Consider the following 72089-nt stretch of genomic DNA (forward strand, 5'->3'; position numbering starts at 1 on the left):
TTTTTCTTCAGAAACAATGCAACTAAGAAATCCATAGAACAGTATCTTTAAATCGCTGAAAGAAACATATAGTCAACTCAACCTTGAAGTTTTTTACCCAATGAAAATATCTTTCAAAAATGAAGGCAGATAAAGACTTTCTCAGATACATAAATGCTGAGGGAATTCATCACCAGCAGGCTTGAAAAATGAATGTTAAAGGAAGTCCTTTAAGCTGAAGAATACTGATACTAGATGGAAGCCTGGATCTATACAAAGCATTGAGGGGTTTTAGAAATGTTAACTACAGGGCTAAACATGAAGACATTTTTTTTTATTATTATTTAAGCCTTTTAAAAAAATAATTGGGGCTTCCCTGGTGGTGCAGTGGTTGAGAGTCCGCCTGCCGATGCAGGGGACACGGGTTCGTGCCCAGGTCCGGGAAGATCCCACATGCCGCGGAGCGGCTGCGCCCGTGAGCCATGGCCACTGAGCCTGCGCGTCCGGAGCCTGTGCTCCGCAACGGGAGAGGCCACAACAGTGAGAGGCCTGCGTACCGCTTAAAAAAAAAAAAAAAGATAATTGGCCTTTTAAAGTAAAAAATAATAACAATGCATAAAATGTATAAAACCCGGAGCACAAAGGTCAGAGGAGGGAAGTAAAAGTTCACTGTTTTAAGATTTAAAGAGGTATTCTATCATTTGAATGTAGACTGTAATGAGTTAGAGATGTTTATTAATAACTCTAAGAAATTACTAAAATAACACTACATAGATTTGTAACTAATTATCCAACAATGAAGATAAAATGGAATCATAAAAAAAACCTTATGTAATCTAGAAGAAGTTATAAAAAGAGGAAAAAATAAAGAACAGATGGGACAAATAAAAAACAGATATCAAGAGTGTTGCTTTTAACCCAACCAGGAAATTTATGAGACTAAATCCCTATTTTAGACAAGAAAAGTTTTATATTAATGACCTCAGTTTCCACCTTAAAATGCTGAAAAAAGAACAAATGAAACACAAAATAGGCAGAAGAAAGGATATAATATAGATCAGAGGGTAAATCAATGAAACAGAAAATGTAAAAACAATAGAAAAATTATGTGAACAATAACTTGTTCTTCAGGAAATCAATAAAATTGATAAATCTCTAGATGGGGAAAAAAGAAGAAAATTATCAGTATCAAAGAGAAGTGAAATCACTACCAATTCTACAGATATTAAAAGAATAATATGAGAATATTTTGAACAACTTTATGCCAATAAATTTAACAACTTAGATGAGAGGGACAAATTCCTCAAAAGACACAAATTTACAAAGTTCACTCAACAAGAAATAGGTAACTTGAAAAACCTTATATCTATTAAAGAATTTAAATTTGTAGCTAAAAACCTTCCTGACTAATGGGCATCAGATATATCTGGTACAAAAAACTTTAAAATATTTTGGAATTCAAATGATATAAACCAGAGGCAAAAAATTCAAATATTTCCAGGTGCCAGGTAAATAATGTAAGTGAATGATGTGGAATAATTACAGGAAAAAACAACTGCCAAAAATACAATCTAACTTTATTTTTACTGAACCATGGTATATATAGAAATTCAACAACATAAGCATATATGATAGCAAAGATTTTATTTTAAATTAAACATAAAAACTTTAAGTCAGTATGTAATTATTAACTTTATTTGTTGTGGGTTTTTCTTGGCTCTTCTCTGGAATCAGAAACCTGATTCCTTCTGCACTTAAATATTAGTATTTTTGTCTTTCCTATGGCATTGTGGACAACTTAAAATATTTTACTTTGTCATCAGCATTTAATTTTCTACAGATTCATAATGGAAAATAATTATTGACAGAAGTAGGCACTTCCAAATATGGATAGAATTCTTCCACAAAATGTGCTCTTCCTTCCTCTCTTTACTTGGGTGGCTTCTTCTCATTGTTCAGTTCTCAGAATTAAAATTTCTTCTTCAGTGATGCCCTCTCTCCATTACCTCTTTCTTCTGTTTTCTTAATAGTATTTTTCTTACTAGTAGCTACACTTTTCTTTGTTAACCTGTTACTCATCTTTTCTCCTAGCCTGTAGTTCAACGGGTGCAGAGTCTCAGTTTCCCTCATCATTGTATAACTTAGTACATACACTGCCTCAGGAGTTCCACAAACAATTGAAGAAAGCATGACTAAGCTCTGGTCAGAGGGCAGGACTGATAGCCGTCATGTACAATTTCCTTGGTCAGTGTTGATTTGAGACCGAATTAAACGCCTACTCCAAATGGAGAGAGATAGAAAGTTTTTTTTTTAATTTTTTTTTGGAGGGCAATTTAAGAGCACTTATGAGTTTAAATAGGACACACACTTTGACCGAACTCTTGGTCTTTCAGAAATATATTCTGTAGAGACTTACAGAATGCACACCTTTTAAAGCAGCAGTTCTTTTCCTAGACATTTAGCCTCAAGGAGAAGTCAGACAAGTACCAACTATGTGCTGAGATGCATTCTCATTACAATGTTATTTGTAAAAGCAAAAAAACAGAGATTGGAAATGAGCTAAATGTACTTCAAAATTATTTAAATGAGTTTTGGTATAATCAATGAAATGCTATGCAGGCATTAAAATTATAACTGTAGTTAGTTACAGTTAAAAATAACAGTGGAAATAAATCTATAATATATTATTGTTAAGTGAAAAAAGTTTAAATAATATGTATAAAATAATCATTCCCCTTTTTTCTTTTTTGGTTAAAAAAACAACTAATGGTCATATATGTGGGTATATATATGGTCATGCCCAGAAAAACATCTAGAATATATAGAAAGTTGATCACAGTAATTATCTCTGGCTAGTAGAATATCTAAATTCTTTTTGATACTGTTTATTGTTACAAGGAATATGCATTAATTTTATAATAATTTTTAGAAGTAATAAAGATATTTCCATTTGTGAAAAGTATTTCTTAAGAAGATTATCCCTCTTCTCTTAGAAATAAGTTTTAATGTCTCCCATGCCTTTCAGTCAGAAATTTCTTCCAATTATGGGATGTTTCACATTGATGAGAAACGAGAACTGTTTAAAAAAAAAACATTGACTTTCATTTCTCTTTCAACATGATCCAGAACATATTTATGCTTAAAACCTTTTTTTTTTGGTTTATTTCGCTGAGTATTAATAATTGTTTTGAAGTTATGATTTTGTTATCAGGATCAATTTGCAAACTTGATTTCATTTACATTTGACTACATCAGTATTTTTTAAGTGAATTCAAATAACTAATTTAAATAACTAATTTGTATGGTATTCCATTTGCTGTGTATAACATAAGCTCTGTATAAAAGGTAAGCCACCATCGCACCAACAGACGATCAGCTCATCACCCTGACAAATCATGTTGTGTCATATGGGGTCTTCATTTCTTTAACAACCACTTCCAGTAAGAGCTGGGTCACTGAGCTAGATCCATAGTCCAGCTAGTTTACAGTTTCTTTCTGTGCACGGATCAATCCAAACAGCCTGATGGGATCATCATGAATGTTTTCCTCTATTGCCTGGCTTTCTGGTGGGAAACTGTCCACCAAAGTGGTCTTAGAAAGGTTGATATCCATTGCATGTACCTGCCCATCTTCATCCTTGTCTGACAAATAAGTTTTCTGTTTCTTGTGCTTTCTGCGCTTCCCCTCACAGCTGTGATCTAGTGAGGCATAGAACATCTTTACTTCAGTTTCCTAGAAAGAAAGGTATATTAATTCTTCACTGTTAGCCATTCTTTAACGTTGATAACCTCTGGGTATTTCTAAGGCCTATAAAAAACACACAGCTTGTTTTCTGGGCTTCAGCTACCTTATTTGCCAAATTTGTCAATTAGGATGATAAGACTTTGGGGTGGAAAATGCTTAAGTGAACTTTTTGTGTGTATAGTTTTATTTCTTTTTATACTCAAAATATACATGAACCTTTTAGATGGATTTTTACCTGTCTCTCCCCCTGCCTTCACCTCAGGGAGTGCCTGCCCTGTGTTTTGCCTATCAAGTAACAATACTAATTTGTTAAACTGGGAACAAAGCATGACCGGAAGGAATTTAACCAATCAAAAATCTGCTTTACATATGTTTAATACTTGGTCATTTGATGGTACCCGCAAAACTCCCAAATTTTTCTACATTTTTGAGACCCAGAAGTATAATGTTAGGGACTTCCCTGGTAGCACAGTGGTTAAGAATCCTCCTGCCAATGCAGGGGACACGGGTTCAATCCCTGGCCCAGAAAGATCCCACATGCCGCAGAGTAACTAAGCCCGTGTGCCACAACTACTGAGCCTGTGCTCTAGAGTCCGCATGCCACAGCTACTGAGCCCATGTGCCACAACTACTGAAGCCCGCATGCCTAGAGCCTGTGCTCTGCAATAAGAGAAGCCACGGCAATGAGAAGCCCGTGCACTGCAACAAAGAGTAGCCCCCACTCGCCATAACTGGAGAAAGCCCACGTACAGCAACAAAGACCCAACACAGCAATAAATAAATATTAAAATCGGGTTAAAAAAAAAAGAACTATATGTGTTTGCTACGTTATAAAAAAAAAAAGTATAAGGTTAGCTGTCCATTTATATGACTGGCATTTGGCAAGAATTGCATTTCCCATTTTCCCATTTTTTCCTTTTTTTCCTTTTTTTTACTTCCTTCTTGCCTACCTGTCCCCAGATCCTGTTTGAGCCCCTTTAGTTTGGTCTTGGAGATACTCATTTGCATCCAAGAAAGCCTGGTAGTCCTCTCTGGCCTAGAGCTGCGTCAGTACTAGAATAAGAAGGGCAGGAGACTAGAGAAACTTGGGGAAAGCAATAGGCCTGAAGACAAGACCTTGAATTTGGTGTTTGAAAGTTTAGGATTGAATTCCGGCTCTGTAATATACTGGTCGTGGGACCTTGGGCAGTTTTTATTTGTTTGTTTGTTTTAACTATTTTGAGCCTCTTGCTATAAAATGAGAGTACCTATCTTACAACATTATTAGCAAATAGAGATAATATACAGTGGACCCTTGAACAACATGGGGGTTAGGGATGCCAACCCCTTGAGCAGGTAAAAATTCATATATAATTTTACGGTCAGCCCCTCCATTTCCGCAGTTCCGCATCCACAAATTCAACTAACCCCTCACCATGTAGCACTGTAGTATGCATCTGGTGAAAACAATCAGCGTTTAAGCAGCCCTGCGCGATTCAAACCTGGTTTTTCAAGGTTATCAGAGCTGTAGGCTAAATTAAACTTTAGGACAGCTATTGAATAAACCAAAATATTCTGTATTAAGGATTTACCATTCAGAGTAAGCCAAAGGTATATCAATTTGTGGAGTCTAGGGTAAAGAAAGCAACATTTGGATTAACAAAACCCCTATGCATGGATAAGCTTCTCCCTGTAGGCACTTGTTTTCATGCTAAAAGTTAAATGTCTTAAATCTTCTCTACCAGGCAGGGGGATGGCTCTATTTACAACCTCTCTTGTATGTTTGTCTGACTTTTTATTTGTAAAATAATCATTTCTGGAAAATTGTATAGAAGATAGGTAACTTGTATCTTTGCTTGAGTCTCTACACTCTGCCAGTTAGCCCATATACTGTCTTCAAGTTATCTTCCTAAGGCATAACTTCAATATTTTACCATTCTGTCTCAAAAATTTTAGCCTAGAATCTGAATTTTATAGCATGGCATTCAAGGTTTTCTATGCTTATACTTCCACACTTTCTATTTTGATTCCCAGTACTCACCTACATAAACTCTCTATTTCAAGCAAACTGGACATTTCACTGCTTCCTGAATACACCTCATGCTTTTCAGACCTGCCTTGCCTTTGACTAGATAGATAGAGAAGATGTCAGTGAAGTTAGAAAGATAACCAAAAGACACTTGGTAATACAAAGGGGTGGATATCTTTTTTGACTGTCCAGCACTTTGTTCTATTCTCTTTCTTTGATAAATTCTCCATTTTCCTTTAGGAAATTTCCCTCTTCTATCTGGTCCTGGAGAGCCTATCAATCACAATACTGTACTCCAAGCTTAGCACAGGATTAAGCATGCAACCCAGGCTGGAACCAATTACACTACCCATCCTCCTGCCAACAGAAGTTGGCCCAAGGGTGGACATGTGACTTCAGTAGAGCCAATTACATGGCATCTTTGGGATTGAGGTACAGTTGCAGAAATAGAAAAGATATCTTTTTCTGGATTTGGGAGGAAGAAAATCTGAGTCTCCAGTGGCTTTCCCAGCCTCAATGGAAGAGTCTGTTGGTAATAGTAGAGAATGAAGTCAGTAACAGAGAAGGAGGGTGAAGAAATGGAGAGAGCTCTCATATTCAATCATTTCAAAAACACAAGACACCCTTTCGTCTCCCAGTTACATGAGCCAGTGATTTCCCTTTTATGCTAAAGTGGTTTGAATTGGGTTTTTGCACTTATAACTGAAAGCAAGTAATGTATGTCTGGTCAACAACTGGTCCGCTTTATCAAGTCCTGCAGAGTTCAATGAACAAGAGTCCTGAGAAAGGACCACAATGTGTACGTGTAATAGTCATTTGTGACTTCCAGAGTGTTGTTCTACTTGAATAGATGCATGGAAAATATAGACAGGGAAAAAAGAATTTGTATCTATGAAAAGAAATGGAAACCATGGAAGAAAGTAAACACCAGTTTAGGAATTAGAGAGAAAAACAGGTTGAAGTAGAGCTTTGTTGTTTTATTTGTTTTTAAATATTGCAGGGATTTGTGTATATTAGTAGGTCAGTAGTAATTCGTTTAAAGAAAGAAATGGAGACAAATTAAATAATTGAATGTGCAAGATCTTGAAGGAAATAGGAGAAATACTCAAGAGTACAAGTAGGAGTATTGGCTTTGGAAAGAGGAGAGGTTGCTTCTGACATAGGAGGGAAAGGAGGGATAGGTGAGAGGTTTTAACAGGAGGATAAGAGAAGAGAAACAAGTTCACACTTGCATCCTTCAAATTTTTTTAAGACATGAGAACTCTCATGAACTCATTTTATCGTTAGGTTTCCTGATCATCTCTTCCTAGTTAATAGTAGACTTAGATACTGAAATTACAACTTCTGAATTGTACACATCATTTTCAAAGGACAAGAAGCTTATTCCCTTTTCCGACAAACACTTTATCCATCAGGCTTTATTGCATTATATTATAGGTTCGTTATGCTTTTGTAATTGACCAAAGAAACTATGTATCATAGTAGCTAACTGGGTAGTGTTTTTTTTTTTGTTTTTTGTTTTTTGTTTTTTTTTGCGGTATGCGGGCCTCTCGCTGTTGTGGCCTCTCCCGTTGTGGAGCACAGGCTCTGGACGCGCAGGCTCAGTGGCCATGGCTCACGGGCCCAGCCACTCCGCGGCATGTGGGATCTTCCCGGACCGGGACACGAACCTGTGTCGCCTGCATCGGCAGGCGGACTCTCAACCACTGCGCCACCAGGGAAGCCCTGGGTAGTGTTTTTGATGATAATGGTCATTCTAATAAAATGGAATTGATCAAGTATGAAGAGATGACTTCTGGGTGGGATAAACTGGGAGATTGGGATTGACATATACACACTACTATATGTAAAATAGATAACTAATAAGAACCTACTGTATAGCACAGGGAACTCTACGCAATACTCTGTAATGACCTATCTGGGAATAGAATCTGAAAAAGAGTGAATATACGTATATGTATAACTGATTTACTTTGCTGAACACCTGAAACTAACACAACATTGTAAATCAACTATACTCCAATAAAAATTAATTTAAAAAACCAAAGAGATTACTTCTAATTTTTGAAATTGAGCTTCCCTGGTGGCGCAGTGGTTGGGAGTCCGCCTGCCAATGCAGGGGACACAGGTTCGTGCCCTGGTGGGAAGATCCCACGTGCCGCAGAGCGGCTGGGCCCGTGAGCTGTGGCCTCTGAGCCTGCGCGTCCAGAGCCTGTGCTCCACAACGGGAGAGGCCACAACAGTGAGAGGCCCGCATACCGCAAAAAAAAAAAGAAAAGAAAGAAAAGAAATAATTTTTGAAATTAAATTTGTCAGAAGGGTGAAATAGAATGAAGACTAGTCTCCTTAGAAGTGTCTTTAAATATATAATTTATAAAGTAGCAGACTTTGAAAGATATTTTAAGGCTTTGCACAATTTCCAGTTGAGTAAAAACCAGACGCAGCACAAATAAAGCTGGCCTGTTTAATTTACATGTTTTAAACAGCAACTTCTACTCAGAATTCTCAGTTCTTTCATAACTAAGGTCCTGTGAATCTCTGCATTTCAGGTGGTGTAGTTACATTTTAACCTTCTTGACAGGTTTTCTCTTTATTGTCATGAATATTACCATGAATTTTGCAGATCATATTATAACATGCAGTTTTTCATATCTTTTATCTAAAAAATACATTTACAATTAATTGAACATCACATGACAGATTTGCCCATGAGAGGACGACCTTACATTTTGCTTAAACCTCACCACATCTTGGTTTCTTAATAAAAATTTCAAGAATTTGATTTTTTACAAAGAAAAAGAGAAATTCTATCTTAATGGGAAGTTTCCAAGTTCTGACCCATCTTTGGGAGGAGAGTGTTTTCTATTAGGCAGGACTAAGTTTGGATTCTGTCTCCCCACTTAGTTTCTAAGTCTCTAGGTTAAGTTTTTCATCTTTTGCAAGCCTCTGTCAAATGGGAATAACCGTGCTGTCTCCCTTACAGGAATCTAAAAAGATATGCCTGTAAAGCACATAATACAAGCCTGACATGTAAAAACTGCACAGGAAATGCTGGCCCTATGACTGTTTCTAGGGAATAGCACAAGAGCACATAATAAAAGGGACGAGATCGAGGAGAAGAAAGAACCATCAAAACTGAAATTTATAACATTTCAGCCTCACGTATGCTAAGAATCGTGAATGGCAGTGCTATGTCTGAGGATGCTGAACTGATTGTGGTAGTAAAAAGATAAACTACCCATTTCTTCCTGGGTTTTTCTGTTTCTACTTAGGCTTTAGTCCTGCCTATCTCCACACAAGCCACATGTAAATCTCCTGTCATAAGACCATAGCCATAGGACTTGTATTAAATTTACACTCATTTTAAAAAAATAAAACAGAAGTATGGTCTTTTATAGTTAGTTAATTTATCTTTTCACTAAAGGTCTCTTTCTCCCCATCTGCCATAAATTCCCGACATCTAGGTCTTCTGAGAATTCTGCATGTGTCACCGTTTATATTTATTTCTATGATACATGTAATTTTTTTTTCCCTCTGAAAGGAAAAGCTTAACTAATACTTTAGGAAGAGAATCCACTTTTCCCTTGAAATCTACTGCCTTTGTAGTTGTACGTAATTTTGACTCTTTAAGTGTAGCTCTGAGTACTATTTATTTGCCTTTGAGCTTTTCATTAGAGCTCAGGCTCCAGATTTGACACCGACTCAGAATGCAAAATTTCTAACAGGCTGCTTCTGATGTTTATCAGAATGTGCTGCTTTTATGCTCTTGAAACATGCAGCTGTGCTATGACCTAGGCTGAACTTGGCCCTTGATACGGAAAACAAGACTTACCTGTGAAGGTGGGGCGTCTTGCAGTTTGTTCACAGATCTCTCTGGCTGGGCTTTCATTTGTTCATAGTAGTTTTCATCCACTGGTTCTTGGGAGTGGAAAAGAGATTTACAATGGAAAAATAAAAAATCCTGGCATGAATAAAAATACATGACCCAAACAACATTTAGCTATAAATGTGAAACCTTCAGGGATCATTTGACTAGGCTTCTTTGTGAAGAAACAAAGAGGTAAGGAAGCACAAACTGCTCTGCAGATCAGACTGTGGAGAAGTCTGTTGGCCTACAGCATTAACAATTAGACAAAAGAAGGTCACTTGGGATAAGGACTAGATCATATTAATTTTTTTATACCATTGTAAGACATGACAATCTCAACTTAAACTACCATTTAGATATTATTGAGATCCCACGAGTTAAAGGATTGTCTGTGTTCTCTTTAAGCGTGATTACAAATGGTGCAGATGGCATAAAGCACAGAGCACATATATTGATGATTACGATTTGGTAATTTTTTCCCTAAGTAAGACATTTTACTAAGAGGCCTTCTTAACCTTATATACCATTTTTGAAAAAGAGGGTTTAGATTATGTTTGTCATCCCATAAATCAGTGACAGGACAGTTCAGCCAGGCTGTTTTGAGGGTCTGGGGTGTATAATGCTTTTACTAAGTACTTGGGTGTTTTTGTACATGTCCACCAGCCAGCAGACCTGCTGCACTTATTTCATCCTGTGGGGATGCTTACTGAATCATCCGTACCTTTCTTTCCCCAGATACTCCTATTTAAAAGGGAGAAGAAGGAGAGTTAATGACTTGTAGGATGGCAAGTAACCTGGCAGAGATGTGGATTGCACCAGTTTGACCCCATAGATAAAAATATATGTTTACTATAATACAAGGTACTTCAAAATCATTCAACCCTTTCTGAAAAGCAATGCAGAGAACTGGCCCGTAGGGTGATGTTTCTCAAAGCATGGGTCATGGAAAACATGCATTAGAATCACCTGGAAGGCTTGTTAAATAGCAAGTTCCTGAGCTCTATCTTGGAACTACTAAATCAGAACCTGTAGGAGTGACACCTGTGCTTATTAGACATGGCTACTGCAGATATGGTGGGCTTTGAGCCACCAGAATACATAAGAAATTAAGTCCTCAGATATTACAGGTGGGCACCAAAATTCTGCAAGGGGAAATGGGAAGGAAAGTTATTTTTAATAGTCTATTCCTGAAAAATAGTTTCTGATTCCTCAGAGTGCAGAGTTTAGAGGACACTTTACCATGGGGGGAAAGACAAAAATTAAATAAATTCTTGACTCCTATAAAATTCTCATGTGTGTAACGTTAGGAGATTCCATACTGTTTTGATATATAGAGATTCAGATAAATTTAGCCCATTACTGGAAATCTCTGTGTTTGAGACTCAGAGATCAACAGGAATTAACCCCCAAGTCTCCTATCATGAATTAAGTGAACTTCTTACAGGGCAAGGATAGTGTTAAATGCTAGCGTTACTCTCAACAGCTTCTCTCATCAGAGCGCTGGAATTAGATCACAGCTGTTTGTTCTGAGGCATTTAGGGGCATTTTATTTTTGGGGTGGTTGGGATATTTCAAGTAATAAGGGTTGCTGGGAATTGAAGAGTACTTGCTACAAAAGAACAAAAAAATGTATAACCCACTCAGTGATGGTTTGGCGCTTCTCTTTCCCTGCTTGTCATCAGTGTAAACCTAGGTTCTCTACTTTAAAAGAACCAGTTAAAACAAGAGAAACCAGAGAATGTGTTCTTTGTTCCAAATTATTCACTGTAGATTTGCTTTTATACACAGAGTGTAAAGCACTGTTTTCCTGGGTCATTTACTGTTCTAGAAATAACTTTATTTCATAGAATTCTGTGTGTGTCAAAATTCATGGTAATAGAGTCTTCCGGTATTCTCATTACTACTAGAGTAAAATAAAGAGAATAGAGAAAAACAGGATGTTGATTTACACTGAATGTTGCAATATGATTTATGATATGCAGCTTTGGAAATATATGCTAAATGATATGCTAAAAATACTGAATTTATGGTTACCATTGGAACGTTTAAATGTGACTGTGACAAAAAATAAGCTACCTCAAATTCTTTGTGGAATTAAGTGAGGTAATTGATTTATAAATAAATTTAATTTCTGGAAAAATAAAACTTACCTGGGACCACATTATCTAAGTTACCATAAATTGGTGTGTCTTCAAGGTCATACTCATTTTCCCTATAATAAGGAAATAATTTGCCTTGTTAGAATCTACTTTACACATAGTTCAAAACTAATCTCTCAGCTAAATTCAATATTGGGTAAATTATTGCATGCTCTTATTCAGCCTTGACCAGCCAAGGTAGATAGGCAAGTAAGTCAGTAAATGCAAGTGTGTATGTGTGTGTATGAGTTTGAAACGATGTGTTTTGGACCCTCTTTGGGGGAACAAAAATAGCAAATACTTATTTAGCACTTGTTGTGTGTCAGATACTACTTGAAGTGCATTATATATATTCATTCATTTAATTCTCACAACAATTCGACCAGATAGGCACTACAGCATTCCCACTTTAGGGATAAGGAATCTGAGGCACAGATTGGTTATATAATTTGCTGAAGGTCACAAGACTAGTAAATGGCAGAGCTGGGATTAGAACCTAGATTATCTGTGCTCTAATCTATACATTGTACTTCCTGTTTATTTGCCAAGAATATCACTCTGAACATACCCCTAACACTCTGTTTACTAAATAAATATTAATTGACAGTGATGATAAAAAAATAAGAGGCCAGAGAAATATCATAGACTCAGCTTGGCAGATGCAATAAAATGATTGATCACCTATTACATCCAAATACTGTGCTGTTTTACATGCATTGTATCAAAAACCAAGGGAAATTCTGCAGAAATATTATTATTTTCCACTTTACAGATAAGTCTGAGATTCAGATAGATTAAAGTATTTTCCCTAACCTTATGTGTAATATCAGCAGTAAATAACAATTGTGAAAGCTTTTCTTTATGCCAGTGCTCATTCAACCCTCAGGACAACCCTATGAGATGCATTTTTTAAAAGCCCCATTGTGCACATAAGGAATTTGCAAGCTAGAGAGGTAAACTGTCAAAAGACACATAATAACTGTCAGTGCTAGGATTGTAATGCAAGTCTGGTCCTAAAGCTCTGAATACTATTTGCTCTTGATGTTTGATTAACTTTCCTTATAACCTCATCTGAATAATCCTAATAGGATTACAGTAGACAACCTACCATTGTCACCAAACAGTGACAATGGCCCTGTTGACCAGCTTTCACAATAGCAGGTTGGGGACAGAAGAACATTTCAGGCAGTGAGAGTGGCATTTCATAAAACAGCAGCAAATGTTTTAACTTTGAGATTACATATCATTGAGAGCTGGAGGGAATTGCATCAAAGGGAAAAGAACTCTTATCTCAAGGCAGAACACCTATATTACTCCCATGCTTCTGAAAGAAGACAGTATATGTAAATAGTACGTAGGTATCGTTAAAAAAAAAACAACAGATCAAATGATACCTGTATGAAATGATTTGAAAATCCAGATGCTGGCATGTATTTCGCTTATCTGATAACAAAGAAACTCATCCATAACCTTTCTTTCCATTGGTAATTCACTACAGCTTAATATTGGGATATGGAATAGTCCCTGCTCATGGTTTTTCTCTGGCTATACGAAGAATATAATAGCAAAAGGTGAAGAATTTTTAATAAGACAATCCATCCATTTTTCCTAGCCCACACAGATAGCAGATACAACCTGCAAATGATAAATCATGTGCAAAAAATGAACATCATTTCATTCTCTATGAATGAAAATAAGACGTGATTTATAATGCAGTGCCTTGTGTCTACAGGCAGGTCTCAAATGATTAATCATTGCAAATAAACTATTATAAAGAAGCAGTTGCCTAACCAAATTAAAATGTACGTCTTTACTTGGCAATGCCAAATAGCTCCAGCCTATTGCAAATATCTAATAAACTTCAAGCACAAATGTTTGGCAGTGTTTTATGTTGAAGATTGATTACTATTTAAAGTATATTAATAAATATGCCCAGAGACTGGCGCACCTCTGAGTTTTGGGCCAGATCAGATTCTCCACTGTTCTCAACATGTCTGAAATGATCTTCTAACTAATCAGCACATTTACTGACATTCCAAGATTTAAAATAATATTAATTGCATCTTTTACTAGGGCTCAAATTTTCTACTTTCATATAAATTTTCTCTAGTCTTTTTAAAGTTTGTATTTATATTTTATTATTATTTTATTGTGAAGTGCTTTAAGGAAAATGCCTCAAATACTTTATTATCTAAGTAGATTAAATAAGTAAATTCAATTTTTAAAAAAATCATTACTTCTGCATGGGTGATTTTGGACATAAATTCTCTGAATTTCAATTTCTTTATTTATGAACAAGGATATTAAATTATTTAATCCCTATTGTTCTTTTCAGCTCCCAAATTCTGTGACATAAATGTAGGGTTCCAATATCCAAATAAAAATGAAAGATTTCTGTAAAACTAAATAAAACTATTTTAAGGGGCTGGGAAGTTGTAAGATTGATAAAAAAGAGTAAGCTTAGGGTCTATCAGAAGTTGTTTTTGCTAAGTGTTAACCTGATTTGCTTAGTAGACATTTCTTTGAATAGGCAGATATATGTTTCGGCTTCACCAGTGTTTAAACGTTACTGAAAGCCATGAGAGAGGATGAAATTACTAATGGAATGAGTGTAGATAGAGAAGAGGCTCACTAGACTGAGCCCTGGGCACTCTCTTGTCGAAGGTTCAGGAACCAGCAAAGGAGAAGAAGCTGCTACTAATTGAGGAGGAAAACCAAAAAGGGGGTGGCCCAGAGTCTGGAGAAGCAAGTGTCTCAAGAAGTAGAGTGTCAATGTGTCAAATGCTACAGATGGACCACGTATAATGAGACTAAGATTTGCCATGTAGATTTCATTGGTGATCTTGACAAAAGCTGAGTCAGTGGATTATTGAGGACAGAAGATCGAATAGAGTAGGTTCAAGAAAGAAGAGAAGAGGAAGAGAAGTCAGCAAATATGGACAGAATGTAGATGGCACTTCCAAGTTTTGCTATGAAGGGTGCAGAGCAATGGAGAGGTAACTATAGGCAATCTAATATCAAGGGAACTTTTCTTTTTTTTTAAAAAGATGTCAAACAGTACTGTCTGTTTATATACTGCTGGGAATGAGACAAAAAGGAAAGAAAAAGCAATAATAAAGGAGGAGAGAAAAGGCAAAGTTGTTGCAACAATGTGTTCCTGAGTATATGCTCATTAAATTTTTACTTTCTCTGGCAGGGACTGTGCCATGGGTGTAGGTTTCTTGAATTTGGGGTGAGTGGCTATCAAAGATAGATCCTTGGTCCAGGAGAAAAGTGTAAAACCCCAGCAATTTTTGTATAACTAGGGTTAGTATGACTAGGGTTAGCTAAGAACCAGTAGTATTTCCTATGAGGGGGGAAGTTAATGGACTCTCAGGCAATGATATCTAACATTAAATTTTTATTCTCTTGATGAGTGTTCATATGTCCTTCTAATGATGTCTACTTTTTTGTAAAGTCAGTCAAACACAGGAGCTTATATTGCCAGCGCTTTGGAGCCCTTGAAAAGAAGAGTCTTTGTCAAAGTTTGGGGGAAAGGAGACTGGAAAGATCTGCCAGCATGAAGAATTCTAAACAAGATGGGGAAAGAAAACTAGAGCAGTGACACAGAGCTAGGGGTGCCCAAGAGGCAACCAAGAATAAGGTTTTTGGAACCTATAAGCACATTCTGGGGGATTCCCAAAAATACTTAGGTTAGGGACTGGACTTCTTGCATTCGCACAGGGTTGGAGCTTGGATTATGGTTACTTGTACATTAAAACAAATAAACAGAAGGCTTGAAAACATGGAGATACTTTGGTTCCAAGTGTGGCAGTGGTCACAGTGAGGGTCTCATCTGCATATCTACTTGGAAGTCTGAGGCACCAGGGAAGGCTACCCAGGAGTTCTATTGTCATCAGGATACTCAACCCTGGGAACAGGTGGGGATTTGTCCTAAGTCCTTGAGAGAGATTCTGAACACTGAGGAGCTATAATAAGCTTAGTGTAAATCTGAACTGCCTTCCTACATTAAGGGGTAAATATAATTCAAACGGGTGGGAATTTTCTTAGACCTTAATTTTCACCTAATAAAGCATTTAGCCTTTTTTTTAAAAAATCAGTCAGCTACCCTTGTAAGTACAGTATTATATTATAATCCATACTTTTCAGATGATAAAATTCCACTTCAGCAATGCTCATTTTCCCAAGATTACAGACCTGGTAATTGCAAGAGTGATTAACATCCAGGATTGTTTGTACCTCAAACCAATGCTATTCTCACTGCATTATCCTCTTAACACAGATCAAAAGACAAGAATTGTGTAGAATTACGGTTAAAGGACAAATAAAGTGGCCCAGGGGTAAATACCAGGAACTGTATATTTAACTTTCTATTAGATATAGATGCTTTGCTGTCCTTAAAGTGATCATGTTCCTGACTTACTAATGTAGGAAGGCAGGGATTTGGGGAAGCAGGAAGATAAGACCAGAGAAGCAAATTTCTTTCCCCTCCAGCATAGCTTCCCACCTAAACCAATGCTGAGTAGGAGCAGGGGGACAGTGCAGCAGGGAACCCAGTGTGAGGGAAGTTGCCTCCCTTCTACCCAGCTTTGAACCATCTAAGGACTGAGGAAGCATCCACAATTCTAGCCCTTCCTAAGAAAGATAGCCCTTATTTCCACCTGCTGTTTTAATGTTTATTTCTTAATGGCCGGAGATAGTTCATTCGTTTTTTTCTGAAGCCTCCATGCTCTCCTATAAAGGTGACTTTGGCTCCCAAACTACATAATCAGAGAAATAGACAATCTGTGAAGTACATACATAAGCTTGTGAATTAATATGCCAGCCTCTTTTTAATAGATACAATCTGCATTGTATATTCAAATTTTGCCTAAATGGAGATTTATTACAGTAGATAACAGATTATTAAATCCTTGAGGGAAGGATCGCATCTTTTCATCTTTGTATCTCTGTTGTCTAAACAAATGCTTATTTGTTGAATGAATATTTATTGAAGGAACAAATGTTATAAAAGAACAAGCCTCCTTTCTGAATTTTCCCTGCAGCTAAGAGCCTGCTTGCTTTGAGATGGGTGTTTTACCAATTTTTCTTTCTGATTCTTCCCATCCTAATCCAAAAACCACCAACCCAGTCTTTGGTAGAACGATAGTATCACAAGACTTTCTATCACACTGCATCTTAACTGCCTTTCAAATGACAAGTATCAAATCAATCGTCAGATTAACTTCTACATGGTTATGTAGGATTCTTTTTGTCATATTTTTTGTTGTAACCAAATCAGCAAATCACTCTTGAAATGAACTAATGACTTAAATTATCTCATGTTATAGAATCCAGTGTTAAAAACAGTCATAAAATATAGATTGTCTTTTTTGTGTTGGTCTGCCTGTAGCCCAGATCTGAATCTTCCAGAGACATTTCCACACGGAGAAGAATTGTTTTTTAAAAAAGGACATTTTAGAGGCCAATAAAAAGCTTGCAGTCTTACCCTGTACAGCGAGAAAGCTTTGTGTTTTTGAAAGACCTTTTCAGCCTTTCAGTTTACCATTTCAAAAAGGTCTTGAAGGGCTTCCCTGGTGGCGCAGTGGTTGAGAGTCCGCCTGCCGATGCAGGGGACATGAAGAATCCTCTAGGAAATTTTCTATATTTAGATTTTTTTTAATCCTAAAAGAGAAATTTCCAATCTAATGATACATTTGGGTCAGAATATATTGTCCAAGAAAATGAAACTTCTTTACTATGCTTTATATTATAAACCTTCTTTAAAAAAAGTTTTATACGACACAAATTTATCGGCAACATTCTTAATAAGTATAAGCGATTAAGTTATGTTATATCTATAACTGCATATTATTTTAGAGTTATTTATTGGCAATACCCTTAAAAATGGCACAGCACAAATCATCCTTGTTTATGTATGTGTGCATACATGTCTTAAATTGTATCAATATTGCCAGATTTCTTACTACCTTGAATTCTTAAGAGCCACACAATTCTATATTTAATTAGACTACATTTTTACAACCTGAACTGAATCCTAATCTAGGATATCTTCTTCCAAAATTAATGAGGATTCTGTAGATACCGGGTTAGAGTTTCATTTCGTCCTTCATCCAGCTCTCTCACTGACTCAGGATGAGTAAGTAACTAGGGCAGATAATAATATTCTAACTATTATTCTTCAGGTGGAAATAAAAGTAATTAAAACTCACTTTTCATTTTATTTTAACCCAAGTGAAACATTCCTCAGCCAAACCTATAAACAATATAACATTAGTTACTTCTCCTTACTCCTTGGGAATCATAATCTATGACTCATATTCTACATACCTGGGAAAGTAGTCATCGGAGTACGTGTATGTTTTATCTGAAAGATATTCAAAATAGACAAATTAAAAGAAATTTTGACGTACATGTCTTAAACCTTCTAGAGCATGCTCTGAGGGGAGCTTAGCCTCAATGTCAGTTAACATCTTTAATCAAGCCACTTGACCACCACTGTTTGAACTAGGGATAAGGTTATTCTCTGATTTGGGCCAATCAGGTTCTCTCTTGGTAATCTGGAATGAAAACATGGTGCAGCTTGGCAGTAATGCAGAGCCCAGCTGTGTGGCCATTTCATGCAGGGAAACACCAAGCAGCGTACACTGGAAACCTATCCCTGCCTTTTCTGTGGTTCCAGCCTGTTGTGGGGCCTGGCTGTACTCTCTGCCTTCAGGTTCTACGCAACACCTCTGCTTCCTTCTGACAGATTTCCCTATTTGCCCTTGCTGGTTTGGTTAGGCTTTTCTTCCTTATCAAGGAAAAAAAAAAAAAAAAGTCCCTAGAAGACACTTCTATTTATTTACTTATTTATCTAATCTTGGAGTGCCCATTATCATTTCTTGCTATGTGACAACAACACCATAAAAATAATGTTCAGGAAGTTCCTCTGGTCATGATTACATTTCACCCACATGGTAAAAATAGAGAGGTAAGGAGAGATAAGGGTTCTAGAGAGAAGAAATCTAGAAAAGGTTGGCAACACAGTCTCTAAAAGTAATCAAAACAGTAGAATGGCTTTTAAGGGAAACAGTATGCTGGTCTGCAAAAACCAGACTGACAGGAGATTTGGTGTAAGATTGTAAAATCATGAAAAAAGTAGGGGTCAAATCTCAAAGTATCCACTGTTGAACCTTGGAGGTGGTGGTTCAAAGGCAAATGAAAGGAAGTATTTGTACTTCAAATTAAATATGTGTATTCAAAATTGGAAAAAAATAGTTTCAAGAAATTTTTAGAGAGGCAATAGGGAAAATTAAGAGAAATTCAGAGTTCAGTTTTAATAATTAAGGTCAAAATTATGAAACAGTGTGTATTACTGGTTTCTCAATAAATTTTCTTTGAACTGAATAGTTGTATATAATACGATATTTATTATATTTTGATTGCATTTTATTAAACCTGGCGTTAAATAAAAACCAAAATCTTGCAAAAGCTATCATATGAAAGTAAAGCCCAGTATTATCTAAGTCTCTGACAGTGACTCAGAGACAATAGCAATCAAATGGTGATCTTTCCGTTTTAACATATGGAAAACACTGTGTGTTGGTAAGAAACTAACAAAAATGTTTCCCAATAATTGAGCAAGTCACCAAACAACTACAAAGACTATTTTTAGTTAGATTTATGTGTGACAAAGTTGTTATTCTCCAGAGAGGTCATTAACTCTTAGAGAAACATTATTAAATAATGTTTCAAACAAATTATTAAAATCACCACATTGGAGGGCGAAATGGATATGTCATGTGTCAATGTGTTTGGAAGAATTCTGTAAAGGACCAAATGCGGGAAGTTTTTGCAAAGCACAAACATCAAGCAGCTATGGGACCGAAAGTGATGAATCCCATTTGGGATCTGTCAGAAATATGTTTCTTCTAGCCCACAGTAAATGTCTTACCGTGGACTGCATCTAAAAGATGCAGCTGTTTTCAACTACCTTCGGACTAGTTTTGTGAATATGAATGCAACATGGATGTGGGGAGAAGCCTAGAGAAGTCTACTGTTGCACAGTATCCATAAGTTAATGGAAGCCCAGCAAAATCAGAAAGCTTGAGAAATGTAAAAAATATCAATAAGCATAGGAATAAAAATTAGTTAATATAGATTAGAGAATTGTTAACTGGAAAATATAAAGTATGTATTGATTTCTTTTTATATGAAGTACATGTTTATACTCAGGTCATTAATTATTATTCAAATTTGTCTGGAATTAAAGTGCATACACAAGAATTTAGCCCACCTGTAGCCTGAGGTATCATGGAACAAATTCAGGGTTAGGAATCAGAAGACACTGGATTTGGGTACCAGCTCTTCAATGCATTTCATTGCAAATGAACATGAAAATCATTGCAAAACTGATTCTTAGTTTATCAATAAAATACTGTTAATAATGCCTGTATCGTGGAGTAGATGTGGAAGATAAATGAAATAATTTATGTAAAAACATTTTAGAAAATGACAAAGTTGGTTATCACTATTATATTTCTAAATCCATATCGTGCAGCAAGCCACGTTTAATTGTGCTGATTTGAATTGCGAAGTTTCTTCATTAAATGGATTAGCTGAAAAGTAGTTGATATAATTTAAATGCTATTTGAAAGATAAAAAAATTATAAGTAAAGCTTGATTTGAAATGAAATAATCAAATCTCACCTTTCGCAAGAAGATTTTCACCAATTGAGTAGTAAATTCAAAGAAAAGATAAAAACAAACAAAAAATAATGACAGTACTTAAATAGAATAAAAAAAACTAGGTATGGAGTAAAAATGTTTCTCCAAACAGACCAATAGTTCTTAAAGATAATGTGGATTTTCCAGTTGGAGGTGCTTAGAGTATGAATGATGGTGCCTGGAAAATACACTGCTGTAATATGTAAAAGGATAGTTCTATAGAAGGAAAAGGAAAATGTAGTTCAATGTATTAGCAGCAGAGAAAAGCAAATAAATAAATAAATACTTAAAAGATTTAGACCAAAAAGCTTTGTGTGAAAAAGGAAAGAGAAACAACTATATAAAGGCTACAATATAATAATGTGATGCTTAGGTGGAATGAAAGGGAACTAAAACAATGTGAAGAAGGAGAAAATAAGTAATGGGTAAAGGATATTACACATCAAAACCAACTGTATTGAAGAAGCACCCTGAAAGGGAACCTTAAAAGTTCGAGGTCACCACATCACATTACTCTTAACATTTAAATGTATAATCTGGAGTGGGACAATCAGTACTTGCGTGGTTTTAGTTTTACAATACTTACCATAAGAAGTGTGATAGAATATGATCTCTTTCAATAGAGGTATAGCAGTCAAAGGTTTAGAGATTACGGCAAAGGAGAAAGGTCTGCAAGCTCAGGCTCCCGAAAAGAGCTTGCTCTGTCCTCAGGCCTTATAGGTTTATTTAAAAGTAACTGGCATGATTTAAAACCTACTTAAACATTTCAGTTATATTTAATAAAATCAAACACAGTTTTTATTTTATTATAAAGCAGTTATGTTTGCAAGACTCTGTGTGAGAAAAGCTGGGTGAGTTTTCATAATCCTCTCTTGTGATTCAGATATAAACACTGTGGTCAGGTTCATGGTTGAAAGGGTGTGAGCTAACATTTTCTTTTATGTTTTCCCCTTTATAGTGTTCACTCTTCCATGTGCGATACATAACAACAAGAAACAAGAACACATGGTTTGAACTCCATAATACAAATTTTATGATACATTTTTAATGTGAAATATGTGCCATAATTTTCTAGCAAATAGGAGATACACTGATAGGACTTTGATGTATGAGCAAACCATGCAGTTCTTTATCCTTCTCAAAACAGAGAAGAAAGATTAGATAAAGAATATTTTGGGGACTTAAAGGAAGAAAAAGTGAATGCATTCCTATCAGGAAAAGAAATAAATATAATCCTACTAAAGAACAGATTTGGACAAAGAATCACATACAAATGAAAGATTTATTTTGGGGGAAGGAGGACTCCATTTCAAAGCTTCTACCTAGCCCTGCTACAGAAAACATCAAGGAGTGGCTTATCTTGTCTATCTGATTGAATGTGTAGATACTGCATTGTTGCTGGGATAGAGATTTTCTTTTTTAAGCTATTTAATACACCTGCAAAACTTACTCACTAACTGTTTGCCAAGGTGGAGTCATATCTTGCAAGTTTCTTAGCCACAAAGAATAGCACAAAGACATAGAAATAAAAAGCTACATAAGGCCAGGTGCAGGGGCATTGTGTACACAGACCAAGGGGCAGAAAAACTGGCTAATATGATGCAATCTCTTCTAGTCTGTCTGTCCAGGAGAAACAAAGCAGTGAGGAGTCTTCAGGAGGACCGAAAAGGAGTCAAACAGTTTGCAGAGCTAATCCCAAATCCACTTGGAATCTCTGGGTGAGAAAGACAGACAGTGCTGTTTGCTTTTATGAGGTAGAAAGGATGGGTCATTAGTAATACTTGAGTGGTTGGGAATGGACTGCAGAGAGAAAAAGGGGAGATGGGATAAGAACAAAGGGCCTTATTTGGCAACAACAAACACTGTTCCAAGGCTAATCTTAAATTTGCACATCTATAAAGTGCAAGACCCAGGGTAATGTGCTCCGCCTAAGAAGTAAAGATCGAGTGAAGTCTCAGTCTTCTTTTGTTTTTTTTCTGGATCCATGAGCTCGGGGGTGAGCCTACCCATGACCCAACCCAAGTCCCGGTGGTGGAGGTGGGTGGTACCATAATTCCTAGCAGATTGCAGGTCTAGGGTATTCAGGGTGGGGTGGGGTGTGGGGGAAAGAGGGTGTCCTAAAAGGATGGGAAGGTGCACATGAAGGTATGAGATAACACTCCATCCCTATACTTGACCCAGTGCTGAAAATTGTGACTCCCCTGCTGGACACTTCATCCTGCCTGGAGTAGTCAGACAGAGTCTGTGGGACCTGGCTCAGACCTGGGTAAGGGCGTAGTGTCTTTGGCTGGTGGGAGTGATGGTGCAGTGCAGTAGTGAGGGGCCTGAGCATCAGGGGGCTGTGGTGGAGACTGGAGCACTCTGGCATGTCTCCACTCCCCTCTCTCTAGGTGTCTTTTTCTCCCCCTCCCACTGGCGTCTCTGTCTTTTTCACCATCCTTAGAAAGGGAGAGGCAGGGCTCTGCTGCAGGGCCATCCGCTGGGCTCATATGCATCTGTAGGGCATAGGATCACCATGAAGGAGTCGGTGAGGGTACAGAAGAGGGATGTGTTCGAGAAGTCTTTAGCTCTTTACTGCTCAGATAAATTAATTGGAGACAGACTAATATTTAGAACCAACTCCATGGAAGCCTACAGAAAACTCTCTAAAATGAACCTGTATGTTCACAGACTTGAACACAACCGTTATCTCTAAAACTCAGGTTATTGTACAGGCATGTTAAATAATAAAGAGACGGGGGCAGGAAATGGGATGAGAGCTGGAGAGGGCTTAGAGAGTTTAAGGATGGTGGGAGGGGTGAAAAAGCCAGAGAAACTAATGTTCACTGAAATAACAGACATTAAAATTAAATGAAGCCATAATAAACCTCTAACAAACATTTGTGGAAGGAGCGAAAGAAGGAAGCACCCGGGCCACCAGGAACAGTGACGTGGGCTGTGCCCTATCCAGGACCCACCTACTAAATCCTCATTACTGTGCTAAGGTATCTACATACTTCTCACAAGAACTCCATGGTCTAGATAGTATTTTCCACATTTTGTAGATAAGGAATCTGAAAGTCAGAGAAGTTACGTTCCTCAGACAAGTTCTCCCAGGTAGATATTGAAAACAGAGTTCTAATACAGGTCAGCTTGACTTCAAAAGCCGTGATTTTAAAAACAATTGAGGGAACTGAAATTGATTTTTAAAAGTGCGTCAATAAATGTCATTCACAATTTCCTGTTTTTTTTAAGCGTTCTTTCCCACTCTGTTGATTTTAGGCAATAGAGTCACGTATAGCATGCCTGGGTTTGTACAATTAGAAAGAAGAAAAAAAAAAATCTGCCTTTGTAAAAAAAGAAAAGCCTGCTTTTTTTTAGTTAGGCAACTGTCTTTTAACAGTGGTCAACTAATCATCACAAGCAAATAACTCCCCCCAAAACTTTGTATGGTAGCAAAACGGTATGAATATGGGTAAATAAATTCCAATACACAAACAACCAAAAATGAGAATTGGAAAACCTATTCACCTTGTGTTGTAATAGACTGGTACAGCCAAATTGTTCTGGGCAGAAGTAATAGGTCAGTAAAATTAGACCAGCCCTGGTCTTGATCACATTGATAAAAAGTGATTCTAAACATACATATTCCCCACAATTCAATGCAATCATAGGGCTGAAAAAAAGGACTATTTAGGTTGAAAGTATATAGGTCAAATTTGCTAAATAAAATTTAAGTTAAACAGTTGGGTTTACATTAAACACATAAAACCGCTTGTTCCCTGGCCCCATACATATCTCCAGAGGATTTCGGCCGGAATCAAGCAAGAGTGAAGTACTGGCTCAGGTAAATTCTTGTCCTGGTTCCCACCTTAAATTATTTCATCTCTTACAGATCTCAGTTCACCTTTTACTAATTCAGGTGACAATATTATCTGCATTCATAAAATACTTTAATAAAATAATTGAAGTGTAGTCATCTTAAGCTATTACACAAAGAAAAGTGCTACTCTTAGCTCTCTTCTTTCTATAAAGGAAGGAAACTTTTTAGAAGATGTCTGATGGGTCATCTTGCACTGACATATAAAGTTTGTTAGTCTGAAAAATATTTGAAAATAAAAAATAACTACTGAAATCATTGCTAATGAAAATGTGTTGCTTACCTGGAATTTCATCTTTGGCATAGAAATGATATAATAGAGAGCCTAAAAGAGTGTTGGGTTTCTGGCTGAGGACATTTGGTCAACAGTGTAAAAGTAGCATGTGCTGGTGGAAACTGTTTTAAACAGATAATTAGAAAAACTGAGCATTTATCCTTGATTTTGGTATTGAATAGATGTGAGACCTCAGCCATGTCACTTCATTTGCTAGTGACTCTCATCTTTTTTTTTCAAATCTGTATGACAATAATGCCTTCTTCATACCTTACATTAGCATTATCAACACTTAAGACACTCTTAAGCGGATCAAGGACTCTCTCAGGAATCTGAACATTGTTCTAATTTAGCTTCATGTACTTTTACTTGGACACATGTACTTAACTTAGTTTTGTTAACTTTGCTTTATTTATTTTTTAAAGAAAATGTATTTACCTTTTCTTTTCTATTTGTTTACCACTTAAATGTCCTGCCCCCAAGAGTTTTTTGGTTCTAGAATATTAAGAGCACTCCAAGAAATAGCTGAACTTTCATTCCTCCATTCACCCGTCATTGTATTCAGCATACATACCCACGTTGAGTGCCTACAGTGTGCAAATATTGTGCCACTTGATGCACACCACACTAATTCAATCACGGCACAAGAGGGTGAAAGCCACGGGGTTAATACTTCTGCCCAGCTTAATGGAAAGAAAAGCCGTCGGTGGCAGATCTTCGACTCTGGGAGTGTTTGATAAAAAGCCCGTGGTTCAGTCTATTGCTTTTCCAGTTCCCTTCTGATCCCAACCAAGCCTGCTGCACTCTAGAGGCCAACTGTTGCTGAGAAGTTTGAATAGACTTGTGTGGAACCTTAAAGACCTAGTCTTCACTCTTCTCATCACACACCAGAAAGAACCTTTACAGATGCTCCAGAATAGGCTACAATTTCATGAGTTGTTCAACTGGAGGAGGAAGATGGAAAAATACATTTTCCCAGGATAATCCCTTCCTACGCTATACCCTCTAGTAGAAATAAAGCTAAAATTGGGATTCTGTTTGCATTTCTAACATGATTACATGTTTAAATTAAGAGAACCCTCAGCGTGAAAAAAAAGTACCAAATAGATTTTCTACAGATAAAAATATCTTATTGAATAACATTTCATAAAATCGTCCTATTCTGTAGGTTTTCCAGTGACTCAATATCCGCTCAAGCAGGTTTCATATGGCTATTTCTGAAAATGTCTTACCTTGTCGCTGCTTTTCCACATAGTGGGAAATGTTGAAGATAAGCGATATAGTCAGAGCTAAACCCAAGAAGGCTAGAATTGCCCAGACATAAAAGTGGCATTCAGAGTTTTCTGTGAACAGAAGAAAACACACGCTTAATATAGTAGCTGCATACTCATTTGTTTTGAGCTAGGTATTCCCACAATTAAAACCACTGTGTTTATTCACAACAAAGGACAAATCTCTGTCAAGAAATTAGTTAGCATTGACAGCCAAAGGCTTTTTACAGATTTCAAAATGGGTATTCAAATTCCCGCCTGGGTAAAAGGAAGCAAGTGTCCCACATTCTTAGTAAAGATGAAATGGAAGACATTTTTAGTCTAGCTACTAAGATTTGACAAATAGTGACAGGTTATAAAAACTTTGGTTCAAAATTAAGAACTTCCATATTATGCAGAGTCATAATAGGCTATACTTTTCCCGTTTCTTTAATCCTTTGTCTGTAGTCATATTGAATCCATGCTTTCATTATTACGGAGAATCACTTATCACCTTCTACTAATCCCAGTACTGTAGGACACTGTGTGTTGGGATAAAACAATAATACTGGAATAATAGTAACCCAGTTTTGTCAAGACTGGCCATAAGGAGTTTTCTCATACTATTTAGAGCTCCATGAGCAGATAATGGAGGGTTGATTCTGCTCTTCCCCTCTGCGAAGGCCTCTTTTTTCATTCCTGAGCTGTAAAGGGGGTTTTGTGGGATATTGCCTGTCAGTTGCCCTTGATTATCTATGGCAATCTTTACACGTATATGAGTGACTACTAAGATAATTAGCCTAATTACAAATATATTTGTAAATATATTATAAAATATGAGATATAGTTACATACATATATAAAATTTGGCTAATTATCTTAGTAGTCATGTACCCATGTGAATACTGACCCCAGAAAAATAACTTGTGATTGTATAATGCTATATATTTATGTATTCAGTCAGTATCTCTTCTGTGCCAGGAACTATGCCCTATATTAGGGAATCAAAGGTAAAGAAAACAGAATCTTTGCCCTCAAGGAACTCTGTTTAGTTGGGGATGTGAATGTGTGAGCATATAATTAGAAATGCAATGTGAAAATAGCTACAATAGAGATTATGTTCCTTCATAGTCCCAACTCTCTCTCTGTGGCTGCCTAGAACATTTTAAGCCCTCTCAAAGAAATCCAAATACGTTAAACACAAAAAGCAGAAGAGGCAAAATCTTTAATAGGAGGGAAATTAGCTTTACTTCCCTATAGCCTGTCTTTAAACCATCAAATAAAGACTCCCTAAATCCAGATGTTCTTTGTGTTGCTCTATTTTATTTATTTTCTGAATCTCAGATTTGACGTTTGAGTTGTTAATTTTCTTTGAATTCTTAACATTGCAGTGGTGGTTGAACTGCCCTCTATGTATTTGAGTTGCTTTATTTATTTATTGGCATCATTTATTTTTAAATGAGCATAGTTAGGCATAGTGGTGATTAAATATATATTTATTTATGATATAGATGTACATATACATATATGCATATAATTTGCATATCACTTATTCATCTATACATTGCTTTTGTTCGAACTAGTTTGTGTCTCTTTTAACACCTGTCTACTAATGTCTGCTACCTCCTTAATTTTGTACCATGTAGTTAGATGTTCAAAATACTATCTGCTCCACAGAGAATAGGACCATTTCTGCCTTCTACTCTGCTGTGCCAGACATATACTACAGGATTTATAAAAAATTTTTCAAGAATTAATAAATGGGAAAAGTTAACTGATAATGGTAGTGAAATGAGTGGTTTCATTTTCTTTCAGGGAATTTTTATATTTCATAAAGTATTAGAAAACTGAGAAGACTTGAGCAGTCTTTTATCTTCTGCAATAGAGCTACCAATTAATTTGGTTAAAAACACTAACATTTGGAGGCGCCTAATTTATTCATCATGAACATAATCCCATAAATACTTACAGAATTCTATAATATAATAAACTATTTTAAATATATTAAAAATTCTAGTTATATGATACTGCACATATTTTTAGATTTGATTTTTATCTAATTGTTTATTTAAAAAACAAGTGCCTGCTGAGTATAAATTTTAAAAATTCCAACCATCAAATACAGAATAACACTTAAGGTCCTCTATTAAAACATAAATGGGACACTAATATTACACTTATTAGCCTTTTTAAAAAAACTTACCACTGTGTTTGGGGGATCTTTACCATGTTAGTATGTTATTTTCAGTTTTTGCATAGAATTTCATAGTGTTACTGTAATATAATTTATATACCCAATTCTCTAAGATGAACATTCTGATTTTTAAAACATTTTTTTACAAACAATAACGCAAGAAACTCTATTGGATAGACATTTTCCATGTATGTAGACTTATCTGGAGAAAGGTTCCTGGGAGTAAAATTGCTGGGTTAAAGCAAATTTTTAAGGCAAACTTTCAGAGCTCGATTGTTCCCCACCTCCTGTTGATAATAACCCCTTTCAGGTGGTTGATTTAACTATCATGGTGAACAATCGGGCCAGCAAGCTGTCTCACTTGCCAGATGGGTCTCAGTTTCCCTCTTTGCTGTCACAGTATAGGGTTATTAATTTCTGATTTCTGTTATTAAAGTAATGATTAAATTAATGATTCTATTATTAAAGAGTTTTCTTCTTTTCTTTTCCTTGTGTATGTCCCTTAAGGACCCACAGTCTAGATACAGTTCTAAGTTCATTCACATTTTAAAGCAATTTGAGTGCACACACTATATTTTCTATTGTGGTATGTTACAACTATCATTTTAGGTTATTCACTCAGCCAAATGTAGACTCTCATCACTCACCCTCTACAGTCAGTGTTTGGTGACACTGAAATAAATGAACTTTAATTGCTACAAAGAGGCCAGACTTATTATACACATCATGTATGTTCAAAGTTAAAAACAATTAGTAAACTCAGATAAGCAAAACAAAAAGATAAGAATCAACTCTAATCCTACTATCAAGAGACAATCACTGTGAACACCTTGGTTCATACAATTCCAAACTTATTTTATGAGTAGAAGTTGTTATGGTCGGAGGCATAGGATTTAGTTATACTGACTACACTGTTATTTACATTTCCCCTGATAATTTTATAGCATGAGTCTTTTCCTATAAGCAAAATATTCTTCCATTTCTTTTAGCTGCTGTCTATTCCACTGTATGGATTTTCCATTATTTATTTATTTGTTTGTTTGTTTATTTATTTATTTCCGGACGCGCAGGCTCAGCGGCCATGGCTCACGGGCCCAGCCGCTCCGCAGCATGTGGGATCTTCCTGGACCGGGGCACGAACCCGTGTCCCCTGCATCAGCAGGCGGACTCTCAACCACTGTGCCACCAGGGAAGCCCCCATAATTTATTTAATCAATCCCTTATCGTTAGACATTTAAGTTGCTTCTAATTTTTAGTTATATAAGAAATCTTGTGATGACTAGCTTTAGCTAAAACTATACACCCAACCTTAATTTTTTTTAAGGTAAAAATTCCTGAAGGTGAATTGCTGGATCAAAGGACATGCACATCTCAAAGAATTTTGGTGTCTTGAAGGCCAATATTTTAAAACACAATACTAAGCAGACCCTGCTCAGGTCAATTTGGCCTCTTTTCCTATTAGTTCAGTTGGCCCTGACTTTATGTTGATAGCTCTTTCCATTAATCCTTGCTCCATCAAGCACCACTCTTAACCCAGCTACTTTCTTTACACACATGATCCCCATACACTCTTCTCCTCCATGGTTTCTGGAGAAAGTTGTCCCTTTGTTTTTTCTTTGGAGCCTGTGACATAGGTCCTTCAGGAGAAGGTACCTGCTCCTATCTCTTCCCTAAACATAGAGGATGTAACACTTTTCTTTCCTTACCATAAGTAATTTCCACAAAATGTTACTTTAAGTTTCCTGCCTGTCTTTTAGGACTTACCTACTATATCCACCCAATAATATACCATGCTTCAACCATTCTGAAGCACTTGCAATTTTCAGTAGATACCATACTTACCATTTCATGCCTTTATGTCTGTTTATTTGCCCCTTTTCCTGAAATACTTTCCGCCTTGGCCATCTGACAAACTCCTAGTCATCCTTCAAAAGTACCTTCTTTCTGAAGAACTCACTCACTAGACTGTGAGCTACCCAAAGGACAGAAAGAATGATTTATTGATCTTTATCTTCATTCTTTAATTTCCTCATTGTACCTATTGTTATGGGTATTCGTTAAGACATATAATGAAATTTGTAGAATAGCATTTCTTACTAATAGATGCTCAATAAATGGTAGCTATTGTTATTATTATTATCTTACTACTAGTAAGACTCCCACTATTATTTTGGCAACCTATTCAGCACAAAGTAGGTGCTCACTAAACATGTGCCAACTAAGTAAATGAAGAGTGGATGAAGAAGGATAAATGTAATAACCAGGGCCAACAGAAAGGTTCTGATCAAGTATGACATCTAGACACATCCACAACCCAGGAAAAGACCAAGTGAAGATTCTGCTACATTTGTCTCTAGTACTGTTGAGAAAGGATCTATCTATCTCCCAGCAGGTGGAAAACAGATCGCTGTGAGGAGAGTGTTCACTGTAGCTTTGGTGAAACTACTCATCAACCACAACCTAATTCTCTCTGCCCAGAATCTATATTGCCAAACAAATCTAATGATTATTATTTGTTTCTTAGAAAACTTGGTACAAGGAAGTTGGAGCTAACAGCTAGCTATCTGATTAGATTTATAGGGGTGGTAACAACTATAAAGGTAAAATTTTATTTTCTTGTTTAGAAAATCAGTCTTTGGGAAGTTTGATTAGTGTCATTAAAATCTCCAGAAAAAGAAATTTAGAAAATAACACTAGCTGAGGTCTATTGCAACTCTAGGACATATATGCTTGCATAAAACTTGGATGCTTGCATAAAACGTAAGAGTCAGGGTGAGTGGAAACAATCTCTTCACAGACCACATAATAATTTTGAGAAGCATGAAATGGGGATGTGCTTCCATTCTCTTTTCTTCAACCTTTACCTTAAAGACCTAATATGTTTGTTTTGACGTATTAAATGCACACTCTCCTACTATGAGAACAGAAAAATGGATGTTTTCCTGTATGCTCTCAACATGGTTCTACCAGCATAAACCAAGAGTAACCTCATGAAATTGTTGTTTTGTCTAGCCATTGTCAGAGAGAGAATGACTGAAGATTTACTACTGCACTTAAAACTCAAATTATTGTTTTTGGTAGATGTTCTTTATTATTTCTTTTTATTTTCAGCCTAGAAATTATATACCATAATACAAAGTAGTATAGTATAACTTACCTGAGAACACAACACATTGACCAAAAAGCTGCACTGCTTAAAATTAAGAATTTGATGGATGTTTTGATAACTTACCTGTAGCCAAATTGGGTGACTTGTAACCTTGCTTTAGAAATAGTCCAGTCTAGAATTATTGCATCAAATCCCCATGACATATTTTAGGAATTTGTTCATTCATTTATACACATGCTTAAAGGGTACAAAACTGATTTTGGGAGGAGATTTTTGACCCTCCCTGTAGGTTTTCCCTGGATCAACCTCTAAATGGTGGCTTCGATGATTTCTGTACTGGGACATGTGCCAGTTATGTACCCAAGATTTCTTAAGGGAATATCAAACTTGCTTCCATCTCAGCTGATGACCTGCCTAAAATAGAAACAGAGAACTAAACTTCAGGTTGTAGCCAGAAAATAAAAATTAACTCTCTGTTGCTCTTTTTGTTTTCTTCCATTTCTACATTTTCTGTCTTTGTTATCAGAGCAAAATAAAACTCATTCTAAGAAAAAGAACCAACTGTATGAAACTTGCTGTTGAATTTATTAATTATAGAGATGCTATGGACTAGAAGATATTGCTTAATACATCACTTGGTATCAAGTATAAGAAGCTGAGGATCTCCTCAAGAACACGTTCATTTTTACTCTTATAATCCATGTGAATATTGTCACTGGTCATCTGTCTGGCCTTGCGTATCATCTGACACACACTCTATCTTAACTAAGTCTCTAGGAATTATATGCTACTCGTATTTGTGAACTAATCGTACACCTTGCTCCTTATTCTCTCTTTGTGTTGATGTATTTGGTTGTCCTTTATACTGTTCTGTGTACTTCTAATACCACTCTTTCTGAGGGAAGGGTAAGAGAGCAAATAAATACATAGAAAATTATAACAAATCTCTAGAATTTATTACCCTTGGGAGAATTAATAAAATCAATCTCCTTCATACTTAGTTTTTTTCCATTTCTCACAGCATCTAGTATTTAGTATATACTGTGGTTTGGGTAAATAAAATATAGCACAGTATAAAAAGGTGTACTTCAGGGCTTCCCTGGTGGTCCAGTGGTTAAGAATCCACCTTCCAATGCAGGGGACGCCGGTTCAATCCCTGGTCAAGGAGCTAAGTTCCCACATGCAGTGGGGCAGCTAAGCCTGTGCACCGCAACTACTGAGCCTGCACACTCTAGAGCCCTTGCACCACAACTAAAGAGAAACCTGTGTGCTACAATGAAAGATCTCTCGTGCCGCAGTGAAGATCCCGCCTGCCACAACTAAGACCTGACACGGCCAAATAAATAAATAAATATTAAAAAATAAAAAGGTATACTTCAAGGCAGTAAGCAGAAAGCCCTAATTTCATTTAAAAAATTACACTAATTCTAGCTAGAAATTATCCTATCATTCGCAAAAATTATATTTCAATTAGAAATTTTCCTTTCTCCTTTTTAATTAAAGGGTGCACTGAAAAGTTGTATTAGTCCATTAATTGCTACAAGAAGACAATTTTTCTCTCAGCTACAAAGAAATAATCAAACCAATATCATAAGACTACACTTACACTAAAGGCTTTAGGAAAGTCCCTAATAATTTTCATGAAATATGTCAGCAACTCCAAGGTAAGAACATGGACTACACTGCACAGTCCTTTAGGGCTGGGTTTTGTCTTTGCTGTAACAGTAAATTTGTTTTACATAATCAATTGGAGGCCTTTTAAAACACAGGCTGAATTCTAACGTGGGGGGTTGGTTTAGCATGGTCTCCAGTGTTCCTCTCTTTCTAGGAGTCTGTGATTCTTTTCTAACCCTTCTGCTTTCCAAGATATTTTTCTTTTGTAATGTGATCTGAGTTACAAATAGGAAGATTTTCATTTAGAAGCTTTGTATTTCATCACATTCTTGGTATCTTTCATAATTTGTTGATTGACAACAATAAATGCCCCCATCTTGATAAACGAAACAAAACACACAGAGATAAGAAGATATTGAATAGCTAAATGATGGAGACTTTCAACTTGAATGGTAGATTTGTGTAAATGTTCACATACACACACTCACATACATACTTTGCACCTCCCCTTACCCAGTTACTTTCCATATGTAGTATAGAAAGTACTCTAGCCCCATGTGGGTATCTATTCAATACAGACAGTCCCTCTTATAATAGTGCATGTGCAAAGCACCTAAAAATTCTTGCCTGACAAATGCTATCTTTAGTATCATTATTCATTAATTGCAATTACTTTCATTTACGTAGCTTTTATCAATTTAAAAAGAACTCCTACACAATTTTAATTTAACTATTTGTACTGTTAAAAAGCCAAAAGCATCAGGAAGTTGTTAGTGAGGCAATGACAGCTAGGAAAACCATGATTTCAGTTTCTAAACAGCTTTCAACTACCAGGGGCTAATAGTAGTAGGTTTAATTATAAGACCTCTGACTCATTTAAAGCCAAAAGTTCTTGGCAGGTGCTGTCTTTGGAATTCACAATTACATGTACTCTGGAAGGAAACCCAGCTAAGCAAATGTAATGTCTTTCTGCTGGCAGGTTTGATTCATACAGGAGCCTTTACTTAAACAATTAACAATAGAAAAGCAATACATATAATGCCTTAACTATTTCTCCTTCAGAGGATCTGTAACTGAGACAAGTGTGTGAGTTTATAGTATATAGGATATGGCTTCCCTTGATGGTTTCTCTTTCTTGGCTTGTAAACTCTCTCAGAGCAGTGACCATCTCTTCTTTGCATTCCATGAATGTATATATTTATTTTAGGCACCCTAGAAAGTTCAACATGAAAGTTCTGATATTACAATCCCCATGGATTCTACTCATAAAATGAATGTTTCCTACTGTGGTGATCGATTGGTGTCAAACTAGGCACATGCTTGATGACTCTTTGATGTGGCATGTTGTCACTGTCCACACAGCCTCTGCCACCACTGTCCATCCCCATCATCCCATCAGTAAAAGGCATTAGAGTCGTGGACTAATCACTGGAAGAGATTCTCAAATCTAGTCCCAGGCTTTCAAGTAAATAAGATACTGGGTTTTTTTTGTTTTTTGGGTTTTGTTTTTTGCAGTACGCGGGCCTCTCACTGTTATGGCCTCTCCCGTTGCGGAGCACAGGCTCCGGACGCGCAGGCTTAGCGGCCATGGCTCACGGGCCCAGCCACTCCGCGGCATGTGGGATCTTCCCGGACCGGGGCACGAACCCGCGTCCCCTGCATCGGCAGGCGGACTCTCAACCACTGCGCCACCAGGGAAGCCCTAAGATACTGTTTTTAATGCAAAATTTGAAAACTGCCAAATTTAAATGTGTCTATTATGAATAGAAGGTTATTTGAGAAGTGAATGATGTATGTCAGGGAGGGGCCATGATGGGGAGAGGGACAATGGCAATGTGAAGCTTTGGAACATCTGTTTTCAAACAGTATAGGGAAAGAGGAGTGTAGTCACTTACTAGCTGTGTGACTTTCTGCAAAACACTGACCCTCACACTAAGCCAGCTGTAAAACTGGAGTTCAGATCCCCACCTGTGTGACATGAAGGTCCCCTCTTTCTAGTACATCACGATTCCTCTTAACCAATACCTGCTGAATTTAATGGAGGAAAGTGGACATACAGGAGTGAGATGGAGGGTAGATTTTAAGACAGTATGTTATGATTCCTCCAGTACTAGACTCTGTCTCTTTCATAATTAAACTTGGAATTGGTAAACTTGGGAAATCCTATTGGGATTGAAGTGCTGCCAAATTCCCTGCTGTAGACAAACCTCTCTTTATCTGTATGTAGCTGCTCCATTTTGTATATGTACTTATTGTTTCCTATTGGAGAAGCACCTTGGTAAGAGCCTCTGAAGATGGCATGGGTGTGTGGAAACTTTCATCCAACAAAATACTGTAACTACTATATTTCTTTAATGTTTTAAGAAGGCCTGTTAATTTTTTCTCTCTTCTTTTTAATTCAGGAATGCTGAATAAATTAAATGAAAAAAAATGCCTGGAAAAGAGTCCAATATTTATTTATGTATTATTAACTAGCAATTTGTGGATATTTATTTCTCACAGCTGTGACCTTTAAGTGGCAAACATTCCTGGGTCAAGTTTTCTTGAAATCGCCTGTCAAATGTTACCTAAATTAAGTGATGAAACACTGTCTTTGACCTATTTTTAATTTAAAGAACATCTGAGTTTAAAAGATGATTCATAAATCAGTCCTATCTAGTCTCTAAAAGACAGGCTTTCATTGTTCTCAAAAGGTGATTGAGGCTCACGGGAAGAGAAAAGTGAGAAAAGACAATGAAAATCCTTTTTTTGAAAAACAGCGAGGTGTAACTAAATTGTGAATCATTGTTTAAACTAAATTAATGGTAGCCCAAAGGAGTTGTTTTTGCCTTTGATTTAGCTAATATCGATTTTATGTGAATGCAGAAGCACAGTAGAAAATAGGATGCTGGCACATTTATTGATGCAGTGACTACAAGGCATATAGGTAGGAGAAAAGGAAAGACTTGGGTTTTTCTTTTCATACATTGTTTTACTCAACTAGGAATAATCTCACTTTTCCATTGTGTTCACAGTTATTTTCTTTTTTACTTCACCTATCTAATGTAAAAAATACTATAATCTGAGTCTCTCCTTTCACATTAAGGATTTTTGATTTTTGGTTTTGTTTCTTGGCTTTTAAGATCTATGAGGCTTTAATGGCAAATACTGTATACATTTTATCTCTTCTGTGGAACCGTAGGTCTTAACTGACAATGGAGGAGCTCCTGTATAGCACCTGAAGGGATCTAAACATAAACTATGAAATACTGTGAAGGAAATTTTATCATCCCTTCCAAATTTAAAATTAATTAATGAGAAATAGTTGAACATCATATTCACTGCCTTTGGCCTTCCCACCCTTGCCAAGTTCCCCATGACTGTCAGCTCATAGCAATTGTTCATAGTATTGCTAAGTCCCTTTCTTGCAGGGCACTAGCAAAACTGGAACAATTGTTTTTTTTCTTTGCTAATATATGTACCTGGAAAAGATAAAGAGAATTGTGAAAACCATACATCAGTTTATGTTCCCTGTGTGATTAATCCAATCAATCAGTTTTAAAATCCATGGAACAAAGCACTGGGAAACAAATTCACAGGAATTAAAATATCTATTATCTTTATAAATGGCTTATACATATTGATATTAAAAATACTATTAGCACAATTATAAGCAAAAGTGTAATTAGACAATTCACAAATGACAGAATTATAAACAGTTTAAAAACCCATGCACAAATTTTCATCCTCATTATAATCAAAGTAAAACATATTAAACAATGGGTTAGCATGTTGTGCTTATCAAATTAGTAAAGATTTTTAAAAATGAGACCAGCTTGTTAAGGAGAAACACTCTAGGATGAGAGTGAATTGGCATCAGCCTTGGAAAAGCAATTTGGCAATAATGAGACTTAAAATGTTCATAACTTCTTATTCAGTAATTCCATGTCTAGAAATCTTTTCTAAGAAAATAACCCTTAATATAGAAAAAGCTATAGAGCTGTTCATCTTTCTGTCATTTAAAATATAAAAAGACTGTATACAACATTAATGTCTAACAATAAACAACTAAGTAAACTATAACACAAAAGATGTCACTTTGTGCATTCATGTAAAACACCTAAGCAGAAGTTATCATAAAGATGGAGATGGTTATGTTAGTGAAAAAAGCTGAACATATGATTTTATTTACATTATTATTTCAGTTATGAAAAGCAAACCATGAAGATATATAGAAGCAAAAGTTGGAAGGAAATACAACATAATATCTTATTTTTCTAAGGTGATGAAAACTATGTAAATTTTTTTTCATATATATTTCACAGTTCTCCCACGTTATATAATAAGCATGTCTTCTCTTATTACAAAAAGATGCTTATTAAGGAAGTTAAAAGTATGTAAAAGAATAAAGGAGGAATGATAGATGATAGTCAATGTGGAGCAGACATTCGGCTAATCAATGTGGATTCAACTCTCATAATCTATTCCACAGGTGATGGGATTTTCACTGGTCTTTGCAAATTGTCATCTCTCTGAAAGTTGATGATTGAATTGATTTCTGGGAAGATAATATAGCGCCTAAAATCCAAGGAATTAGAATGTTGTTACTCCTAACCAGCTTTATTTTTTTTAACTTTATATTTTATATTGGAGTATAGTTGATTAACAATGTTGTGTTAGTTTCAGGTGTACAACAAGGTGATTCAGGTATATATGTCTCTATTCTTTTTCAAAATCTTTTCCTGATTAGGTTGTTACATAATATTGAGCAGAGTCCCCTGTGCTATACAGTAGGTCCTTGTTGGTTATCCATTTTAAATATAGCAGTGTGTACATGTTAATCCCAGAATGTTGTTACTCCTCACCTGCTTTAGAACTAAACTAAACTAAAGAGGAATATGCATGGTCCACGAAAGTTCCTTTAAAAATAAGGACTTTAAATGGCGTGATTATCAAGGAACACTTACTGAATAGCTACAACTAGCTTTATATTATAAAACACTGTCCAACTTTTTAAGAGAAAGTAGTCAACTTATGCTTATTAATATATTTCAAAATATGTTCTAATTGTGGTAAAAGTTATCCCACATTTAAAAAATAATTCTGTAAACGAATTTACTTTCCAAACCTTAAGTGTCTTTTTGCTAGAGGCTTGGAAATTATTATGTAAATTCTTAGGCATAGGAATTGAACACAAGAATTTAAAATGCCACTTACCTGGCATGCTTCTTTTCTCAGAAAAATCCTTATGTAGCCATAGGCAAATGTATGGATTAAAAAGGCTCCCACAAACTTTTTTTCTAAGTAATATTGCTCTGTTATGTTAGAAGCAGTGTGGCAGTAAACCTTGTCTTATCTGTACCTCAGTTTTTTCTCTCTTCTGTTTCTTAAAATCTTTTGTGTGTACTTTGTTCAGTTACAAACAGGAAATGTGGTGATGGAGGCTTCTAGAGTTTTGATCTGAAACCAGTAAGCTGTTAAATTTTTTGTGAAACGTGAGAAGAAAAATCCCACAGTCCTCTGTACTCTGCTATTTGAATTTTTATCAGTACCTAAATCTAATTTTAAAACATATAATAAGTCAAGGTATAAATTAGACTAGGAGGGATTCCCCCTGTCTCTGGAGAGAATCTGCGGATCTCCTCCCAAGTGAGGTCACATGAAAGCAAAATAAAATATACTAAACTGAGGAGGAAACAGTAAGAAGCCCCCAGGCATGCTCAGCTGTTGATTGTGTTTTCTTTGAGCCATGTCAGAGGAAAGAGAATTAACACGTTTTGAACACTTACTGTCTATCAGGTACCTTCTGTACATTATCCCACGAGGAGATTGGGTGCCTGCCTTTCCCCCCCCCGCTCCAATCCTTGCTCCAGCCAATGTGAGTCCCTCTGTCCAATCTAGGGTCACGTGGTGACAAGCTCCAGCTCTCTCCCACCCCCGAGTCTCAATATCAGAAGTTCTTAAATGATAGTGTGCATGAGTATGTTATTTGGCATTAGTTTAACATGCATATTCCTGGGCCCTACTGAATTAGAATATCTGGAGTGGAAATCTGCATTTTCACAATTACCCTTGCTTATTTTAATATAGGTGTTGTGGACAATTTTCTGAGAAACTCACATATATTTTATAGTGAGTAGCATTTTATTTCTAGCCTCAGTCAGATAAAAAATTGTCTTGGTCATATCTATGTATACAGTTTGTATGTATTTCTGTGTATGTATGCCTGTTACATACTATGTGCTTGTGAATATTTGCTTATGTAACTTCACCAGTTTTCTTTAATTATAGAAGAATGACAAGTCTGAATCCAGTTTATTACAAAAAGAGATGTACTCAAAACTTTAAGAACTCAAACGCTAAAGGAAACTTAAAAATGAGACTTTTGATGCATAGACTCAGAGCAAAGATACTAGGTGGCTTGCTCTAGCTGATTTCTCTAAGATTCCTGAGGGCAGGCAGAGCACTGATCTTATCCATCATTAACACTCCAGTGTCTAGAATAATGCCTGGCACATTGTGAGTTTCAATAAATATTCTCACAATGATCGAATAAATACAAGAATGTTAGTTTTCTGCTTTCTCCCTGCTCCATCACAGAAAACAACTCCCTAGTAAATAAAATACAGTGCTTCTCTATTCCAGAGTTAAACTAAACACTAACAGATTTTTCCACTTTGATCACTTTCCCCCAAAATAGTTCTTGTGAATCATTGAATCAGAATCCATAAAACTGAAAGAGACCATGGGATTCCCTAGTCTAATCTTCTAAAAAAGCAATTTCAAAATATGTTTCCTAGAGCACATTTAGTTCTAGGTCTTCAAGAAACTCTTGGAAAAAAAAATACTCCTTCAGAAAATATATTTGGAAAAGTTGTATATTATTTTCACCTCTGTGGATGCATATTAGTATATTAAAGGCTTAGATAAGTCCTACAAAGAAGGAAACCTGAGAAACTTTCTTACCAGAGCTTTTTCTAAACCTGTTTGTTCAGAGAACTTTTTGTTCAGCTTCCATCTGTTAGCAGGGTGGCAGGTTGTATGAAGCAGGCCTGGATGCCCACAGACCAAGAGCACAAGGGAACAGAAATCTGAGGTTCGTGTAGAGACCAGAACACAACAGAGAATCAAAAGGATCCATCCAAGAATTAGATAGAACTCAAGAATGGAGACTGTCGAAGAGCTGACTCCCAGACTTCCAGGGAGGTTTGGACAATTGACAGACACATCAGTTCAAGAGGAGAGGGCCCAGCTGTGTGGTAGTCATGAGGGGTTAACCTTTGGTCCTAAAACAGGATGACTGGCAAGAAGGGTAGAAGCCTCAGGCTCAAAAGGGAACTGCATAGATTACCCAAGCAGGACCTTAGCACAGGGGCAAAGTAGATTCCCATTTTTATCAACCGGGGCATATGCAGAGGACATGGGAGAGAGAAAGAGTCTCAAGACTGGAAACTGAGGTGCAGGCATCCCCTTGTTAGAATGAGAACAGTGCAGAGGATGGGAAAGGAAGGTATGAGGATGCCCTCATCTTGGCTGATTCATAAAGCACAATTCTAGAAACAATAAGTGTGTTCAGTAGTTGGCTTTGGATGCAGAGAAGGTCAGACTCAGCAATAATGACTCAGGTAAAAATGTAGGAATTCTGTCGTTTAGCTCAAGAAGTGTAACTCTCAAGACAGCCCAACAGGGAGAGAGACAAACAAAACCCACTAGTGGGACAATCCCTGAGGATGGCTAAGGTTTGCCTGTCTCAAGTCTGCAGCCTCACACACACAAGTCTGCAGAGATCTGGAGGAGACAAGAGCAGAGGAGACAGGCATGGACCAAGGAAGGGTATAACCCCCCACTTTGGGTCAATAAGGCAGTCCGTGGTACGTGTTGAGTAATTACCTAATGGCTTAGAAGGGTTAATGTACATGATTACACATAATGTGCATGATTGGTATCTCTAAAATAGTCAAACTTAGGTTGATAAATCTGAACCTCTTCACAATTTCTAATAATTATAATGTTCTTGAAGAGTGATCTGCATTACAATGTTCCCCATGCCATAGATTTATACACTCAGGAGATAGAACAAGATTGCCCAAGGTCACAGAGAAAGTTCATGTCTGTGCATTAGATAGCTCCACAGATGTTTGAAATTTGCCAGGGGAAAAAGTGATAGCTTTTCATTAAATATAGATGGCTGAACACATGAAGACGTTATCAGAATATAAAAACACCTACGGATATATGTTCGTTATGGGATATATTAGTGAGTGCATTCAGAGATTTGAATGATGCCTTCAGGAGTCATGTTCAAATAAAAAATAAACATGAGGCTTCTGTAGTGCTTTTTCATGAGAGGGGTCATCGTAATGAAGTTTGGAAGATAGCTAGACTAAACAGAAACCTCCTGAGAAAACTGAAGAAATTAGAAATGTTGTAGGAAATTTGAGGGAAAGGTATGTGGTTTTGATGGGCACCTGTCAAGAAATGAGGATTTTAAGGCCAACAAAATTGACGTTTTGTTGCCAAAAGAAACTAGAAAGCGTATCAAAATGGCAGCTACCATTCAGAGCTTCCACACTCAGAAAAATGCGTCACAGAGTATAAAAAGAGGCCCAGTTTCCAACCTCTTTTTTATGGTTATCTATTAGCTTTATAATTAATCTTTATCACCATAGTGTATTTATTTATATCTGTATATACACACGGATATATTATACAGACACACACACATAAATTTTAAGTCCAAGGAATTCCAAAGTAGTAAGAGTAGGCAGGGGATTACCTGGGACTTCGACATTACATTTTACATATTTATCTATTGTTTAAACTTATTTACAGTAACTTGTACTACTTTTATAGTTGGAATAAAGAACGCTTCCTTATTTTAAAGACTCTTGAAAATACCTTTATTTTATAGAAACAGAATTTATCTCTCTGGGTGATTGTTTTCTTTATTCTGGTAAATCATTCTTTGGTAAGACTGAAGCTAGTACAAAGTAAGCCAACAGCTTTATGAAAGACGAGAGGGAAGGGGCCCCTGTGCTTCTAATTATGCTGTTTTAAAATGTGAAATTATTCAGAATTAATTATAGTGTTACAGTTGCGTCTAATCAGACTATATTGACGATTCGTATTTTCATTGAGTTTACACTATAAGATCCTCCAGAAAACATAATTATCCAGACAGAAAAGAAAAACGTTAAAAGCAATAGAACACTGCATGGATTTGGCATAAGATTCTCAGACCTTTTTATTACGTTTATTATAGCCAAATAGAACCAGAATTATTAGAAAATCAAACACTGAAAGAAAAGAGTGGATAACAAAAATTCAGAAATAAGAGAGAAATAGCTAATAGCAGATAGAGTCTATTTTCCTACGTGTAAAATGCTTAAGCATCCCAATTTTCTGGAAGAAAACAATTTGCTCTATTACACAGATTTCTATGTGATGCCCTAGAGGCAGTGTTATTAGCAAAGTTAAAGCATTCTGAGAAATTTTGTTCTTATTTGAAACACAACTGGCTCAAACAAAGTAAAACCAGTTTATTTATCGTAAGACTTATAGTTTTAGTGAGCTAATACGCAATTTCTCTTCTCAAGAGGAGGATTTATTATGCAGCATTTCCAAAAATTGTCACATAAAAGAAGAATTCCCTTATTTTTTTCAAAGCATTTTGTAGAACTACTGTTCTGAGGTATGTATTTTAGCATCTTTTTCTTCTTGTTGAACAGGCTCTTACCTTCTGGCCTCCTTCCACATTTGGGGCCTGGATTACTTGAGGGGCACCACAGAGAATATCAACTTTACCACCTTTATAAGAATTTCCATCTTGAAATGTTTTGCTTGAGATTATAAAGGAATTAGCCCTTAAAATTCAAATGCCCCAGGACAGGTAACAAAATTAGCATCCTTAGAATATCTTAGACAGTGATACTTGTTCTAGTGGATCCGCCTTCAGGTGAGATATACATTAGATTAAATTTTGAACAAAATAAGATATTTGGGGCTAGGACCTTTCTAGGAGAAGGTAAGCTCTAGTTGGAGGACCCTAGGATGAGGAACATAGAGTAGAAGTAGAAACAGGAACACCAAGAAGTGATGCACAGTCAGAATCCTGGCTAGAAACAGGTGCACCTGTCAAAAGGAATTGAATGAGGTGCAGGCAGGGCTAATGGAAAGAACAGGAGATGATGAAGCACTTGCCACTTAACAACAGAGGGAGCCCATGACAACTCCTAGGCTTAAAGGTATTAGAGAAGTATCAGTTACTGGAACCCAGTGAGATATATAGCTGTAAGAAAGGACTGCCTGGCAGGAACTATGGCTTTCAGTTAAAAACCCAGCCATTTCCAGTTATGACCAGGCAAAGAGGGATTTGTGGGAAAACATCCCAATTTTGTTCTATGCCCTCCAATCTCAATCTCCCACTCATTTTCCTCATTGGTCAAACCCAGTCAAGTCAAAGAGAAAGGCAGCCTTCAGGATACAGTCTGTAGAAGTCAGCCTCACATGATCTAAGAAAGGTGAAGAACAGAGAATGAGTCTGGAGAGATAAATATGTAAGTAAGGGGTGCTGAGAATGAACTTAATTTTAAATAGATACTATCTGTCCTGCCAGACATGGACTTTATAATTTTGTAAGTAGACTTATTCTCCAGAGCACAGAAGAGTAAATAAGAGCAATCAATTTTGAAATTTTTAACTAGATTCATCAAGACAATTTCATTGACCCTATAATAATACCTGCGATGTCCTAAATGATAAGTTGGTTCTGCCACAGGAAAACTAAGGATAAAATTTATCCAGAGATTGTACTAAAATGATGGAAGGAGTATATAATAAAGGAAACTTTGTGTGAAAAGTTCCCAGAGTTTAAGAAAGATAAAAAATTTTAAAGTGAAAAGACTCAAAGGTGGCCAGAGGGGAGAGAGAACAGTAAAGCCAATGTGGCAAGGGCTTCACATTTGAGAAGTTTAAATGAAAAGTATATGAGACTAGCCTGTATTATTCTTGCAGTTGTTTTGTGAAGTCTGAAATAATGCCAAATGTAAAAAGGAATAAATATATGTAAATTACTTAGAACAGTAGCTGCTATATGTGAAATAGTAAGTATAGATGTTGATGCTGTCGGTATAACCTGATAACAAAATAAGATAAAGACACTACAAGGAAAGAAAATGACAGAAAAGTTATTCCTCATAAACACACACAGGAAAATTCTTAACAAAATTTTAGCAAGACTAATCCAGCAACACATTAAAAGGATAATATATCATGACTGAGTGGGATTTACACCAGGAACAAAAGATGGTTTAACCTTAGAAAATCAATCAATATAAATCATCAGGTTAATGACTAAAAAACCTCAAAAAACAAAAACAACCATGTGATCATTTCAGTAGAGGCAGAAAAACTATTTGACAAAATCTCAACATGCATTCCTGTCTAAAAAAATAAAACTCTCAGGAAACTAAAAATAGAAGGGAACTTCCTCAACATAATTAAGAGTACTTGAAAAAAGCCTACAACTTACATCATCCTTAATATTAAGGATGTCATCCTTGTCAATTACTGAAGGTTTTCCCTCTAATATAGACATAAGGCAAGGATATATACTCTCACCACTTTAATTCAACATTGAACTAGAAGTTCTAGCCCAAGCAATAAGCAAAAGAAATCAAATGCATCTGGACTGGAAAGCAAGAAGTAAAGGAAGAGGTCTCACAGATGACATGATTCTGTGGAAGCTACAAAAAACGATCTGCTAGGATTAATTAGCAAGTGTAGCAGGGTTTCATAATATAAGATTAATGTATAAAATTTTATATTAGCAACAAAAAATCAGAAATTAATATTAAAATAGGAACAGAAATGAGATCAGTAGGTTTGAGGGGCTAGAGGTTGGAAGAGAGATTGACTGAAAAAGGACAAAAGGGAACTCTCTTGGGAAAAATTAAAAAGTCTATTTTTACTCTGTGTAAAATTATACTTTGGTAAGACTAACTTTAAAAACTTGGAGATAGGAAAGAGAAAAAAAAAGAATCTATGTGTCCATGTTGATAAGTAAATAAACAAAGAAATGGATGAATAAATAAAAAGGGAAAATTGTTTCTTGAAATAGAGTGGAAGGAATAATGGAGTTAGAACATCCATCATCTATCAACTTAATAACTGATTCAGAAAAAATAGTCAGTAGGTGCTAAGCTAGTAAGTTAATGATCAATGAGCAAAGTGATATTTACCTATTTTAAAATCACAAACTTTGACCAAAAAGTCTACAAATTACTTATTAATTTAAAAGGAAAATATTAATCTCTTGGTAGAGAAACCTAGCAGATATAATCTTAACTAAGTATCAATGTTAATGTTATCAACAATGAAACAACTAAAGTCATGTCTCTCCTGATATGGTACACCAAGATAAACTTGAGAACTGGCTGCAACTTTGAAGGTGTTCTCCACACACATACCTCAATTGGCAACATCTGAGGAAGCCTTAGATAATTCAGCCCAAATCACTGGCTGACCACTAAACCATGCAGACAGAGAGGTCCCCCAAAAAGAAATACTTAAACAAAATGACCAGATACATTGTCAGCTTCAGAAGAAGATATCCTGTGGTTTAAGTCCAGGCAAGTTACTAAAACAAAGAAACAAACAATAGAAAACCACAAAACACTGAGCCTTAGAAACATAAAACAGAATGCACAGGTGCTACAATTTTATCTAAAATTCACACAATCATTACAAGACATGCTAAGAAACAGAAGAGTGTGACCCATATTCAGGGAAAACAAAGCAGTCAGTAAAAATTGACTCTTGAAAACCCAGATGAAGTACCCAAATGGAAATTTTAAATTTGAAAAGTATAGTAAATGAAATAAAAAATTCACTAGGGAGACTCAACAGCAGATTTGAAATAGCAAAAGTCAGTGAATTAGAAGATAGATCAATAGTAATTGTCTAATCCAAAGAACAAAAATAAAAGAGATTAAAAAAAAAGAAATAGTCTCAAAGATCTGTAGAACAATTTCAAGAATATATCTATTGGGAGTCATGAAAGGAGGGGTGATATGGAAGTAGAAAATTATTTTAAAATATAACGGCTATAAACGTCCCATTTTAGTGGAAAGCATTTATTTCCAGACCCAATGAACACCTAGAAGCTCAGTGAACACCAGGCTGATACACAAACAAAAGAAAACACAACTAGACACATTATATTCAAATTCTTGAAATCCAAAGAAAAGAGAAAATCTTGAATGCAGGAGGAGAAACACAACTCGTATAAAAGGGGACTAGAATGTGATTAATAGTTAACTTCTCCTAAGAAACAATAGAGGCCACAAGAAGAAATGAAATAATCAAAGTGCTGAAAGAAAGGAAAAAAAAAGGCAACCTAGAATTCTGTAGCCTAGTATAATTAGCCTTAAAAAAAAAAGCAGAATAAAGATATTTCCAGATAAACAAAAATTGATAGAATTCACTGCTAGGATACCTGACAAAACAAGGGAAGTCCTTCAGGCTGAAGGAAATGACACCAGATAATAATTCAGATCCACAGGAAAAAATGGAGGTCACCAGAAATATGTGAGTAAATAAGAACTATATGCATGTATGTATAATTTTTTTCTTTTCCTTCCTTAATTTCCTTAAAATTAGAAGATTGTTTAAAGTCATAATTCTAACACTATTATTAGATTTACAATATATACGAAGGTTTTATACATATGTCAATAATACAGAAGAATAAGGAGAAATGACATAGGGCTTTACTAGTATGCTATACTTTAATGAAATTATGTCAGTGCTAACTAGAATTGTGAAAGTTAAAAATGAATGTTTTAAACCCTAGAGCAACTAAAAACAACACAAAATCTCAAAGAATACAGCTAAAATGATCAATGAGGGAATTAAAATGGTATCAGGAAAGGTTTTGTTTAACACAAAAGACAGTAATGGAGCAATAGAAGAACAAAAAAAAATGAGATATGAAGAAAAAAAGCAAAATAGTGGATATAAATCCAACTATACCAATAATTACGTTAAATATGAGTGAGCTGAACACTCCACTCAAAGGCAGAGGTAAAGGGATTAAAAAAAAAAACCCAAAACACCAAGATCTTACTCTGTTTACAAAAGAAATATGTAAAATTCAAAGATACAAATAGGTGAGGGTAAAATGATGGGAAAAAAATGCATGTATACAGTAATGATAACAGAGTTAGAGTGGCTACATTAATATGAGGTGAAATAGACCTCAAGACAAAGAATATTACTAGAGATCATTTTGTTGGTAACATTTCATAATGATAAAAGGGTCAATACATCAGAAAGATATAATTACAAATGTATATGCTCGTAACAAGAGAACCCCAAAGATAAATGAAGCAAAAACTGACAGAATTTAAGGAGAAATAGAAAATACAATAGCCAGAGTTGGGGACTTAGCAACTCCTGTCTCCATAATTGATAGAAATGGAGAGAAAATTAGTAAGGACATAGAAGCCTTGAACATTGTAAAAAGGATCCAACTGACATTTTATTTTATATCTTTAAGTTTTATTTATTTATTTAAATTATTTTTTATTGGAGTATAGTTGCTTCACAATGTCATGTTAGCTTCTACTACACAGCAAAATGAATCAGCCATACATATACATATATCCCCTCCCTTTTGGATTTCCCTCCCATTTAGGATACCACAGTACATTAAGTAAAGTTCCCTGTGCTATACAGTATGTTCCCCTCAGTTGTCTATTTTATACATAGTATCAATGATTGACATTTAAGGAGTATTTGCCACATAGCAATGGCAAAATACACATTATTTACAGGCACAGATGGAACAATCTTCAGGATAAACTCTATGCTAGTCCATAAAGCAAGTCTCAAAAATTTTAAAAAGATTGAAATAATAAAAAATACGTTTCATTATTACAGAATTAAATCAGAAATCAATAATAGAAAGATATTTGGGAAATCCCCAAATTTTTGAAAAATAATGACGGACTTCTAAATAACTGATGGTCAAAGAAGAACTCATAAGAGAAATTGCAAAATACTTAAAACTTAATGAAAATAAAGGCACAACATATCCAAATTTATAGGCTGTAGCTAAAGCAAAGCTTAGGAGGAAATATTGATCATAAAATGCTTACATAATTAAAGAAGAAATGTCTAAATCAATAATCTTATCTTCTACTTTGACAAGCAAGAGGGAAGAAATCAAACAAAGTAGAAAGAAGAAAATAAAGATCAGAGCAGAAATGAATGGACTAGCAACTGAAAAATAATAAAGAATAGCAATGGAATCAAAAGCTTGTTCTTTGTAAAGATTAATAAAATTGATAAGCATAACTATAGATCCTATAGGAACTAAAAGAATTGTAAGGAAACATGAACGACTTTGAGCCTATAAATATAACACTTAGATGAAATGGATAAATTCCTAGAAAGACACCAAGTACCAAAAACTGACTTGAGAAATAATAGAAAATCTGGATAGACCTATGCAAAATAAGGTTATAATTAAATTAATAATTTAAAATGATGGAAGAGGGAGAATGCAGGGACGGAGAGTTTACTTTATGAAATTCTATGGTATTTGAACCTTTTACAATGAGAATGGAGTTCTGAATTATCTGTGTGATAATAGAAATGTCTGTTTCAGGACTTTCTTGGCAGTCCAGTGGTTGAGACTTCATTTTCCAATGCAGGGGTACAGGTTCAATCCCTGGTCAGGGAGCTAAGATCCCACATGCCTCAGGGCCAAAAAACCAAAACATAAAAACAGAAGCAATATTGTAACAAATTCAATAAAGACTTTAAAAATGGTCCACATCAAAATTTTTAAAAATTAAAAAAAAAAAAGTCTGTTTCTGCCAGTTGTAGTTATTTAGAGTTCAGCTTAACAATTAAACTCATAGGACACATTAGAATTCACCCAGCACCAGTTGTTATTTAGTTTTAAGAAGGCAAACAGGAAATAGCACACACAACAACAAAGCTGTGGTCTTGGACCTCACAGGCATAGCTTGCAATGTGCCTGCCATGCTGTTTATAGAACACACATGGTCATAGAAATGAAAACATGCAGCTCTCATAGCTCAGGGAATCATCAGCTCTGGGGACCCTGAAGCTTTTGGTCCTTGTCACGTTGTTCTCTCAGGTGTATGTGATTAGCCCCAAGTCTCTGCAGCTACATCTCATAAATACCAGTTAATCATCACTCAGTCTCAGTGATGAGGTATGTTTTGGTCCTTTAGTCCTTGGCCAGATCCTCTCTTAGTATAGAACTGCTCTAGTTCTTGTCCTAAAAATTCTTTCAGTTAATATTACAAGGAAGAATGAACATGGATCAAATCCTCAGACTTTCCTGAGACTAAAACAAAGGTCAAAGAAACAGCTGTTAACCCCCTTTAAGAGTCTGGACAGACATCACTCAAAGATTAATAACAGATATGTGTTAATATTACAGGTAATTTTTTCTTTCTTAGTTAAACTTTCACCTGTTTCTGTAATTTTACAATGAGTATTAATTAATTAATTCAGAAAAATAAAGGTGTTTTCCAAAATTTATAAACAAAATCAAGTGTTTGCTCAATTGGGAAAATGAATAGTTGGTACAGATGGCAAAAATTCTCACACTTGCCAATGTTGGAGCCACAAAGAATTTCAGTGCCATGTGGCAGCCTTAAAAATTACATTTTAACTTTAATAACTCTAATTAAAAAAAAAAAATACTTCGAGCTTCCAAACTAACTTCAAGACTAAAATAGAGAAAGGAACATGTTTTGAGTATATCCGATTTCTATTTTTGTAGCAGGTTGGGTTCTCGGGAAGGACTCCGAGATAGACATTAGCTTGTAGGTTTACTAGGAGTGCAATTGGGATCAGGTGAACCTGTGGAAGACAAGCATGTAAATAAAGCAGAACTGGCCAGAGGGAAGAGTCAAGCTGCAATGCAGTCTCAACAGAAGCTTCAGCAAAGCCCCAGCTCTGAAAATAGGATGACCTTTCAGAGCTGTTGTGAGTGTGGCAGGGCGGGGAGAGGTAAATGAAGGGAAAGAGGAGCGGTGGGGCCCTTGCAGGCCCATGTAGATAAAAACCGCCTTGGGGCTTCCCTGGTGGCGCAGTGGTTGAGAGTCCGCCTGCCGATGCAGGGGACACGGGTTCGTGCCCCGGTCTGGGAAGATCCCACATGCCACGGAGCGGCTGGGCCCGTGAGCCATGGCCGCTGAGCCTGCGCGTCCGGAGCCTGTGCTCCGCAACGGGAGAGGCCACAACAGTGAGAGGCCCGCGTACTGCAAAAAAAAAGACCGGCTTGAAGGGGGTCCTTGGTAAGTTGACTCTTCACTTGGAGGGATGCCTAAAGGGAGCTGATAGCTTGAGGCCTGTTTTCCTTCCGACAATCCTACCAGCAGCTGGGTTATCAGTCCTTTATTGCTGAAGGGGAATCTGGGCAGTACCTTACGATGTTCACCACAATTAGCAAAGGACAATTGAATTATGCTAAATTTGTCTGGTAATACAGTCTGTGTAGCAGACACTATTAGTTGCTTAGGCAAGATCCAGCTTCTCCTTGTGTCTAATTTGTTTGAAGCATGACGTGCCCAAGCCAGGTGAAATAACGTGAATGTCTAAACCAATTATGAGAATCCTGTTCTGGGCTTCCCAGAGCCTCCACCTACCCTCCCACCCTCTGCAACAGTTACATGTGGTCAAGGAACCTGATGGTAATAAGATAATGAGACTCAAGGAAATATCTGCTATAGGCATTCTGAAAAATGTTTTGTTTTCTTTGTTAAAGAGGAACAGATGAAGCTGATATCCTCTTACCTCTTCCTAATTCCCTCTTTTCTTGTACACAGCTGTGGTACTTGCAGCTGCAGAAGTTAATTTGCAACTGAGAGGAAAAGAAAGGTGGAGAGAATTTTTAAGAGTTTGTTTTGACTTGTGAGCCTCTGAATAGAGCCACAAACCTACCTCTTGGTTTCTTGCTCCTTAAGGAAAATAACCCCTAATTATTTAAGCAGCTAAAATTGGATATTCTGCCACTGACAGAAAGCATATTGCAAACTGACCCTAGTTATAAGATAGGATGATGATTCTATTGAAAATATATAGTCGATAGATGTAATGTGTGTATGTGTGTGTGTTTATCAAATTGTGATATGTTTTCAATAAGATATGTTTTCCATAAGTTTGAAAACAAATACTGTATCATCGTTCTGGGATTTCACACTGCATATTAGCATGAATGATATTATTTACATTAAGATGTTCTACCAAAGATAAACCTACTTCAGCAAAGTTATGCTTCTTAAACATATTTGACCAAAAAGTACCTTTTGAAACTTCACCTACTAATATGGAATGGTTTGGGAAACATTATTTAGTATGTGTTCTGATCTATGGTTCATTAACTTGTTCCCTATTTCTATGATTATTTTCTGAAGCAGTATTCCTAGGAGCATCCAGCTGAAGTTGAATTAAGTAAAAGCAATAAAATGTGGTCACATTTTTTCTTATGCTTATGACTTGATTACTCAAGCAAGCAAACTAGCTCTGAAAACTTGACATGCTGAACCGTGTTTTAGGATGTGGTTAAAGTCCCAAAGAGAAACATGTGTAGCAGCACATTTACAGGTCACAACTAATCTGCAAACTTTGTTTGCTGGTCACAATTAGCATCCTGTGTCTCTACAATTGTTATTTTTATCTGCCTGCAATCAGCCCCCTTTCACTGCTGTGCAGGCTTGCTCATTGATGGTGCAGAAACAGAGACACGAAGTGGAGGCATGCAGCTTCCTACTTCTGGAGAAGGAGTTCGCCCTCTATTTTGAGACAGGAAGTAATGATTGTGGCCACTTTAACAAAAGTCCTGAGTTGAGTTTGCTCATGTAACTTCACAACCCGGCATATATATATATGTATATATACATATTACACACATACATATGTGTATGTATATCTCATGATCTACAGAAGGGCTTTGGTACACTCCCTCCAAAGCCATTCTAGTGTGAATGACTGGATACTGGCCTTGCTTCTCTCTTTGACCTGCTTCAGAAATGGCCCATTTTCCCTTGTAGTTATTCAGGCATTCTTCTGAAGGATGACTCAGTGTCTCACAGACATGTCAAACTAAAACTTTCTGAAACTGAACTTTTGATTCCTTCTCCATCTTCCACGTTTTGATAACAGCACTGTCATCACCCGGAAATGTAATTCAACTCAGAAACCTAGAACTCATCCTTGCTGTCTTGACATGTCTCTCACTCTCACATCCAATCCATTTTCATGTCCTGATTTGACTATTAATTAATGCACACCATCTCTTTGCTGCCCCCTGGAGGCCAGTCACCTCCATCTCTTGCCCAGACTACTGCAAAGCACCTCCCTACTTCTACACTGATGGCTTTTATGAAGAATAATATTTTAAAAACTAAATTAGACCAAGTCACTCCCTTGCTTAGTGGGAGCTTTCCATGGCTTTGCATTGCACTACGCATAAAATTCCAACTTCTTACTATGCCCTCAGCCCCATGGTCTGGATCCTGCAGTTTTCCAATTTCAACACGTAACACTATTTTGCTCTATAGTCTAGAGCACGGCAAACTATAGCCCATGGGCCAAATCCACCCATAACCTGTTTTTGCAAATAACGTTTTACTGGAACACAGCTACTCTCACATCCACGGCTACTTTTGAGCTGTAAAGCAGAGTTGACTTTTAACAGAGAGCATATGGGCTGAAAAGCCTAAAATATTTACTGTCAGACCCTTTAGAGAAAAAGTGTGCCAGCTCTTCCTCTAGAGCGTCACTAGCTTCCTTTCCCCCCCTTGATCAAGATAAACTTTTCATTACCTCCAGTCTTTGTATTCATCCTCCCCTCTGCTTGGAGAGGGTAAAATGTTTCTTTACAAACCTTCTTCCATCTTCTCCTCAATGACTCACCTCAAACTTAAATATTCAGAACAGCCTTCCTTTATAACTCTGACTAAAGTAGGGCACCCATCTCCCCAGGTGCACTCTACACTAGCATATCCTGTTTCCTGCATTACACATTAAAAAAGAAATTATTTTGCTTGTTTTGGTTTATGGTCTACTTTGCTCCCCAAGGCTCTAAGCTCCAGGAAGTCAGGTCCTGTGTCTGTCTTCCTCAGCATTGTTTCCCCACTACCTAGAAAGTGACTGCACAAGGTAAGTGCTCAGCAAATATCTGTTGATTTTTAAAAAGTAACTACTATAGCTAACTTTCCTAAATGGCATTCAGTCATTTAATTTCACATCTAATATGAATTTCCCACAAAGAATACAGTGCTTTTCGTCTCCCTTCAAATGCATGAGAGGATAACAACAGACCCTGTGACTGCAGCTCCTAGAGGTCATCTAGTTGCTCTTTGTATTTATTCATGCATTCATTCATTCAACAAATATAGATTGATACCATCTCTGGGACGTGTGGGGCAAGACACGATTCGATAGACTTGTCCGTTGAGCAGAAGTATGACTTTCGTTATCTTAATATGACTAAGAAATTTTGAAAATCAAAGGGACACCTTCTGAGATTTCCCCAATGCACTACCTTACTCATCCAGAGCCAGTGCCTCAGAGACTCAGCAAGAATTTTTCTGTTAACCCCAGGACAAGAACAGTCAGCACTGATCTTAAAAGCCCCAGTAGAAACTGCTCTGTAGAACTCAGCACGGTTAGATGAGGCTAAAGCATTCTGTAAGTGGGTGTAAAGTTACTGGTGTTTCTTCCAGTGGTTGTGAGTCTGGTGAGCTATGGAGAGGGGGGAGCAGGTTGGGATGGAGGACTCTTTTGGAGCTCAGTGATATTGGGCTTAGATCTGGCTCTGTATAGGAGGGCTTTGGACAATGCTGTCACTGGGTATTTGTGGAGTTATCCTAGCTGACAGCTAAGAGTAGGGTGGAGAAAAGTATAATTTTCCTACCTTGCACCTATGACAATTGTTCCATCTACTACTGCAAGTCATTTAATCGCTTCTCTTCGGCCATGGCCACATCTTGCAGGGTCTTACCTTATTTATCTTTGCAACTCTCAAAGTGTCCAACTCAGAGAATTTCACATAGAATTCTCTTAAATATTTGCTAAATTAAATAGCAAGCACACTTTGAGAGAAGGGATTTTCCCTATGATTTCATCTGCAATGAATGCACCAAAAGCACTTGCAAGGTTTTTTTTTTTTTTTAACTTCAGTAAGGTTGGTGTTCTATGCTACTAAACCCACAGTTGGCTAATATAATGAGTTTCTGAATCTTTCTGTTAACTGTACATACAGATAAATGTGCAATGGCAGTGTTAAAAGATACTAAGGCTTTCTGGTGTTACAAGATAAAGCTGCCTGGCAATTGTCATCTTGTTTGGAAATGGCCAATGATGCGTTTCAGAATGATTAGCAAGCTGTGATCTCATTAACCTTCCCTTGAAGTCAGTTTTACTATGAGCTGCAAGATGGATTGATTTCCTGTGGGAAACCACCACTCTGCTCCTAACCCTCCCCTTCCCACCACTAAGTCTTAACTGGCATCATTTTATCATTTTCAAGGAATCTCTGCAGAGTCACTAAATAATAATAATAATAAAGCGATGATTTTTAAGCATCTACATTTCTAGACAAAAAGGGGAGAAGAAAGAGCATATAAGTGTTATATATACAGTTGCTATTTGTTTAGTCTTATTGAAGTGCTTTGCATACATTGGTACAAACCCTTTCAATTTTAGCCTGTTCTCATTATGGAGAGAATTAAGTTTTTCAAAAAGGCTCTTTTGCCTATTTTCATTTTCATACTTGAGAGCCTTCCCTTGCTAAATTATTCCAGTAAATATTCATACATATTTTTCCTATGTGCCACTATCCTTCTTATATCAGTGAGACTTTGTATTAGAAATATCAAAACAAATTGCTAGCAATCCATGTTTATACAAAAAGCTCAATATTGCCCTGTTGTTAATAAAAGCAAAACTGTTTGGGTGGAAGAGATCACAGCACAGGGATATCACTTTGCTCGGAAATCCACGTCCTCATGTGATACCAAAAAGCTGCCAGATTAAAGTCCTTAAAACCATCCAGACAAAATAAAAGGCTAATCAATCATTTTGAGAATTGTGGCCAAGGATAAATATTGGAATTTCACAGCTCTTTCAGGAACTTCCATGTATTTGAACAACACTGAATTAATTATGACCGAAAGAAAAATGAAAAAATAATTTTAGTCAGGTAAGGAAATACATTTAATGTTTTATAATAAAAGAATAGTACTATTAGCTCAATGTAAAACGAACTATCCTGTGGTTGAGAAGAAATCAACACTGTTTCCCCTACAGGTGAAACACACAAACTCATTGTCCAGCAAAACCCGATGAGGCAAAGATCCAATTTATTTACTGAGTCTCCTGGTATTTTAAAAATCTGGATTTGTAGGAAAGGGTAAATATAGAAGTTGTTTTTAAAGGACTACAAGCTATATTATGCAACTTCTTAAGGCAGAGACTATTTCTTACGCATTTTTGTGATTCTCCATGATGCCTAAACCAGTTACACAAACGTAGGGGGTGCTCAGTGTTTATTTACCAACAGAATGGAATTAGTGCTAAATCAAACTGGTAAACCTAGACAGTCCTCAACTATAGAATGACTTAACCATACTGTACTTAGATATTGTGAAAAACTTCATTTTGTCATGTATTTGAACATTTTTTCTCTCTTCTGAAATTCAAATGCATATAAATGGATAAATTAGTAGCAGTTCTTAAGGAACAATAAGCAGATTTTATAGAAGACTAGCTTTTATTTTTATAAATTTATTTATTTATTTCTTTTTGGCTGCGTTGCATCTTCATTGCTGTGTGTGGGCTTTCTCTAGTTGTGGCGAGCTGGGGCTACTCTTTATTATGATGCACGGGCTTCTCATTGCTGTGGCTTCTCTTTGTCATGGAGCACAGGCTCTAGGTGCGTGGGCTTCAGTAGTTGTGACACGTGGGCTCTGGAGCGCAGGCTCAGTAGTTGTGGCACACAGACTTAGTTGCTCCACAGCATGTGGGATCTTCCTGGACCAGGGCTCGAACCTGTGTCCCCTGCATTGGCAGGTGGATTCTTAACCACTGCACCACCAGGGAAGTCCCGAAGACTAGTTTTTGAATTATTTATTCTATTAGCCTAACGCATGGTTCCCATTTATCATTTAGAGTAAGCTAAAGAGATGCTGTGATCTTTAAGATGCACTTTTCAGAGCAGCTTCTTTTTTTAATTCAAAGATATTTTATATTTAACTGTTTTGCTTTGTTTTTCATTCAAATAATTTATTATCCACCTTTTAAATAAATTTTTAATTTTAGAACACTTTTAGATTTACAGATTTATAATAAAGATAGCACAGAGAGTTCCCATATGCCCCACACTCAGTTTCCCCTGTTAACAGCACACATTACACTGGGTACATTTATCACAATTAATGATGGTGTATCTTTCTCTATCCTTTGACTTTTAACCTATCAGTGTCTTTATATTTAAAATGATTTCTTGTAAACCACAAATAACTGGGTATTTTTAATCTACCCCGACAGTCTCTGTCTTTTAATTAATGAATTTAAACCATTCAAATTTAGAACGATTATTGATATATTTGGATTAATAACCAGTTTTGGAACTGTTTTCTATTAATTGCCAGAGGCTTCTATTTCTGTCTTCTCTGCTTTGATCTTTTATAAGATTCTAGTTTCTCTCCTCTCCTGGCATGTCAATTATACTTTATAAAAACATATTTACTGTTTGTCCTAGAGTTTGCAATATTTATTTTTAACTAAGTCTACCTTCAATAGGACTATTCCACTTCATGTGTAGTGCAGGAAATTTCTAACAGAATACTCCTCTTCATCCCTTGTGACATTGCTGTCATTCATTCATTTATCTATAATGTTATAATCACCCAATACATCATTACTATTATTGCTCTCAATAGTTATTTTTTTAGATTAATTATATAATATATAATTTAGATTAATTAAATTTTAGATCAATTTTAGATTTTAAATTTTAGATCAATTAAATTTTATTTTATTTTACTTACATTTAGTCCTTCTCTAAAATATGTTCTTTCTTTATGTGGATCCAAGTTTCTGACCTATAACATTTTCCTTTCAACTGAAAAAAGTCTTAACATTCCTTGCACAGTAGGTCTGCTGGTGATGAGTTCACCCCATTTTAATTTGTCTGAGAAAGGCTTCATTCCTCCTTCACTTTTGAAGGATAATTTCACTACATATAGAATGCCAGGTTGATGATTTTTTTGCTTTCTACACTTTAAATATTTCATTACACTTTCTTCTGGCTTGCCTCTTTTCTGACAACAAGTCTGCTGTAATTCTCAGCCTTGTTCTTCTATAGGTAGGGTTTTTTTGCTTGTTTTTTTCCTCCTGGATTCTTTCAAGATTTTCCCGTTGTCTATGGTTCTATGCAGTTTGACAGTGATCTATCCAGGTGTACTTTTTGATATATATTATGCTTTGTATTCTCTGGGTTTCCTGGATTTGTGGCCTGGTATTGTCATACTTTTTGAAAGTTCTCAGTGACATTATTTCAAATATTTCTATTATCCTTTTCTCTCTTTCTTCTCCTTCAGGTATTTCAATTACATATATGTTACACTGTAAAAAAATTATCTTAGAGTTCTTTTTTTGTTTGTTTGTTTGTTTTACATCTTTATTGGAGTATAATTGCTTTACAATGGTGTGTTAGTTTCTGCTTTATAACAAAGTGAATCAGTTATACATATACATATGTTCCCATATCTCTTCCCTCTTGCATCTCCCTCCCTCCCACCCTCCCTATCCCACCCCTTCATGCTGTCACAAAGCACTGAGCTGATCTCTCTGTGCTATGCGGCTGCTTCCCACTAGCTATCTACCTTACACTGCAGTGTCAGACCCTTCCTATGTCCATTAAAGGAATCTCCAATTTCCCTCTCTCTCTCTCTCTCCCTCCCTCTCCCTCTCTCTCCCTCTCTCCCCCTCTCTCCCTCTGTCTCTCCCCCTCCTTCACCCCGGGTCAGAGATGCATTGCAAGTCACAGCCCCCGTCCCCCAACCCCGTTCCTTGCTGCCTCCCTATTTCCTTTCCTGGGGCCTTTCCCCTACTAAAATCCTGGTGAGTTTAATCCCATGTTGGCATCTGCAGCTCAGAGGACTCAAAATACCACAAAGTGTTTTACTGTTTTTCAAATATGTAAGGATAATGATAGAATAAACACAGACTCTTAAAGGTATCACTAAATTCCTAAGCAGTTTTTGTTATTATGTATTACTGTTTACATCTCACATGTCTGCGCTTCTTTCAACCCTCCTGCTGTCACCCTCCTCCAGACTTCAACGTCTTTCCCCAAGGTTACTTATCCTCCTAAGGGTCTCCCTGAAAGTGCCCTTGTTCCCCTCTAAGGCGTTCTCCACGTGGTACCCAGGGAATGCTTCCTAAATGCGGATATTTAACAAACAGAATCTTGCTTAATTCTTTTAGTGAATGAGCAGGACCTGACAGGCTAAAATCATCATGCAATTCTATTCTTTCTCCCATGGACTTTCAGACCTGCATTTCTGTGCCTACTTTCTCCATGTCAGGATGAAATCTCAAGCAGATCCTGTACCTTTTGTGAGTACTCTAGAAAGAATCAAATAGCCCCTTTGCTCTGGCATGTAAAATCCAGTTCCATCAAATAGTTTTCTAACCAGTTGAGTTACATCTGAGTGAGTTTTCCCTCCTACCCCAGTTTGGCCTGTACCAGTTTGGAAACCTCTCTGTGGCAGGGGCTGCTTCTTTGCATTTAGCTTTCCACCCCAGGCTAAGTTCTGCTCATCTTCAAGTCACATAAATGTCATTTCCACAGGGGAGATTTCTCTCTTCTTTTTCATCCTAACCCTTAACAAGTTGTGAATATACAGCTATTTCTGTGAATCACCGTTTAATAGTTAATGTGGTTTTGAGGGGTTTTTTTTGTTTTTTTGCGGTACGCGGGCCTCTCACTGTTGTGGCCTCTCCCGTTGCAGAGCACAGGCTCCGGACGCGCAGGCTCAGCGGCCACGGCTCACAGGCCCAGGCACTCCGCGGCATGTGAGATCTTCCTGGACTGGGGCACGAACCTGTGTCCCCTGCATCAGCAGGTCGACCCTCAACTACTGCACCATCAGGGAAGCCCCAATAGTTAATGTTTTTATCCCTCACTAGACTATAATATCTATGAAGGCAGAGACTGTGTTTATTTTTTTGGCAGCCCAAATCCTGCATCCTTAATAGTCTCTCAATAAAATATTTGTTTTGATAAATGAATATGAAAAAATTTTCTTACTGGATACTGGAGAGTATGACAACTATCATGGAAGTGTAAGGGATGTTTAAAAGGGGTCCTTTAAAAAAAATTGTTTCAAAACCCTGTTCTGGTTCCCTACAATGGTGACACTAAGGTCAGCATGGGTTTTTATACATTATTTCTCCACCAAGAGCAGGCTCAAGCGTGTGATTTGGAGGAAGGATTTGGGGAGCAAAACTATAACATGAAACAGAAGCAGCATCAGAAATGTCAGATAGAATTCTGTTTCTCAAGTACTAGTCTTTTGTTTAAATAATGAACCGTTCCTCAGGAGAAAACTCAGAGGAAAGGATAATATGTGTCCCATGTACTCCACCCAATGCTTTGTGAAGAAAACGGAAAACAAGAACCAAGAAATGCAAACCTGAAGCGAGCATTTTCCTTTGGGATAAGTTAAAAGTGATTGGAAAGAAAGCTCTGGATGGGATTGTCTTCCCTTATTTGGACTCCAGACCCACAAGGTGCTTCAAGAGGAGATGGAAATCTGGATTTGAATGTGAAATACCCTGGGGTTAAATGTGAACTAGTTTATTTTTTTTCAAAATATTGTGCATGGACTTCCCTGGTGGCGCAGTGGTTGAGAGTCCGCCTGCCGATGCAGGGGACATGGGTTCGTGCCCTGGTCCGGCAGGATCCCACATGCCGTGGAGCGGCTGGGCCCGTGAGCCATGACCGCTGAGCCTGTGTGTCCGGAGCCTGTGCTCCGCAATGGGAGAGGCCACAACAGTGAGAGGCCTGCGTACCGCAAAAAAAAAAAATTTTTATAGTCTACTTGTTTATATCTAAAAAAATATTGCAGGGGTTTTGATTTTCCTCATGAATATAGATGCAAAAAAAAAAAAGTTAGTGAGTAGCTTGATTATGGACACAGTTACACCTCTGAGGTAGAAGCGAATTTCAAAGGGGATTATGGGAGACAGAGATTATGGGCAATATCCCTTCTTCTCTCCTACTCATAGCTCAATCCCTCTGCCCCAGCAAAGAGGACCTCATGTTTCAGTGTCACGAACTCAGGCAAACTGTCTTTCTGCCCTGTAGGTGAGTAACTGTGGGGAAGAATGGCAGGTATGATGCTCCATGCCCTCCCCTGTCTACCTCCCAGCACCTACACCTCCCCCCATCTCACATTTGTATTATCCTGGGGCTGAGTCATAATTCTTGGTTCCCAGAGATCCCTTCCCATTCTCATTTCCTTTAAGGATTCTACTGAGCGATTCTGGGCTTCTGCCTCTTCCCTTCCCACCTTCCTTTCATGGCTGCATATACCAGCCCTTCCTCTCTTCAGTAGTCCTGTTATGGTCATGCCACTATCACTCCCCCTGTCCTTCATCTCCCTTTCCCTGTTCTCCTGTGTTGGTTGTTAAGGGACAGCACAGAGTTAAATTTATCATGCCCCTAAGAAAATGGAAATGCCCAGGTCCCTCACTTTCACTGGTCTCTTCCATGGCCCTATGTCTAAATTTGTTTTAGTAGTTTTTATATTTTTTTTTCCTAAAGAAGAACTTCAAAATTGAATTCATTTTAGACCCCATAAAACCTAGATCTACCTCTGGGGTGCATATGGATGAAAGGTGATTATGAGTGGACCTCCTCCATCTCAAAATCAAAGGGATCTGATGTCTATGTCTCATGTGCTCATGCAGGGTCGGTTGTCACTGGCTGTGCTTGTGACTACGGCTGTGGCTCCTGGGATGTCGGCGGGGCGGGGGGGGGGGAACCACTGCCTGCTGCTGCCGCCTGACCTGAGAGGGAGGAGAATGAAAACCTAATTGTTACTGTAATGAAACCATGATCCCAAATAGGAAACCTGACTCAAACTGTCCCTTTCATTTGTTCACAACTCTGCTTCTTGGGTAACAAAAACAATTTTTGCATTTTTCTGTGTTTATATTTTTGATATTATCATCCATGGCCTGGGACTCCTCTAGCCAGAAAATGTTTCCCACATCCCAGTTATGCCATCTCAGGAAAGATTAGGAAAAATATGTGCAGAATGGGACAAACTGAGATAGACACTCCAGCCCCTAGGTCCCTCAGTATTTAACAAAAGGATAATGACTCTATGCCAAACACTTTGCTTGGACTGGAGGTACAGAGAGACGAAGTAACACACATGTCCTTATGAAGCCCACCAACTAGAATGGTGGCCAGACAGACTTTCCAACAAGTAGGCAGGCAAGAGCAGCTTTGAAAGAATCAACTTCTACATATATACAATGGAATATTACTCAGCCATAAAAAGGAATGAAATAATGCCATTTGCAACAACATGTATGGACCTAGAGATTATCATACTAAGTGAAGTAAGGCAGACAGAGAAAGACAAATATCTTATGAGATCGCTTATATGTGGAATCTAAAAAAATGATACAAGTGAACATATTTCCGAAACAGAAACAGACACACAGACATAGAAAACAAACTTATGCTTACCAAACAGAAAGCGGGGGCTGGGGGAGAATAAATTAGGAGTTTGGGATTAACGTATACACACTATTATATATAAAATAGATAATCAACAAGGACTCACTGTATAGCACAGGGAACTCTACTCAATAATCTGTAATTATGTGTATGGGAAAAGAATCTGAAAAAGACTATATATATATATATATATATATACATAATTAGAATAAATATAGAATAAAAGAATAAAGTTCTAGATTTTTGGCTTGCATGTGTACTCTTTCCTAGACTTATGTGCCAGAGATCTTTTTGATCAAGGTCCCAATTTGCCCTTGTTTTCTCCCCTGGAACAAAAGAGAAACCCAGCCCTTCCCTGTCATTGAGCCTTACCTTGGTTCATCGCCCTGGGGTATAAACATTTGCAGAATGCCAAGGGGAGGATTCAAAATATTGGCACCAATGTTGAGTGATCCAATGACTGGGTAACAAGTCCTTTATAAGTTGAGAAGCTTCCAGTTCATGATGTAATGTTGAAGGAGGGCAAAACCCAGTTATCAACTGATAGACCATCAAAAATAATTTTAATAATAAATTACAGTGTGATTTTTAACAAATAACTCAAAAAGAAGTAAAACAAATTGAATAACATTACTACAATAAAAGTTTTCCCTTCCTGTCTGCTTAACTATGAGAGGTAGGTATCTCAAAGCTTATTACTATGAAAAGGAAAACTAGGAAAATAATTGGTTCTAAATTTATCTCTTACTAGGATTATTCATTCATGGGTATTTAAACTACTTGGGAACAAAAGCAGCTCCATCTCTCTCATTTAAGAAATACTTTTCCAAAAGGTACCATTTCTGTTTATTAATTACTTATCAAAATTTGTTATAAGTGCTTTGTTCAGTGGGGTACTATTAACCATTGTAGTAACTTAAAACTCTTATTTGTGGTAACTATAGTGAGTCTTTAAAAGTATGAAATAAATCATGTCACTTTCCTGTTCAAAGTACATGTTCTAATGACTTCTGATTACATGTAAAATAAAATCCCAAGTATTTATCATGGCCAAGAAAACCCTGCATCTACTCACTGGTTATAGCTCTGACCTCATTTCTGATCCTTGCTCACTTTGCCCAGGCCACATCTGCACTCTTGGTGTTCCTGTGAGTTCTAGCCACCCTCCCACCTCATGGCCTTCCTACTCTGTGTCCCCCAGAGAGACACAAGGTCAATCCTTAGTATTTTTCAGAGATGTCTTCCCAGCGGGCTCTGCCTCTTGTCCTGTTTTATTTTGTTTTGTTTTCCCATAATGCTTCTCAGTTCTGACATCATAGTATGTATTTATCTCTTAATATACTAGTTATCTCCCCTCGTGGAACATGTGATCCAGGAAAGAAGAGGGCTCATTTAATTTGCATATCGAGTGCTTAGAATAGTGCCTGGTCCATGGAAGTGCTATAATGAACAAATGGATTCGTCCACTACCAAGTCCAAGTCTGAGTCAGCTCCTTCTCTTAGTTTCCATTCCTCTTCCTTCACCTCAACCTTGGTCACTGAGGGACAGATGTTGTTTTAACTACTCCATGGATCCCATTTTCAAGTTGCCTGTAGGAGATGTAGCTATACATCAGAAGACACCTCTTTGAAAGAAAAGGGCCAAAGAGTGAAGATGGAGACCAGAGAGGTTGGCAACAGCAGAAGCAGAAGTTGGATTTTGTAGCTCTGGCTGACATAGTTCATTGCACACTTAGTGGCCAGTTTCCCCTTTCTCAGTGTTAACAGCATCTTGATTTCATTCCGGGTAGTCATGTGCCCAGTCCCCCAAAATAAATTATTACTTAAGCCAATAGTGGAGTTCCTGCTCCTCTTAGCCAAATATTCTCTTTCTTACACACCCTTACATGGGTGGGGTTGTGGCCTGTGACCCAAATCAGGCTGAGAAAACAAAGAACTCTGCTTGGGCCTTCTGGAAAAGAGTTTCCTTCCTGAATTAAAACAACCAGAGCTTCAAAATTATCCATGATCCTTGTTGCTTTGGTCGTGGTGTGAGGATGTGAGGTCTGGCGCTGTGACCCTGGAGCTAGTCAGTCATGTGACCTTTGAGGGAAAATTGCAAGGATTGTGAAGCAGAAGGAGGGAAAGAATCTGAGGCTGTAATCATGTTATTCAGCCACTGAAAAAACTCTAGAATCATCAAAACCTCATTTCTTCATAACTAAATACCCAATGTTCTTATGTATTCATTTAACAGATACTTACTGAGTTCTGCTGTGCGACAGGTACTGGCATACATTGGTGGCGAAAATAGACAAAGATTTCTGCCTTCATGGAGCCTTCATTCTAATTCTAAGCCTCTTCCAGCTGGGACTTTATTACTTTCCTGCAGACAGAATTAGCCAAGGGCAATGTACTGATATCTGAGCAGATGGCAACCAGGACCCCGAGACCATACCTTTCCTACCTCTCCCTGTTGAAGGAGTGAACAAAAGAGCTATAATGAAAGATGTTAAGAAACTTGGCAATTCTTGACAAGGTAGCTGCCAGGCTTGTAGAGCTGTCAAAAAGAAAGGAGAGGGGAGAGAGAGAAAGGTGGGGAGATCTCCCTAGGCAGAGAAACAGAGCAAAGGCAGCTGCTACCACTCCAGACACACACTGGAGATTGTTAGAAGCTTTTTCTCAAAGCGTGAACCTCCCAACTACCTTAGATCCCAAGTTCTGCTGTGTTTGTTGTTGGAGGGGAGGAAAAGCCCTCACAACAAGCCACTAGGGTATGAAACGTCCCTGCCCCTCCAACCTCTGCCTAGACAGCCCTTTCCCAGACCTGGCTGGGGGAGTCTGAGGCATAGCTCTCTTCCTTGATATCCCCGCCTCTCAGGAGGGCTGCAAAAGGATCCAGGCCTCCCCAGCACTGCTGCTTCCCTTTCTCTGCTCCCATGAGCACCTATTCCTTCTTTCTCTTCTCCCCCTCCCCTCTGGACCCATGAATTATTTTTCATCTTCTCTCCATTTCTCCCTTGACCACAGGACGCTGCCTTCCTATAGGATGAATCCATTTCTCACTTCCTTTTTCTCTTCCCCCTTCTCCAGCTGATGCCCTTAGGGGCTGCTCAGTGCTCCTTAGATTTTGCTATGGATGGAAAAATAAGGCATCGCTCAGTGCCCTGGATAGCTGATATTGGAGAAGTTGATGGGGGGGGGCACTTATATCCTTCATGCTCAATCCTGCTACTAGACCCCACCCCATTTCCCAACCATCTCCAGATGGCAACATCTAACTGGAAGATTCATCCCAAAGTCCCTGCCCTCTCTATGCTCACGGGTTCTTAGAGCTGCTGCTGACAATATAACTGACACTGTTGAGCATTTACTGTGTGCTAAGCCCTGTTAGGTGTTCTATTATTATTTTATTAACTCCTCAGTACAAGTCTATGAAGTAAGCACTGTCTTTTCCATTTTACAGAAGCGGAAGCTGGGGCTTAGAAAAGTTCTATAATTTGCCCAACAGCACACAGTTATTTAGTGACCTGGTCCTGGACAGAGTGGCTCCTTTGTCTGAACAGAAAGGCGATACGGGATTTGGGGAAGAGGGCTGGCCACTTTGGCCCCTGTCTTAGCTCTTCATCCCTCCCACAGAGTGTCAGCCCTCAGGTTGTACCAGATCTCCCAACGAGCATCACTAATGAAAGTAATCTGTCCTCTTGTACCTCACGTAAATAGTCATATGAGTATGAAGGAGCTTGCTCACCCCATACGCGTTCTCATGTACCCGGGTTCAGGCTGTCAATTCATCATAGTAAAGCAGGTTGTCTAACTACTTCCCCCTTCCAGAAGGAAGGAGATAAGAATAATTGGGAAGAGGACTTCACTCAAAATCTAAGGCCTCTCTATGACAATCTCTAGGTCCATCCACATCTCTACAAATACAGAGTTAAGTAAGTCAGAAAGAGAAAAACAAATATTGTATATTGATGCATATATGTGGAATCTGAAAAAATTGGTATAGACGATCTTATTTACAAAGCAGAAAGAGACACAGACGTGAAGAGCAAAAGTATGGATACCAAGTGGGAAATGGGAGGGTGGGATGAATTGGGAGATTGGGATTAACATACATACACTATTGATACTTTGTATAAAATAGATAACAAATGAGAACCTTCTGTATAGCACAGGGAACTCTACTCAGTGCTCTGTGGTGACCTAAATGGGAAGGAAATCCAAAAAAGAGGGGATATATATATATATATACATACACATGTATAGCTGATTCACTTTGCTGTACAGTAGAAACTAACACAACATTGTAAAGCAGCTATATTCCAGTAAAAATTTAAAAAGAAAAAAATCTAAAACCTCTGGTTTTCTCTCCCCCACCCGATGCCATGCAGGGTACATTGTCACCAGATGCTCATGTGGCTATGCTTGTGGCTCCTGGGGTGGCCAAGGGGAAAGCCACATGCCATCGGCACTGTCACTGCAATTCTGTAGGGTGGACCAGCCTTTGCCACCTAATCTAAGTAAAGGAGGTAGAGATCTCAGTCTGGGGATCATGTAAGCAATAAAAACATGGCCCCAACCAGAAAGCCTCCACCCCTCTTATTCAAATCATGACTTCTCAACTCAAGTCCCCTCTGCCTGTGACCCTCTGTTTCTCAAAGATAGCCTATGTGTCTCTCTGTGCTTGTGTTTTTGATGTTACTAGCCCCTCACCTGGGTCTTCTCTATCTATAGGATGTCTCCCCTACCCCAACTTCTCCAATGTGTTCTGGGATGGGGGAGCCTATGAAGAGTATCAGAAGAACTGAAATTAACATCCCACCCTCACCACCGTCATCTCATTCTTCAACAAACATTGAGCAACCCTGCTCCAGGCTCTGTTCCCGGCACTAGAGATATAGAGAAGTAAACCACACACATTCCCTAAAGGTGCACACCGTTTAGAACATTCCTTAGACTTCACAACAAGTAGGCTTTGCCTCTGCTCCTGGGTAGTCTAGCTATCACTCCCCCAATCACCACACACTGTTTTAAAATATGGATTTTATTAATATTTAGTATGTCAAGGCCAATATCCCAGGAGATGGCTGCCACTGAAGATGGTTTGTTACACTCATAGATCTCAAAATAAAGAGGCATGCCATGCCATGCCATGGGAGGTCACACAGGGAAGCACTTGGGTCATTCAGGAGGCACAGGGAGTGGGGGGGATGGGCAAGAGCCTTTATTGTGGTTTCCATGGGGATGAACAGGTGAGGCAGAGTAAACAGGTGTGGGACTAACTAGTCTGAGTAGTTTCAGCAGGCTCAGAGGCACGGGGGCCATCCTGAATATCTGCTACCTGACCTTGTGATGATTATGGCAGGTGGATAGTGGGGTCTCCTGAGTGTGGGACCCCAATAAAGGAGGTAAATGAGGTTATGGGCTCAATTGTTTGCTTTGAATATGAACTCACAGGAGAGTTGTTTGCTATCTCTAGAATTTAGCTAACCTGGGGAAGGGCAGTCCCTCCTGGGTCAGCAAGTCCCCAAGAGGTCAAAGCATCAGGAAATAAAAGGCATGGTTAATACACACACTTTTTACAGGTGGTCTGTTTTCCTGCCATTCCCTCTAGGAAAGGGTCCTGACATGTAACTCCTTTTTAGACTACTGCAATGCTCCAGCCTGAGAATTCCTATATAATGCCTCAGATCCTTCCTAATGTGCTAGAATTTCTATGTCACAAGCTCAGGGAGACATTCGTCATATTGTGAGCAATTTTTGCAGTACAAGCAGTGGGCAGCTGGGCAAAATGTAGGTACCAGCTGAATCCCAGATCCTCTGAGCAGAGTTCAGTGCTTAAGTGTCACTCTCTCAGGTTCAGACTGTCTGAGTGCACTCACTGTGCAATTCCCCTTCCGTGGGATTTGAGCAATTTGTCCGTTAGTTATGGATGTGGAGTTGGGCCCTCTACTGATATCAGAAGAGAACCCCTGAGTTATATATTATTAGTCTATGGATCAGTGCTGTGAAACACTCAGGAAAAGAGCAGGAAAAGTCTTTTGTCTTTGGAGAAGCCAAATCAGAGAGAAAGTGGCAAGTGCTAAAGGCAGCTGCTGATTCTTCCCATAGCTTTCTGGGGTCTCCAGGGCCAGTCCCCGAAGCAGGGCCTCTCTAGGGAATCACGAGGCAAGAGTGGGACATCAACTGACAATGTTCACAGCTTCCCCAAACCATCGGGAGAAACCTTCCCTCTACCGCTCTGGGATCCAGCAGAAATGAGCCTGTCTCTGACTCTAACCTGCGGTGACCACTCAGCCCCCACCCCCTTGAAATCTGCAAGGATTTGTCCCTGGCGGACTGGTTCTCAACGTCTCTGGTAAGCAAGATAAATCACCCAGTGTTATAGAATCATATAGCCCAGCACAGTCCTCATCAATTCTACACTAGGCACTTAATACACGACTGCTAGTTACTGGATGTATGGGCAAAAAGACAAAGATAAAATCGGGACTAATATCCAGTGTTCCTGTTCTCTTCCACATGGGTCCAGAACGGAATACTCTCACAGTTCTGGGTTTGCTTTTTCTCCAATCGGGAATGGCTTAACACCATTTAATGTGTAACGATTCAGATCATAGTTCATTGACTAGGTACCATCTTTCCCTTCCTCAGAAGAACCAGGAAGTATGATTGGTGTTCAGATATTCATTCTAACGGTAGGGTGGTAACACCAATGGAGCAGACATGGTGTGGGATCAAAGTCAGATTTTATGTGCTGCTCCCTTCTCTCCTCATTACCTGTAGCCCCACTATAACCATTACAGCAAAGCTCTTGATCCTCACGCCTTTTTCCTTTGAAGTTTGTTACTCTTTTAGACAAGAATTGGCTTACGTATGTTGAAGATGTCTTTCAAAAATATGCATTTAAGACAAATATCTTAAATACGCTATACTACTGGCCTTATCAAGTAGCCCAACACAAAATTCTCTTTATTCATGATACTGTGTAAGCCAGAACATACTAATTTTTTCCTGAACTTTTGCCTTTGGAAGAGAAAAATGGTAGCAATATTCTACAAGGAAAAAACCCTGCAAACAAGGAAGATAACGGCTTTAATTTTACTACCCAAATTTTTAAAATATCATGATCACAAAGAGAATAGGAAAATTTTCAGAAATCTATACATTATTCAGTGATCTTTGATAATTTATTATTCATGAGATGAGATTGGGGAGGTAGAACATTCAAGACAGGAAACAGAAAAAGAAAATTATAGAAAAAGAAAATTAAAGTCCAAAATGTGTGTGCACGTGTGTGTACATTTAGTTCTCTATAATTTTTATTTAAATGCTGAATATACCCCATATAAGCCTCACATGTTGCTCTTTGGATACCTAGAATAACATAATTCACACTCTTTTTTTTTAATCAATAAATTTTACTTTTTAGAGCACTTTTATGTTCATAGCAAAATTAGGAAGAAATTACAGAGTTCCCATATACCCCCTGTCCTCACACACATTAAATCCTCTTCTATTGACATCCCTTCACCACACTGGTACATTTGTTACAATCAATGAACCCGCATTGACGTATTATCACTCAAAGTTCATAGTCTACATTATTGATGTTGTAGTCGATGAGTTTTGAAAAATGTAAAATGACATGTATCCAGGATCGTAGTATACAGAATAGTTTCACTGCTCTAAAAATCCCCTGTGCTCTGCCTATTTATCCCTCCCTCCCCCAACCCTTGGGAACCACTGATCTTTTTACTGTCTCTATAGTTTTGCCTTTTACAGAATGTCATATAGTTGGAATCATACAGTATGTTGCCTTTCTATATTGGCTTCTTTCGCTTAGTAATAAGCACTTAAGGTTTCTCCATGTCTTTTCATGGCTTCATAGCTCGCTGCTTTTCAGCACTAATTAATATTCCATTGTCTGGATGTACCACAGTTTATCCAACATCTTGGAACATCTTGGTTGCTTCCAAGTTTTGGAAATTATAAATAAAACTACTATAAACGTCCATGTGCAGGTTTTTAAATGTACATATACTTTCAGCTCCTCTGAATAAGTACCATGGAGCATAATTGCTGGGTAGTAAGGTAAAGTATATTTAATTTTGTAAGAAACCACCAAACTGTCTTCCAAAGTAGCTGTACTACTTTGCATTCCCATCGGCAACGAATGAGAGCTCCTGTTGCTCCACATCCTCACCGGCATTTGGTGTTGTCAGTGTTATGGATTTTGGCCTTTCTAATAGATGTGTAGTGATATCTCATTGTTGTTTTAATTGTCAATGCCTTAATGACATGTGATGTGGAACATCTTTTCATATGCTTCCTTGCCATCTGTATATCTTCTTTGGTGAGGTGTCTGTTTGTGGCTTTGGCTCCCTTTCTTTTTTTTTTTTTGCTGTACATGGGCCTCTCACTGTTGTGGCCTCTCCTGCTGCGGAGCACAGGCTCCGGACGCGCAGGCTCAGCGGCCATGGCTCACGGGCCCAGCCGCTCCGCGGCATGTGGGATCTTCCCAGACCGGGGCACAAACCCGTGTCCCCTGCATCGGCAGGTGGACTCTCAACGACTGCGCCACCAGGGAAGCCCTTTGGCTCCCTTTTTAATTGGATTGTTCACTTTCTTATTGTTGAGTTTTAAGGGTTTTTTGGTATATTTGGATAATAATCCTTTGTCAAATATATATTTTGCAAATATTTTCTCCCAGCCTGCGGTTTGTCTTCTCATTCTCTTGACATCATCTTTCGCAGAGCAGAAGTTTTTAATTTTAATAAAATCCAGCTTAATAATTATTTATTTCATGGATTGGGTCTTTGGTGTTGTATCTAAAAAGTCATCACCGTACCCAAGGTCATTCAGGTTTTCTCCCATGTTGTCTTTTAGGAATTTTATAGGGTTGCATCTTATATTTAGGTCTGTGATCCATTTTGAGTTAAATTTTGTGAAAAGTGTAAAGACTGTGTCTAGATTCATTATTTTGCATGTGGATGTCCAGTTATCCCACAGTTTGTTGAAAATACTATTTTTTCTCCAATGTATTGTCTTTACTCCTTTGTCAAAAATCAGTTAACTATATTTATGTGGGTCTATTTGGGGGGTCTCTATTCTGTTCTATTGATCTATTTTCCTATTCTTTTGCAAATACCACACTGTCTTGATTACTATAGCTTTATGGTAAGTGTTGAACTGAGTGGTGTCAGTCCTCTGGCTTTGTTCTCCTTCAATATTAATTTGGCTATTCTGGGCCTTTTGCATCTCCATATAAACTTTAAAATCAGTCTGTTGATATCCACAAAACTACTTGCTGATATTTTGATTGGGATTGTGTTAAATCTATAGATCAAGTTGATAACTCTCATCTCAACAATATTGAGTCTTCCTATTCATGAACGTGGAATCTCTCTCCATTTAGTTAGTTTTTCTTTAATATCTTTCATCAGTTTTTCAGTTTTCCTTATATAAATCTTTGTTATGGACTGAACGTTTTATGTTCCCCCAAATTCATATGTTGAAACCCTACCCCTCAAAATGATGGTATTAGGAGGTAGGGCTTTGATGAGGTAATTAGATGAGGTCATGAAGGTGAAACCCTCATGAATGGGATTAGGGCCCTTATAAGAGTCATAAAAAGAAAAACTTGCTTCCTATGTCTGCTTTCCACCATGTGAGGATACAAGGAGCAGTTGGCAGTCTATAACCTAGAAGATGGCTTTCATCAGAACCCAACCATTCTGGCACCCTGATGTTAGACTTCCAGCCTCCCAAACTATAAGTACTTAATATCTGTTATTTAGAAACTGCCCAGTCTATGGTAGTTTGTTATAGCAGCCCAAACAAACTATGACAATTCTTGTGCATATTTTGTTTATACCTAAGAATTTAAAAATTTTGTATGCTAATGTAAATAGCATTGGGTTTTTAATTTCAGTGCTGGTATATGGGAAAGTGACTGACTTTTGTATGTTAATTTTGTATCCTGCAACCTTGCTGTAATCATTTATAAGTTCCAGAAATATTTTGTGGGCTCTTTCAGCTATTCTATGTAAATGATCATGTCATCTACAGACAAAAACAATTTTATTTCTTCTTTCCCAGTAGGTATACATTTTATTCCCTCTTTTTGTCTTATTTCATATGCTAGGACTTTCAGCACAATGTTGAAAAACCAGTGATGAGAGAGGACATCCTTACCTTGTTCCTGATTTTTGCAGGAAAGTTTTGCATTTCTCACCATTAAGTATGATGTTATCTGTAGATTTTTTTTGTAGATGTTCTTTATTAAGTTGAGGAAGCTCCCCTATATCCTAGTTTTGCTGAGAGTTTTTGTCATGAGAAGGTGTTAGATTTTGTCAGATAATTTTTTCTGAAGCTAATGATCTGATCATGTGATTTTTCTTCTTTAGCTTGTTGATTTTAGTTGATTTTTGAGTCTTGAACTACTTTGCATACCTGAAATAAATCCTAATTGGTCGTAGTATGTAATTGTTTTTATACATTGTTAGATTTGATTTGCTAATATTTTGTTGAGGATTTTTGCCCCACCCTCTTTTTACACTAGAACAGTGG

At 37.3% G+C, this 72089-nt stretch overlaps 1 protein-coding gene across 1 annotated transcript; it reads right to left on the reverse strand.

The window, feature by feature from the left end:
• Window positions 1-1502: 1502 nt before the first annotated feature.
• Window positions 1503-38140, reverse strand: TRAT1 (T cell receptor associated transmembrane adaptor 1). Its single transcript, XM_024735317.1, has 6 exons — window positions 37943-38140; window positions 25812-25922; window positions 18068-18104; window positions 11750-11811; window positions 9564-9649; window positions 1503-3711 (listed from the first exon to the last, which is right to left on the reverse strand). The coding sequence occupies exons 1-6, from the start codon at window positions 37947-37949 to the stop codon at window positions 3457-3459; spliced, it is 558 nt and encodes a 185-aa protein (XP_024591085.1). The 5' UTR covers window positions 37950-38140; the 3' UTR covers window positions 1503-3456.
• Between the last annotated feature and the right edge of the window lie 33949 nt (window positions 38141-72089).

This window comes from Neophocaena asiaeorientalis, unplaced genomic scaffold, assembly GCF_003031525.2.
Source record: "Neophocaena asiaeorientalis asiaeorientalis breed wild unplaced genomic scaffold, Neophocaena_asiaeorientalis_V1.1 scaffold136, whole genome shotgun sequence".
Classification (NCBI taxonomy): domain Eukaryota; kingdom Metazoa; phylum Chordata; class Mammalia; order Artiodactyla; family Phocoenidae; genus Neophocaena; species Neophocaena asiaeorientalis.

Bases quoted from the DNA above. Each gene is read 5' to 3' on its own strand.
- TRAT1 (XM_024735317.1), bottom strand. The intron at 11,812-18,067 runs GTATGTAGAATA...TCCTTATTATAG, and splicing joins TCCGATGACTACTTTCCCAG to GGAAAATGAGTATGACCTTG. The intron at 3,712-9,563 runs GTAAGTCTTGTT...CTTTCTTTCTAG, and splicing joins AAGACGCCCCACCTTCACAG to GAAACTGAAGTAAAGATGTT.